This window comes from Trachypithecus francoisi, unplaced genomic scaffold (genome assembly GCF_009764315.1).
Source record: "Trachypithecus francoisi isolate TF-2019V2 unplaced genomic scaffold, Tfra_2.0 Lachesis_group18, whole genome shotgun sequence".
NCBI lineage: Eukaryota > Metazoa > Chordata > Mammalia > Primates > Cercopithecidae > Trachypithecus > Trachypithecus francoisi.
Genome location: NW_022681463.1, coordinates 13,153 through 85,241, shown reverse-complemented (window position 1 = coordinate 85,241; position 72,089 = coordinate 13,153). Strand labels below are relative to the sequence as shown.

At 50.7% G+C, this 72,089-nt stretch overlaps 3 pseudogenes; 2 read left to right on the top strand and 1 right to left on the bottom strand.

Moving 5' to 3' along the window:
- Nucleotides 1-11,624: 11,624 nt before the first annotated feature.
- On the bottom strand, nt 11,625-45,373 carry LOC117063632 (annotated as a pseudogene).
- Nucleotides 45,374-53,877: 8,504 nt separating this feature from the next.
- On the top strand, nt 53,878-54,926 carry LOC117063327 (annotated as a pseudogene).
- A 4,073-nt stretch (nt 54,927-58,999) lies between these two features.
- LOC117063631 lies at nt 59,000-70,372 on the top strand (annotated as a pseudogene).
- Nucleotides 70,373-72,089: the final 1,717 nt, after the last annotated feature.

The window sequence follows — 72,089 nt, the reverse complement described above, 5'->3', positions numbered from 1 at the left end:
GCTCTCTGCATCAGAGGGGAAGCCAGGGCTGCGCTCACAGCGTAGCGGCAGCTGAGAGCTGACCCTGGACCTCAGGCACGTGTGATGCTGACCATTTTCTGTAAACTCCAAGGGTGCAGTGGTCTCCTTGGCCCTTTACAGTCTTCTGAAGCTTTTGATGTGTCTGCACTTTATAGATTTTTCAGAAGTAGACAGCATTTTCCCACACCCTTGGGCTGAGTTTTGTCAGGGGCTGGTGTGTGGGAAGCACCACACCCACATTCTGACAGGGAAGACTCTGGTGCCCAACTGAGGTCAGAGTGGAAATTTGTTCTTCCTTCCCTCCAGTCTGGTCCAGCTGCTCCCTGCTTGGCCAGAAGAAAATCATGCTTATCCCAGTCGTAGGCAAACCCCTGAAGTCAAACATTTATCTTTTTTCTTTAATATGCCCATTTAGTTTATATGGGACGATAGATAGAGAAGTGTTTTTTAGGGGAAAATTAATTTCCTTAATTACAGAGAACGTTTTGGACAAAAACTGTAATCAAGAAGCTATTTTGTAATAAGATCTAGTTAAATACTACAGTTGAAAGCTCCTTGTATTTGATCTTAAACTTGGGCCTGGAATGCATGTCTGTACGCTCGTGGTCATGACGCCAGGCTCAGCTGTGAACTACAGGCACCTGTACATACTTTCTGATTGCTTTTTTGAAAGTCTTACTGCTTGGCCTTTCTGACTCAAATGTTGAGTTACGTTGATTCTGTTCAGAACGTTCATCCCTCCGTCTAGGGTCCAGTCATCTTTCAGGGAGGAACCTCCTCATCTTTGTCTCCTACAGTATTGTAAATTTAATACTCAAATATTTATAGGTTACATGGGTGACTGATCTGCTCATTAGGAAAACCATGCCAATTTTTACATCATTATAATGGACTGGTTAAATGATTATGTTAGTATAATGAAGCTTACATGGCAAAAGAGGCTTTGCAGATGTGACTATAACGGACAGTGAGATGGGGGCGACCCTGGGTTGTCCAGGTGGGGTCCAGCGTCCTCACATGTGCATTGATGAGAGCGAGTACGAGGGTCTGCCTCAGAGGAGGAGACCTGAGGACGAGATAGAGGCCAGAGGGCTGTGGGGCTGAGGGCGAGGGTGGGGCAGGGGCAGGAGCTGGAGGGGTGCAGGGCTGAGGCTGGGGCTGTGGTCAGAGGGGTGTGGGGCTGTGAGCCAAGCTGCATGGTGGCCTCTATGAATTGGGAGACTCCAGGCAGGAACACAACCTACTGACCCCTTGACTTCAGCCCTGGGACTCCTGACTTCCAGGGCTGAGAGGAGGTTTGCATTTGTGATAATTTGTTGCAGCAGCAATAGGAAGCTAATGCATTGTATCTGTTCTTCACCTCCAAACCTTTGAAAAGTAACCCTGTTGTATCGGCCTTTTGTGTGTCCTGAATTCTAATGAGATGGTTTGTAGGAAATAACGGACACAAACGGTGACAGAACACAAAGTTGGACAGAAGCAGTATCTTCTGTGATTCTGTAGTTTGGGTCTGTGAAGTTAGATTTCGGTCAGAGAGTATGTGGTCTTGTTCAGCGTATACCTGAAGTACCTGTTCAGAGCTCCTGGGGGAGTGGTCTTTAACACTGTTAGGATTAAAACTCCAAGCACATCAGGGACAGGGTTCCTGAGTCAGTGTTAGGCGACCTTTGAATAACAGTTGCATGTAGAATCTGCCCACTTTACTAGTATAAAGCAGCAAAATCTTTTTTTTTTTTTTTTTGAGATGGAGTCTCGTTCTGTCACCCAGACTGGAGTACAGTGGTGCGGCCTCGGCTCACTGAAACCTCTGCTGCCTGTGCTCAAGTGATTCTCCTGCTTCAACCTCCAAATTGCATGATTTATTTTCCTGTTTCATATTTTATTTTCCTGTTTCATATACTTAGTATATGAAAACTCTGCAAACTTTATTAATACAAACGACATGCCAGAACTTAGGAGAATCTGGCATTTTCCCATGCAAATTAGTAGTGATGTGGAATTCCTGGGCTGGTTTGGTTTTATGAGATGTAGGGGCAGATTCTTTGCCTAATTTCTGTGGAGCTAACAATTGTTAATCACCCAGCACTCTTACCTCCCCCAACAGCCCAGGTGAGGGGGTTACCCCCGCTGTCATGATGAGAGGCAGGAGACTGAGGCTTAGATGACCAGGTGACACATTACTGTCCAGCCCCACCCACCCCGTCGTTTCCTGCCATGGCTCAGCTATCTTCCTGTGAGAAAGGACAGACACCCTGGTGCTGGGTAGAATTCCTTGTGAACCCCTTTCCATCCTCCCGGAAGTTCTTGCTTTACAGTGGTGGTTTCACTGGGAGGCCTCTGGCCCACTGAGAAAGTGACTCATGTTGTGACATTACTGTCTCTCTGTCCAGCTGCTGTCGATTGGGTGATTCATAAAGAGACATTTATTGCTCACAGCTCTGCAGGCTGGAAATTCCAAGGTCAAGGCAGTCCAAGGTCAAGGTGCCTGCAGATCTGGTGACCCAGGGCCTGTGGCTCACAGATGGCAGCATCTCATCAGGTCTTGCGTGGCAGCGGTCGTCTCATCAGGCCTCACGTGGTGGAGGAGCAGGAGGGCTCCTCCAGGCCTCCCAACAAGGACACCAACCCCAATCCTGAGAGCAGGACTTCCTGAAGGCCCCACCTCTTAATGTATCCCGTCGGAGATGGTTTCAGCATGAGGTTTTGGGGACATTCAGGCCAGAGCCATTGCTCTGCTGTGGTGTTAGGGCTGCATGGCATCATTACTGCAGCAGAGCCACAGCCTTTTCATCTGCATTTGCTGCAGAAGGAAGACGCAGGTGCCTGTGCAAGTTGGGGTTCGGTGCAAGAAGTGGAGACCCTCTGGGAATCTTAGCAGGAGGAACTTAAGGGCTTTGAGAACTGACACCTTAGGACGGTAGTTTTCTTCAGACTGTAAAAATCTTGGTGTGTGTGTGACAATATTGAACATATCCTGAGCCCTGTGATCCTGTAAAACAGTGATGATTAAGACGTTCCCCCTCCCCACAACTGCGCCCCCACTTTTACTGCAAGAAGCCCCTTCCCATGTGGCTTAGGCTGAGTTGCAGATGACCATTTACCGAGGACAAGGCCAGACACAGGCCTTCAAACCCCCCTTCTCTGCCTTATAAGTGATTAGCTAAACTGCCTGTTCCCACTGATCGATCACCTCCCACCTTGAAATGGTTCTTGGTGGTGCAGTTGCGCCTAGGGGGGTGGACTTGTCTTTGACTGTTGCCTTCCACAGAGGACCTTTAGGGTGGGCAGGAAAGAATTCTCTGCCACAAGTCTGCATTCCAGGCTGTTTCAAGAAGTGGGAATTCTCGTGCCCTGGAGTCTGGGAATGGATTTCCAGTTTCCCAGCTTCAGGTGGAGTTGAAATTGAATGGGGCAGCCCACCACACCCATCTGAAGCCCGGAACTAGAGCTGTTTTTAAAGTGGCAGTTTCTCCGTAAGAGTACCAAAAAAGTGCACTCGGCATGTTTCTTTCTGTCGCATATGCATTTGGCCATCTAAAATGGGAATGGTGGTTTTTGAAGCATGGATGTAGTTTTACATTTTGAGTATTGTAAACCTTAATGTAGCTGCTTAAAATGTTTGCCTGATTATTTGGAGATTTACTAAACCTTTGGAGTGGTAATAATGAGTTGATCTATATGACTTTGCTTTCTATGATGCAATGAAAGTACTCTAATTAAAGCCTCTGCAGTTGGGTCAGCAGGCGATTGGCCAAAACAAATTCTGTCTTTGGGGTTTCTTTAACCAAACAAGGGAGTAGAGTGTAGGCCGAAGTGGCAAATTCATTTCGGAGCTCACCAGAGTACTCAATGATTGAGCAGCCTTCTCAGGTGAACATGTAATGTGCTGTGAGTCTTGACAAGGCTGGCTACTGATGTGTGCACGTGACACCACGGAGCCCCACCTAGGAAGATGTGGTTTCTGTAACAAGCTTTGGAAAACCAAAGTTCAACTTAATTATCCAACTTTGTTACAGAAAAACTTTGACCAGATGGCCAAGACCTGATTGTCTCATGGTCGAGACATGGTTATAAAATTACCCTTACTTGGTGCCAGTGTTGGTCCACAGTGATACTACTCCAATCTCACTGAATAGTTTGGAGACTGAAATGAGACTGTGAAAATCTCCTTAAGGTGAAAAGGGCTCTGGGGCACCTGGGAATATCCGCACACCTGTGACCATTCCCCTTTAAGGTGGAAACACGGCTGGGTCACGCAGGAGCATCTGCACACCCGTCGCCATCCTCTTTAAGATGGAAAAGGCTGCTGGGGTGCCCCACAATATCTGCATAGCCGCGGCCATTGTTCCTGTCCCCCTTTCTGCTCAGTCACCTGTGTTCCCGCATTCAGGCTTTGGGACACTCATGAGCAGCTCGTCCCCTGGGCTGGTGAGGAAGGAGTGGGAGGTTGTTCTGAGGCTGTGTCACTGTCTGCCATGTTATGAGCAGGGCAAGGCAGTGGCAGTGACCCCGGAGGAGTCTGGTTAGTGAGGGCTCTGGCAGGAAGTGCTGAGGCTTGAGGTGGCTCTGCCAGTCATAACCAAATGTCGTCTTATTTCCACGATTCCTTCTAGTTCTGCGCCTTGCACTGCAGTCTCTGTATGTCTATAAATACACATGAGTTGCGATACAGGTGTCTCTTTCCCCTCCGTCTGGGGCTGGGCCCAGGGAGAGAAGTGCAAGACCCCCTTACTGCTGGATGCCCACCAGCACGAGGCACTGCCTGCCCTGCTAACGAATGCCTACAGCGAGTCCTGGAAGCCCCCTTTTAAGCACCTGGCCTGTTGACGGTGTACACGGGAGTCAAATGAGCTCCCCTTGCCCCACTCTGAGCAGAGACTGGGGAGGTGGCGGCAGCACTGTCCCCCATGGTGCATCCTTGGTGCATAGAGGAAAGTGTGTTTATGCTTAAAACACAGCCCATCCTCTCAAAAGCAGGGTGACAACCACATTTATATCTGGAATCTTAAAAAAGGGCCCGTCTCTTTGAGAGAACGTGGCATGTATGGGTGTACCTCCTTTTTTTTTTTTTTTTGAGACAGTTTCCCTCTGCCACCCAGGCTGGAGTGCGGTGGTGTGATCTCAGCTCACTGCAAGCTCCGCCTCCCGGGTCCATGCCATTCTCCAGCCTCATCCTCCCGAATAGCTGGGACTACAGGCGCCCTTCACCACACCTGGTTAATTGTTTGTATTTTTAGTAGAGACAGGGTTTCACCGTGTTAGCCAGGATGGTCTCGGTTTCCTGACCTCGTGATCTGCCCGCCACGGCCTCCCAAAGTGCTGGGATTATAGGCGTGAGCCACCACCCTGGGCCGTATGTGTGTACCTCTTTACGAGTCTTGCCCCACCTTTGCATTTAAAAATTATTGAAAAACTTAAGGATGTAACTGACAAGAACTTTATAGGTTTCTCCAAGTAAAAATTTGGAAAAGTTAAGTGAACCCATAATGTGTTTTATTTCTATGAGTCCCACACTTGGATTTTTAAATGTGGGCAAAACATCTCTATGTTCTTCAGCCTGATTTCCGTGGTGAGGCACCTCCCTCGAGGTGGGGACCAATAGCCACCCCCTCTCCCCCTCTTGGCTATTGGGAGCCATGGTGGTCTCACTGCCTGTTTAGGATATAGTGGGTATTACCATCTCGCCCTCTGGAAATAATGAGCTCTTTCACAGAGGGGTGTACACCTTCAGTGTATTGCTCAGGGAACAATGATATAATTATTAAACATCAAGAATCGATTTTAATAATTATCAAGAATATCAATATTTTATCGTTAATAATTATTTTATATATATAATGATGGATGCCAAAAATTAATATTAATGTCATTTATCAATATTATTAATTCTTCATATTATTTTATTGCCAGCGTCCCTCAGTATTGATCTTGGTAACATTAATTGTTGATATCATTATTTTATTATTAATGGTGTTATTAATATTAGTCCTTATCATTTTTAACCAGTGTGTAAATTTTGTGTCTTGATTGTCATTATCAATATCGGTGATTACTATTAATTTTTATTATATTTGTTAATATTAATAATTAATATACTTGTTCCTGATATCCGGCGGGGAGAAGATGATATTACTCCCAATGTCGAAGAAAGTGTACACACTCCTCTGTGATGTTATTCCTAATAGCCAGGGTTAGAGAATGACATTATTGAAACTACCGCAGTGTGTGTACATCCCTTCGATCATCTTGTTCCTTCTATCTAGGCTGCGAGAGGATATTACTCTCAGTATCGCAAGGGGCGTGGACCTCCACTGTGATATTTTCCCTGACATCCAGCCAGGAAGAGGAAGATATTACTAATAGCCAGCCGGGGAGAGGAAGATGTTACTCCCAATATCGCAGGGGTGTACACCCCCTTGTGATATTGTTCCTTATATCCTGGGAGGGAGACAATGATACTAGTGGCAATATGGCAGGGGTTTTATACGCCCACTGTGCTATTGTTCCGAATAACATGATATGACTCCCAATATCACGGGGGGAGTACATCCTCCTGTGATAATGTTTCTTATATTCAGGGGGAGAGGATGATATTACTCCCAGTATCGCAGGGGTTGTACACAACTCCTGTGATATTGTTCCTAGTATCCCAAAGGGGAGAGCATAATATTACTCTCAATATCTCAGCCGGTGTACACCTCCTTTGTAATATTTCTCTTTTCTTTTTTTTTTTTTTGTTTTTTTGAGACGGAGTCTCGCTCTGTCGCCCAGGCTGGAGTGCAGTGGCCGGATCTCAGCTCACTGCAAGCTCTGCCTCCCGGGTTTACACCATTCTCCTGCCTCAGCCTCCCGAGTAGCTGGGACTACAGGCGCCCGCCACCTCGCCCGGCTAGTTTTTTTTTTTTTGTATTTTTTAGTAGAGACGGGGGTTTCACCGTGTTAGCCAGGATAGTCTCGATCTCTTGACCTTGTGATCCACCCGTCTCGGCCTCCCAAAGTGCTGGGATTACAGGCTTCAGCCACCGCGCCCGGCCGTAATATTTTTCTTAATATCCAAGATGGGAGAGGATGATAAGACTCCTAATATGGCAAGAAGTGTACGGCCACCTGTGATGTAGTTCTTAACATCCAGGTGGGGAGAGGATATTACTGCCCATATTGCACGAGTTGTAAAACCCCTTCGATATTTTGCCTATGATCCTGAGGGGAAAGGATGATATTACTCCCAATATCAAAGAAGGTGTACACCCCCCTGGGACACTACGCCCAATATCCACGTTGGGAGACGATGACTATATGCCCAATATCGCAAGGGATGCACACAAACCCTGGGATATTGTTCCTTATATCGAGAGTGGGAGAAGACGCTATTACTCCCAATAACGCAGGGACTGTGGCTGTACATCCCTCCTGTGATATTGTTCTTAATATGCTAGGGAAGAGAGGATACTATTCCCAATATCGGAGGGGGAGTACACCCACCCAGTCATGTTGTTCTTACTGTACTCCACCTCCCTTCACCAGGGATATCGTTTCTAATATCCAGGGGAAGAGAGGATAACATTATGCCGAATATTCCAGGGGAGTGTACACACCCTCTGTGATATTGTTCCTCGTATCCAAAGGTAGAGACGATGAGATTACTGGCCATATCGCAGGGGGTGTACACCCGTCTGTGATATTGTTTTTGACATTCTGTGGGGGAGAAGACAACATTAATCCCAATATTGCAGAAGGTGTACAGATCTCTGTGATGTAGTTCCTACTGTACAGGGGAAAGAAGAATATTGCTCTCAATATCGCAGGAGTGTAACTACCCTGCCCCCTGTATATTGTTCCTAATATGCAGCAGGGTAGCAGGGTGGAGGCTGACAGTACACCAATATCCCAGAAGGTGCACACACACCTGTGATATAGTTCCTAATATCCAGCGGGAAAGAGGCTGATTTTACTTTCGAGATCGCAGTGGGTGTACACCGCCCCCAACCCCGGGGTATCGTTCCTAACATCCAGGCGGGAAGAAGATGACATGGCTGACAATATCGAAGGGGGTGGACACCTCTTCAGTGATATGGTTCCTCTTATCCAGGGGGTGAATGGATGATATTACTCCCAATAAAGTAGGAACCGTACAGCCACCCTGGGATTTTGTCCTTAATAAACACAGGGGAGTGGTGATATTACTACCAACATTGCAAGGGGTGTACACCCCTCCTGTGATATTGTTTCTTATATCCAGGAAAGGAGAAGATGATATTGCTACCAATATTGAAGAGATATACAACCCCCATATGATATTGTTCTAAAGATACAGGTTGAAAGAGGATGAGATTCCATCCAATATAACAAGGGGTGTACAGCCCGCCTGTGATATGAATCGTAAAACCTAGAAGAAGAATGATATTGCTTCCAAAAACACACGGGATGTACACCCAACCTGTGACATCGTTCCTGTCATCTAAAGGAAGAGATGATACTACTCCCACTACTGGAGAAGGTACACACCCCCCTGTGATATTGTTCCTCATAACTTGTGGGGGAGAGCGTGATATTACTTCCAATATGACAGTGGCTTGACACCCAGTCTGTGATACTGGTTCTGCACACCAACTCTGTGCCCCTCGTTTCCCATGCGTTCTCTCTACAGTTTTGGAACCTCGGGGGAGGCTTTGTCTTTGGTTACAGATGAAGAGACGAAGGGTCTGAGAGGTAAAGCAAGTTTGTTACTGGAAAGGGGTTCCGATCCAGACCCTAAGAGAGGTTTCTTGGATCTCACAGAAGAAAGAATTCGGGGCGAGTCCATCAAGTGAAAGCAAGGTTATTAGAAAAGGAATAAAAGAATGGCTACTCTGGCCGGGCGCAGTGGCTCACTCCTGTAATCCTATAACTTTGGGATGCCGAGGCAGGTGGATCACCTGAGGTGAGAAGCTCGAGACCAGCCTGGTCCAACATGGCAAAACCCTGTCTCCACTAAAATACAAAAAAAATTAACTTGGCGTGGTGGCAGGTGCCTATAATCCCAGCTACTAGGAAGGCTAAGGCAGGAGAATCGCTTGAACCCAGGAGGTGGAGGTTGTAGTGAGCCAAGATCACGCCACTGCATTCCAGTTTGGCCAACAGAGCGAGACTCCATCTCAAAAAAAAAAAAAAAAGAAAAGAAAAAAAAAGAATCGCTGCTCCATAGGCAGAGTGGCCCCAAAGGCTGCTGGTTGCCCATTTTCATGGTTATTTCTTGATCATATGCTAAACAAGTGTTGGACTATTCATGAGTGTTCCAGGAAAGGGGGGGGGCAATTCCCAGAACTGAGTTTCTGCCCTCCCTTCTGAGACCATGTAGGAAACCTCCAGATGTTGCCATGATATCTGTAAACTGTCTTGGCGCTGGTGGGAGTGTCTTGTAGCAGCTGATGCATTATAATTAGCACATAATGAGCCGTGAGGACAATCACAGGTCACGCTCGTGGCCATCTTGCGTTTGGTGGGCTTTGCCCGGCTTCTTTACTGCAACCTGCTTTATCAGCAAGGTCTTTATGAGCTGTATCTTGTGCCGACCTCCTATCTCATCCTGTGACTAAGAATGCCTTAGCCTCCTGGGAATGCGGCCCAGCAGGTCTCAGCCTCCCTTTACCCAGGCCCCATTCAAGATGGAGACACTCTGGCTCACGTGCCTCTGACAAGTTGGCCTGGGTTGAGTGTTCCCTAGTGTGTGGTTGTTGCAGCTGTTCCTAGGAGTAAGAGGTATTGGCAGTAGGAAACAGGCCTCTGTTAGCCCTGGGGCTGGCACTCTGCCCAAGTATGTCGGCCTCATTTTAGTGGTGACAAAACTGGGGCTCAGAGACATCAACTCCCTCACCCCGAACACCCAGACTGTGCGTGGTGGGCTGGGGTTTGAATGTGGGGCTTGAAGACCCATCATCTCCTCTGGTCCCCCAGTCTCTGCTGCCCAAGAGGAACAGGATCCCAGGATCCAGTCCTCTCGTGGCACCAGCCAGGGTGGGTGGAGATGGGGAGGCAGAGTTCCAAAGGCCCTGGACTCTGAGGCAGGTCGGGGGCCGAGAGCAACCCGGACCTGCGGACCCCACCCCGAGAACAGTGGCTGCGTGCCCGGCCCAGCGGGCAGGAGATCTGTGTCCTCAGTAAACGTGACGGCGCTTCCCGCTCCTCCAGCCAGGCCGTGCTGTCTTCACGTTTCCAGCCATGCGGCCTCCTCTCCAATTCCCAAGCCCAACCCACAGAGACAGCGATCTGGGGTCCACTGGAGGTTTGTCAGCAGCTCTGACCCGCTGCTTCCCGCCAGCCCCGCGGCCGGTTCTGGAAAGCTCTCTGCTGCCCCCTGGTGGGGAAGCTCAGGGCAGGGCTCTGGCTGCAAGCATGGGGTCCCAGAACCTCCTGGTTCTGTCACCTCTGCTGAGTGGAAAACCAACCCAGGACTGAAGCAGCAGATGGGTGCCTGATTCCTTATTATCAGAGCTCCACCCACTGGGAAGTCTCTCTCCGGGCCTCAGTTTCCCCTTCCATTAAACGAGGGGCTTCGGGGATACCAAGGAGGGTTAACAGCTTAGTGAGGATGGCAGGTTTCTTCCGGGGAGATGAACACGTTTTGAAACTACATGGCGTGACTGGTTGCACAGGACTGTGAATGCACAAATGCCACCACATCATTGGCGTTGAAATAGTTAATTGCATGCGATGTGAATGTCACCTCATTTAAAGTGTTTAAAAGAGAGGGGCCTGGAAGAGTGCAGTGTATGTGAGAATCACGTGGGACACCCACAGTCTCTGAACCTCGGTTTCCTTGCCGTAAACTGGCAAAGAGACCGTGTGAGCTGTGTTCCCTAGGGCCAAGAGATTCCAAGAAGGAAAACCTGGGATTCCAGGGACTGGGATGAGGGCCAGGGGCCGGAAGGGGAGGGGGCCTGTGGGGACGGCATAGGGGGCAGCCCAGATAAGGCTTTCAATACTGGGTAGCAGCGTCTACACAGGCGGAGATCCCTGCATCTCACTTCCCGCAGGGCTGACCGGTGGCCAGAGGTGGGACTGGCCAGGCTCGACACAGCCAAGTCTGGGAGCAGAGGACACTGAGTGAGGGATCCCCCGGTGTCACCCTCACTGGCCTGTGGCTCTTCTGACACCACAAGAGAGGTCCAGGAGCTGACCTTGGGTCCTAATGGGGGACACCTTCCTGGCAGCAAGCTGGCAGGGTGGTGTGGTGGTCAATGTACTGGGCTCTGTGTCTCCGCCCCTACCTGCTGTGTGACGGTGGGCGAGACACCTAACCTCTCTGTGCCTCTGTGTCTTCAATGGCAAACAGGGGCACTAGCAGCCCCCACATGCGGGCACAGTGGCCTGAAGGATAAAGGCAAGGGCTGCACGAGACCTACAGCAAAAGCTCTGAGCAGGGAGAGCAGGGAGCTGCCCAGGGAGTTCTACCACCATCTCCCCTCTGGCCGCCAAGGAAACCGAGGCTCATGGTGAGCTGGCCCAGGTCTCTTGGACTCAGGGTCCTTCGCATCCCCAAGATCAGAGGGCTGCCACCAGGGAAGGAGCTGGCCCCTAGACACCGCCCAGGAAGCACACAGGGAAGGATGCCCTGGGGACTTCAGTATGTTATTGCAAAAAAACATTTATTGCTATTTGAACCCTGCTTTCATGCCTCCATTTCCCAGAAAATGAGCCACGGGAGACACCAGGAGAGGCAGGAGACCATCCTCCTTGCACAAAACCCACTCTCTCGGATGCTGTCCTCAGCGAGGGTGGCTGGGGCCAACCAGGGGGCCCACCCGCAGAGTGGCAGAGGAGGCAGATTGACCCTGCAGACATTGAGCTCTGTGGCGAAGGTCCTGGCCTTCCGGTAGAAGAAGAGCGACTACTCGCGGTCCAGGAGGAAGTTGTGGGTGATGGTGCCCGGCCACGTGTAGGTCTTCAGCTGTGCCCTTCTTGTTGCCCAGGTCCACGGCGGCCGCCAGTACCAGCTGGTAGTACCCAGCTGCATCAAACCGTTCCTGAAGGGGACAGGCAATGCTCAGCAAAAGGGGGACTCGGAGCCTGTCTTCCCAGAGGCTGCTCCCATCTCCAGGTCATTCCACATGTCCAGCTAATGCTGGCTCACCCCATGAGCCCCGAAGCCTGTGACACTGCTGTGGTCTCAGCTGCAGGAGGTGGGGACAACCCTGAAACCCCTGGAAGCCTTCCTGACTATCCCTATGCTCCACTCACCCCAAGCCTCTTGCCCCAGTCCCACCCTCTCTGCAGTCAGTGGCTGCTTTCCCCATGGGCTAAGGTCAGGGCAGATCCTGCCTGCTGTGAGAGTTCCATGCAGGACCCGTGGCTCCAAGCCACAGCAGGGGCACAGCGTTGAGTGACCCAGGCTCGCCTCTGGCCCCTGTCCATGCTGACCATTTCTAGGCCCTCCACGGGCCAGGTACAAAACCGTCTCACAGGTGTCCTCCCTGGCAATGTTCCCTGAAATATTGACGGAGTGTGACTCCCCAGACATCCACTCCCATTTTCAATGCATCTTTGGCTCAAACTCACCATCCCTGGGTTGGGATGCTGTCTCCCAGACCTCCACCTTGACCCTCCCATCTTCCCGCCGGCTTCTCCCCAGGCGCCTCCTCCACATGGGGGACACCCAAGGGACAGGGACCTCTCTAAGAACCTGGCCTGGCCTGTCCCTCTTCAAGACGGCTCCCAGGGCCAAGGACAAAGTCCAAGATGCAGCAGTCCATTCCCTCACTGCCCTGCCCCACACACGGAGCAGGGGCGTGAGAAGGCCCCGAGTCACCGCCGCTGCTCATCCAATGCCCCCCGGCCCAGCCGAACACTGGACTCTGTGCTGGGTGCATGGCTGAGCCTAATGTCCTTGCTCCCAGTCTGAGGGACCTGGGACTGAACACTGACCACAAAGATGGCCCGGGCTGTGGCAGAGGGAAGCCCAGGAGCCTGTGGGGGGCCCATGAGGCCCCTGATTCAGCCAGGGGTGGGAGGCAAGGGCATCCTGAAGGGGGGTGGAGGCATCCCAACTAAACAGGAAGCAGCCAGCCAAAGCATATATGTCTCTGCGTGTGCCTGTGCATGTTTGTGTGCCTGTGCATGTGTACCTGTGTATGTGGTTGTGCACCTGTGCCTGTGTCTGTGTGCATTTGCGTGTGCATTTCCATGTGCCTGTAGTGTGTGCAGCAGCTAGTGAGTGGCAGGCTGAGCCAGGACACACCTAATCCACCCTATTCCAGGGCTCACTCTCACGTGGAGACTAAAGGGGACCCCATTCTAGAGGCAATCGGCAAGGATACCCATTTACCCCTGCCTCTCCACGAGCCTTCCAGGCCCCATCCAGCGCAGCTTTCTCTCCCACTCCTCTGGGCCCCGGGTCCAGAGCCTCCTGTACAAGGAGGAGGGTGTGGCCTTGGAAAGACAGCCGCCCTTGGGGAATTCCGAGGGGGCCTCCCTGTGGGAAGCTGGCCTGGGCTGACAGCACCGTCATGATGAGGCCCAGAGGGCTGTGCACGAGAAGGAGGTGAAGGAGGCCTCTGCCCCTCGACCCCAACCATGGACTTTGGCCTCTCAGGTACTACTTGGCTGTTTACTTCCTCCTGGGCAGGCGGAGTGGGCGGCAGGCTTGACCAAGAGAGATACAGGGCCACTTCTAGGAGGCCCGTCCCTTGGTCCCAGACGAGCCCGTGAGCGGTGAGCAGCGTCCCTCTGGGCCTGACCCCTGGCACCTCCCTGTCTGACTGGGATTTGGGAGGCCACAGGGACCGCTTCTGACCACCAGGTGTCGCCAGCATTGGGCGGGGGCCTCCCGGGCAGCCCCAGGCCTGTGGTGAGGGATACGGGGCGGGGTCCTAGGGCTGCCCCAGCTCCTCATGTTGTTCTAAGGCCCCCAAGATCTCGGTCCCTGGACTGGAGCGCTCTGGCTCCTCAGCCCATAAGGAGCACGGACACAGTGCCAGTGTGATGCGGAGGAGGAGCGGGTGCCTGCTGGGCAGTGGGGGGAGACACCCCAGGTCTGAGTCTGCCAGTCCCAGCTCTCCACCCCTGCAGGGCTGGGGGCAGAGGGAGCACAGCACCTCTCCTCGAGACAGACCTGACCCAGCAAGGTCTCAGCCTGGCTGGCTGGGGCCCCGCCCCACTGCACCTGCCGTGAGCTGGGGTTCCCTTGTCTGTGAACCCGATGGTAAGACACCGGTCCCACCCGACCCTTCCTGGGTGATACGAAGATTCAAGGTGTCTTGGGACTCCAGGAAGGAGTTGCTCAGTGCAGACTGGCACCCTGGGCAGGCTTCCTAGAGGAGGCACTGGGATTTGGGTTGGATCTTGCAACGTGGATTCAATGTGAGGATGATGCCATCCTCCAAAGTCTTTCTCCTGACCCTGTTTTCTTTGTTAAATGTAACTTGACACTTGGCTGTCAAGACTCAGTTTGGTGTCACCTCCTCCAGGAGGGTCCCCCTGACTACAAACCCCCTTCTTTACCCAGAAGCTACCATTGCCCGCTCATGTGTCAGCCTCCCTGGTTGAGACTGAGTTCTTGAGGGTGGGGCCTGGCCAGCTTGGGAGCTGGGTTGTATCTGCTAAGCTTGCTGGCTCCTCTAGCTGGGTGCAGAGCTCCAGGGAAGCCACTGGGCCATTCCTAAGGAAGGCTGGAACCCAGACCCCTGGGGTCTGGGTGGGGATCCCACTCCAAGGTGGCCGGGAACACCCAGAGCCCTGCCCCTCTCCACCCACCTTCAGCCCTGTCTCTCCCCACCAACCTTCAGCCAACCTTCAGGTCGTAGACGATGATGTCACCGAGTACCAGGTACACCTTCACGGAGTAGAGGGTCTCCTCGTCGAACTCCAGCGGCGAGTTGCAGAGCTACAGGGCCTTGAGGTAGAAGTGCTCCGCCAGCTTGCCATGGCCCAGCCAGTGGTGCAGGGCGACCAGCCGGTAGTAGGCCACGCGCTCGTTCAGCCGGTCCCCTGGGGTGTAGGCCAAAGGGGCAGGTGTGAGGACGTGGCTCCCTGGGGCAGTCAGGCACAGGCCCCTCATGCGCAAGTATGCAGACCCCGGGCAGCTCCTGGCTTGCCTCCAGGCACCTGCGGTCACCTGGGCAGCTCTGGCCAGTCCCTTCTGGGTTCCCAGACTCACTTTCCCATCTGTAAAGCAGAACTAATAAGGCCTGCCCCTGTCTACTGTGAGGCTTTGGCAAAGTCAGGCTTGGATGGCCCAGCTCTGTTCCTACACATAGCCACCTGCCTTTGCTCACTGGTTTTAACCAGGGGAGCCCAAAACCCATGCAGCCCAGGTGCTCCCGGGCACCCCGGTTCCATGCAACCCACAGACGTGACATCCGACTCCTGGGTGTGTCACGATCAGAGCCCCTTACCTTGGGGAGTCACTGCGTGCCTGAGCTCCAGGTCCCCCCACAGTTGCACAAACCCAGCTAGGCTGTCTCTGATGTCCTCCCCTTTGCAGGGCGAGTGCCGTGGAGCCTGCATTCAATGCATTCCCACACAGCTGCACACCTACTCTGTACTGGGCCCCAGGGCACAAGGCGCTGGGACATGCAGCCTGCCCAGGCTTCCCTGTCTCTGGAGGAGGACAGACGACCTGGCACAGCACCAGGGGATGCCCGGCCTTAAGGGGCAGGCTGCTGGAAGGGGAACTGGGATTTCATCAGCCAGAGAGTTGTGTGGTTGATGAGGGTGGAAAGGGCACAAGACAAAGGGAATGTGCCACTCAGCCTGGCACATACAGGGACCGAGATGCCTGGCATGTCTGGAAGGCAGAGGGCACACTGGGCGGCCCTTGTGATCAGCAGCGGGAAGAGACAGAGGAAGCAGAGCTCAGCCAGGCAGGGAGCTCTTCGCTACGTGAGAGACCTCGGGCTGTGCCCCACGGCCAGACAGGGAAGCCAGCTGGGCAGATCTGCCTGCCTGGACAGGAGACCGGGAAAATCCAGCAGCTGTTTCAGCTCCTTCCCTGCAGACATGGAGGCTCGGCTCTGGCAAAGTGTGGGTCCTGGGAGGGCGGGCGCTCAGGGGACTTACCCAGAGTGATGCTGACAGCTAGGGCCATGTGGGCAAATTCCAAGCCCTCCTGGGGCTCCTCCAGCATTTCCAGCAGTGCCACCGGCTTGTTGCACAGCTGCGGCTCACCTTGCGGTTGCCCGTAGTCACTACCAGGGGCAGGACCCGGTCCTACCACATAGGCAGGTGGGGTCAGGCTTCCCGCAGCACCCACCTTGCCCAGCGCCCTCCTCAGAGCTCAAACATGTGCTTGGAGCTTCCCACGCCCCAGTTACCCCTGCACCTCCGCAGAGCTCTGTGCTCTGGGATAACGCACGGTTCAGACACCCAAGTTGGGGGCTGAAGAGTCATCTGAGGCCCATCCAGCTACACCTGGCAACTTCAGACCAGCCTCTCCCACCAGGGCACCGGGGGTCTGACTGGGGGGAGCCAGCACTCTGCTCTAAAAACACCACATTTCTCTGTGCCCAGAGCTGAGCCACACCGTGAGCTCAGAGGAAGGGAGAAGCTGTCCCCGTTTCAGGGTGCATGCAGGTCTGGGCCCTGGCCCTAGGTCTCCCACTGACATGCTGTGTGTCCTTTGACACGTCTCTGTGACTCTCTGAGCCTCAGCTTCCTCATCTGGAAGATGGGGACAGGACTTCCCGCTCATGGTTGCTTGAGATCATCAGGTGCAAAGGGTAGAGCCACTGTCATGTCCAGACCCGAGCGTTTGTCCTGGGCAGGGGCACGGTCAATATCATTCCCGGTGAGATCACTAGGCAAGGGTAGGGCCATAGTCATGTCCAGGCCCCAAGCGTTCGTCCCGGGCACGGGCACTGTCAATATCATTCCCGGTGAGGCCACTGGGAAACTAAGCATGTGCATGGGTGGCCCTGCCTCCAGGTGGGAGGTGTCTGCCCTCCAGGTGCTCCCCCTGAAGCCCAACCCCATCACCCCACAGGCCAGCTCACCTGGTAGAAGGACACAGCTTTCTCCTGCTCCCAGGCCCCATTGAAGAAGATGTCTCCAGTTGCCTCAAACAGCTCCACCCCAGGTTGGAGTCGCCTGTGTACAGGACCACATTCTGTGCCACCTGAAAGGAGGCAGAAGTTCCCTCAAGACCCACACCTGGTAAGGTGGCCACACCCACCTTCACCAGCCTCCTTCCTCTCACACACTGCAGGTACGCCTGAGCATTTTTCAGACCTGTGCATTAGGGCTGCCTCACCACTGGCTTGAGGACAATGAACTGACGCACCCGAGTGCCAGGAGGTGACTAAGCAGCTGCAGCCCAGGAGCCCGACACCTGTGAATCCTACCACCAGGGCTAGCCCTAGCCCACCCTCCTGCACTCAAACAGTCTCCGTGGCCCCCAGATTGCTGGGAACCCATCCCCTGGTTCCTTTCTGCGTTGCCACATCCCTGCTGCAGCTCAGGGCCACACATCAACAGTGTTTGTGGGTGGGCCTGGTCCCCTCTTGGCCATGAGCTCTTGATCCTTCGCCTCAACTCAAGGAGGTATACAGCAGGTGCTCAATAATGAAAGCTTCACCAGGCTCGTGGGCTTCATAATTTGTTCCAGATCACACTGTGTTTGGGAAAGCCTCTGAAAACAGCCGCTATGATAGGTTCATTTTGTAAGGAGATGTACCACGTGTCGCTTGGAGCAAGTTCTTCTGTGTGTTAACTGAGTGGTCCCATTCTTTGAGCGTGTGCTGTATACCAGCAGGTGCTAGGCACTGTGAGGGGCCACACCTCTGCCCTCAGGAAGAAGATGCTGGCCACTGGGGATGATGTGAGGGAACCAGTTGGAGGGAGGGAAAAGGCACACAACAGGTGCTCAGAAGTGGCTTAGGAATGAGTAGATGGATGGATGAATGGATGAGCAGATGTATAGACACATGGATGGATGGATGGGTGTGTGGATAGATGAATGCTTGGATGGATGGATGGATGTGTGGATGGATGGGTGGATAGATGAATGCTTGGATGGATGGATGGATGTGTGGATGGATGGGTGGGTGCATGGTTGGAATGATGTGTGTATGTCTGTGGGTGAGTAGATAATGTATGGATGGGTGGAGGGTAGATGATGTATGTACATATGGATGGATAGATGGTGGATAGATGAATGTATGGATAAACAAATGGACAGACATGAACAGAGGGATGGATTAATAGATTGGGTGGATGGATGAATGATGCATGGATGGAAGAATAGGTGAGTGGATGGATGGGTGAAAGGATGGATGATGGAAGGATGGATGGATGTTGGATGGATGTATGAATAGATGGGTGGATGGATGATGGATGGATGGAAGGATGAACAGGTGAATGGATAGATGATGGAAGAATGGTTGGATGAATGGATGGACAGACGAACAGGTGGACGGATGGTGGCTGGATGGATGTTAAAAGAATGTGTGAATGATGAATGGACGGATGGATGAATGGATGGATGATGGATGGATGAATGGAAAGATGAACAGGTGAATGGATGGATGGATGATGGATGAATGGAAGGATGAGCAGGCGAGTGGATGAATGATGGGAGGATGGATGGATGATGGATGGAAGAATGAACAGTTGAATGGATGGATGATGGAAGGATGGATGAACAGGTGAATGGATGGATGATAAAAGGATGGATGATGAATGGATGGAAGATGGTTGGATGGATAGAAGGATGAACAGCTGAATGGATGGCTAATGGAAAGATGGTTGGAAGGATGGATGGATGGATGGACAAACAGGTGAATGGATGGATGAAGAGATGAACAGATGAAGGATGGATGATGGATGGATAGAAGGATAAAGTTGGATAGATGATGGAAAGATGGATGGATGGACAGGTGAATGGATGGAAGATAAAAGGACGGAGGGATGGATGGAGGGAGGGATGGATGGGTGGGTGGAAAGACGAACAGGTGAATGGATGGATGATGGAAAGATGGATGGATGGAAGGACCCACAGGTGTATGTGAAGATGATGGAAGAATGGATGGATGTATGAACAGGTAAACAGATAGATGATGGAAGGATGAATGGATGGGTGGATGGACAGGTGAATGGATGGATAGACGGGTGAATAGATGGATGATAAAAGAGTGGATGAATGATGCATGGATGGAAGAATAGGTGAGTGGATGGATGGGTGAAAAGATGGATGATGGATGGATGGATGTTGGATGGATGTATGAATAGATGGGTGGATGGATGATGGATGGATGGAAGGATGAACAGGTGAATGGATAGATGATGGAAGAATGGTTGGATGAATGGATGGACAGACGAACAGGTGGATGGATGATGGCTGAATGGGTGAATGATGAATGGACGGATGGATGGATGGATGGATGATGGATGGATGAATGGAAAGATGAACAGGTGAATGGATGGATGGATGATGGATGAATGGAAGGATGAGCAGGCGAGTGGATGAATGATGGAAGGATGGATGGATGATGGAAGGAAGAATGAACAGTTGAATGGATGGATGATGGAAGGATGGATGAACAGGTGAATGGATGGATGGGTGAATGGATGGATGATAAAAGGATGGATGATGAATGGATGGAAGATGGTTGGATGGATAGAAGGATGAACAGCTGAATGGATGGCTAATGGAAAGATGGTTGGAAGGATGGATGGATGGATGGACAAACAGGTGAATGGATGGATGAACAGATGAAGGATGGATGGATGATGGATGGATAGAAGGATAAAGTTGGATAGATGACGGAAAGATGGATGGATGGACGAACAGGTGAATGGATGGAAGATAAAAGGACGGAGGGATGGATGGAGGGAGGATGGATGGGTGGGTGGAAAGACGAACAGGTGAATGGATGGATGATGGAAAGATGGATGGATGGAAGGACCCACAGGTGTATGTGAAGATGATGGAAGAATGGATGGATGTATGAACAGGTAAACAGATAGATGATGGAAGGATGAATGGATGGGTGGATGGACAGGTGAATGGATGGATAGACGGGTGAATAGATGGATGATAAAAGAGTGGATGAATGATGCATGGATGAATGGATGATGGACGGATGGATGGAAGGATGAACAGGTAAATAGATGTTGGAAGGATGAATGGATGGATGGATGGATGGAGAGAGAGTGAACAGCACGGAGGCCCTCCTGCCTCCCTTGCCACTCACCTGGATGTACAGGTCCACCAGCTCGCTCTGCCGCAGGATGTAGTAGATCTTCCTTGCTTGCAGCCAGGCATGCACCATCTCTTTCTTCTGGAGGTCAATGAGAATCCCCAGACGTTGTTTGATGTAGTCCAGAGTGCATCTATAGGTCCTGGAATCAGACACAGGTGTCAGAACAAGGGCTCTCATCCTCCTGGAACCAGTCTTCCTCCTCCCGTGGGTCTGGTGACAGATGAATCTGGAATGTGGGGACTGGGAACGGCCCTCTTGTGTGTGCAGTGTTCTGCCCTTCCCAGGCTGCTGGGAGGGCCAGGGTGAACACACACGGCATGGAAAAGATGAAGGACATCCTTCTGAGGGAATCGAGCATCATGCTGCCCTGTGGCAGGAGGAGTGTGCTAGTCCATCTCCCCTGCCTCCCAGACATGGCCTGTGTCTTCTCCAGATGCACCAGGAGCCACTAGTGTTCAGAGGCTATCTAGGTCGATGGTTCTCAAGGTGTGCAGGCATCACAGTCACTCGGAGGCCTGTCTGTATAGCTTGCTGGCCCTGCCCCCAGAGCTTCCGGCTCCACAGACCTGGGGCAGGCCCCAGAACTCCCACTTGCCACAAGCTCCTAGGTGACATAGATGCTGCTCTGCTGGTCCAGGGACTACACTTTGAGAAACATGGCTCCAGCACACTGGCCCATTTTCCTTCTGTGAACCTGAGGCCAAGACTGGAGCCAGTCTCCCGGGTCCCCATGGAATCTGGCTCCTTCCCTGCTCTCTCGGTAAGTCTGACACTCGAGGGGGTATGACTGCAGCAATGTCACCGGGAGCTGTGAGTGGGGTGGCCAGGGCCATGGTTACCCCACCAGGTCAGGATGCTCGGGGGAAGCCGAGTGGGCCACATGGGACGTGAGACCTTGAAACCCTGCCCCAGGGAAGCAAGTGACACAACTGGCTCTGTCTTCTGTGGAGAGAAGCCACAGGTGGCTGCTGTGGTCACATTTAAGGGGACAGATGAAGGCCAGGAGTGAAGACACAGGGCAGGCAGAGGTCAGATGACAAAAGCCACCATAGTAGGAAGAACAGCCCAGAGTGCTCGTACTGCCTCTGCTTGGGTTGAGATGACCTTTGACCCAACAAGGGAGGCTCAAGCTGGGACTCACGGGCCAGCAGAAGCCCTGGGACGACCCCAGGCCCACCAGCTCAAAGCATCTGATGCCAAGGAACCAAATGATCAAAAGGGAAGGGGCTGATGGTGTCCTGGGCCAGCTTCCCTGTGCCCTCCTCCCTGCCCTGCACCCCTCAGCCCCCTTTCCCTGCTCCCCGCTGCCACCACTGCAAAGCCAGCCCTCACCGCTCGGTGCCCAGGGACAGGTAGAGCTGACTGATGGTCTCCAGGAACTGACCCCCAGCACTTTGTTGGTCACCTTGCGGGCCAGGGAGAGCTGGAACTCGTGGTAGAGGACACACTGGGCCTCGCTGGGCATGACGACGCTGTAGAAGTAGCACAGCCGCTGGACGGTCCACAGCTGGCCTGGGCAGAAGACAAAATGGAAGATGTCAGCCTCCCAGCATCGAAGCGAGGCTGGCTGGGCTCAGAGGCCCCTGCGCTGTGCTTGTCTCTTTCACACCTCTGTGAACCTGGGCCCCATAGGCGGGGAGCCTGAGCGCAGACAGGCCATGCACCTGTGCCAGGGCAGACGCCGAGCACACTGTGACATGGGCACAGCTTGGTGCAGATGCTCATGGTAGAGGCCGGCCTTCTTTACAACTCCCAGGGCCAAGGTCCTGGCCAGGCTCAGCCCCTGTACCAGGCCATCTATTTCTGCTTCACAAAGCCCCTCTGGCCAGGACCAGGGCCGCCTTCAGCCTGAGTTGATGAGGCCGGGGCACAAGTAGCCCCTGTCGCAGATGGAACCCTGAGAGAACAAAGCCAAGCGTCATGTCTGCCACACATGGCATCATGTTGGGGGAATGGGGTTCAAAGCCAGGCCCTGGTGTTCCCACACGTGCTTATCTCATGCAACCAGGCTCCAAAACCATAGGCTCACTGGCCTCTCCCAAAGCCACGGTGCTGGGAACAGTGGAAAGCTTCTGATTTTCTAGTGTCAGAAACATTCCGAAGATTAACACCGGAAACCAGGTACGCCGAATGGACATCTGTCACACACGCCACCCAACGACAGCTGAATACACAGTCCTCTCAAGCGCCCATGGGACATTCCCCATGACAGACCATGTGCCAGGCCACAAAACGAGCCTCAGTGAATGGAGAAGGACTGAGACCAAAGTAGAGGTGTTCTTCAGCTGTACTGGCACGATACTGGAAATCAAGAGTGAAGGAAACGTGGGAAATTCAAAAATATGTGAAAATTACACACTCCTAAACAACCAGTGAGTCAAAGAAGAAACCATCAGGGACACTGAAAACTAATTTGAATGCAAACAAATGCACAGCCCGGGCCAGCACGGTGGCTCCCGCCTGTCATCCCAGCACTGTGGGAGGCCGAGGCAGGAGGATTGTTTGAGTCCAGGAGTTTGAGATCAGCCTGGGAAAAATGGTGAAATCTCGTCTCTATAAAAAAAAATACAAAGATTAGCCGGGTGTGGTGGTGCACATCTGTAATTCCAGCTACTTGGGAAGCTGAGGCATGAGAATGGCTTGAACCTGGGTAGAAGTTGCAGTGAGCCAAGATTGCACCACTGCACCCCAGCCTGGGCAATGGAGCAAAACCTTAAGAAGAAAAAAAAAAAAGCACAGTGTATCAAAAACTCCAAGATGCAGCTAAGGCAGTGCTGAAAGGGAAATTTATAACTGTAAATGTCTACATTCAAAGAAAGAAGAAAAAAATCAAAAACCTAACCTTCCACCTTGAGAAACTAGAAAACGAACTAAACCCAAAGTGAATAAAAGAAAGAAAATAATAAACGTGAGAGTGGAAATGGGAAGTAAAAATACAGAGAATGGAAAAACAAGAGATAGTCAACAGAACCAAAAGTGGGTTTTTTGAAAATAACAAAATTGACAAGTCTTTCACCAGACTGACCAAGAAAAGAAAGATGGGACACAAATGACTCAAATCAGAGACTGAGCACCATGGCTCACGCCTGTCATCCAGCGCTTTGTGAGGCCGAGGTGGAAGGATCGCTGAGGCCAGCATTCAAGACCAGCCTGGGGGAACATGATGAGACCCCATCTCTAATAAAAATAAATAAATAAGCAATGACAAACCCGTTTCTAAAATCAGAAATGAAAGAGGAAACATTATTGCCGACCTGACAGAAATAAAAGGATTCCATGGAAACACTACGAACAATTGTACACCAACAAATCAGACCATCTAGACACAACAGCCAAACTCCTAGAAGGACACGAACTACCGAAAGTGACTCAAAAATGACTCCAAGTAAGCATGTGGGGTATCAACTCCACCCTCGGTCTCCTCGACCGTTCAGCGCAGGGTGGGGAGACAGGGACGCATGATCTCTATTCCCTGGCCTGCATTTCCAAGTCTGAATCCCCCAGCACCCTGGGGAGGGCCTCGTAGGAGGAGGTGCCACAGGCTATTGTGCCAGGAGCCACCGGAGGCTGCAGTGGGGGCTGGGGCGCTGGGCTCCTGGAGGGTCTCCTTCCAGTCAGAGAATGCCCCTGGGGAAGAAGCCTGGGTATGAACCCCCCACCCCTCCTTGGGCAGATGTGTGGGACCGGGGCCCCTTCACACGGTCCTTTCCAAAATCTAATCCCTCCTAGGGCCAGGAGTGGGTGCCAGGCCTGTGCTGGGAAATGGGCAGATTTGGCCACAGCCCCTGGGGCTCTGATCCAAGCCACAGGAGGCACCTCTGAGTGGTCTCACTGTGCCATGACAAAGCGCTGCAAGGCAGAGGGGACTCAACAGTATCCCTTGTCTCAGCCATTTCCCTGGACTCAACTTCCTCATCTATTCTCTGCGGCCTAGATTTCGGACAGCCCTGCCCACCTACTGTCCGTTTACTGCTCAGTGTGCAGTGACTGTTCCACACCACTCCATGGCTCCCCAGTGCTCTTGGGGAAAAGGCCAAGCCACAGCCTGAGACCCCAGGCCCTGCTCAGCTCTCCAGAAGAGCTTCTCACCATCCAGCACCCAACCCACCCACTCCCAACTCTGCACCTCCCTGTATGAGCCCTGCTCACTCACCCCCGCTGACACTCCCGCTCACTCACCCCCACTCACTCACCCCTGCTCACACCCCACTCATATCCCACTCATCCTCACTCACTCCCGCTCACTCACCCCCACTCACTCACCCCCACTCACTTATCCCCACTCACTTATCCCCGCTCACACTCCCGCTCACTCACCCCCACTCACTCAACCCCGCTCACACCCCACTCATCCCCGCTCACTCACCCCGCTCACAACCCACTCACCCCGCTCACCCCTGGGCCTTCACACAGGCTACACCACCAACCCCTCCCTCCACGATGGCACAGACTCCGGCAACAGCACTGGCTTCCACCGCCTGCATCATGAAGGTGATGGCCGGGCCATGGTAGCCATGGTGGCTGTACGGCTGGGCCAGGCTGGCGTGGAGAAGACCACGCAGAGTCTGGCCTGTGCCTGGGGTTAGGGAGGCCAGCGCTCGCCTGAGGTAGTGGAGGCCAGCGCTCGCCTGAGGTAGTGGGAAGTCTGGGTGGGGAGGCTGTGGGGCTGGAGGGCGTTCTGGAGCACCAGGTTCATGCTCCTCAGCAAGCCGGCCAGCGAGTCCTGTGTCCTCAATGAGGCTGCCTTGACACAGCTCAGCACCAGGTGGGGCAGGCACTTGCGGCTGTAGATGTCAGCCAGGAGCAGGGAGCAGTCTGAGAGCCACGCAGCGTCTGGGGCTCCCGAGACCCTGTGCAAAAGCAGCAGCCACTCTAGGAAGGACGGGGCCTCCTCGGGCTGCTTGAGGTGCACGTGGTGCCTGGCCAGCAGGAAGCAGGCCTGGGCCTGCAGGCTCTGGCCGCCCACTGCAGCGCCAGCTGCAGGAGCTCCCCGTCTGTCTCGGTGCTGCAGATGTGGCCGGGCGTCCCCAGGAGCAGGGCCATGGCTTTGGGAGCCACCTGTGTACAGTCCTCCCTAATTTGCTTACATAATTTTTTATGCGTAATTATGTAAGCAAATGCCTAATTTGCTTACATAATTTTTTAAGCACCCAGATTTGAAATACAATAGAGAAGACAACTTTTGGATAGCTCTGCTTTCCAACTGGGAACTGCGGGTGGAGAAAATAACCTACCATGATTTCTAACCAGTCAACAACCTGTCTTCCCTGGCTGCAGTAGGAGCAATCTTTCTGAGCTCAGGATGAAAAAGATCCCAGCTGTTTAGGGGACAGATAGTCATCAGTTCTCAGCGGGCTGCCCAGGTTCCAAATCCCCATGTGATACGTGGAAGTAAAAAGCTATCAATGACCAAGCATCTGAACGCTTATCCCACCTCACCATCTGCTTCTCCTCCCATGCAAATTTAAAATTAATAAGCCTGCTTTTAGAGAACAGAGTTGGTGCAGCATCTGTCTTCCTAAAATTATGGATAATTACCAGCCCACAATGGCTTCTAATCAGATTTGAGTGGTCCCTTAGACAGGAAGCTAAAGTGCCTCAGCCCTAAACTGAGAAGAAAACAGAAACTGGAGTGCTCTAGGTATGATTTTTTTCCCCCTTGTTCTAAAGTTGCTGTTTCCGAATCTCCTTCTACTGTCTTGTTTATAAAATGTATGAGAAACAGGGACATTTAAAGACATGATAGAAATGGCCACTTTTTCTAGGTACAAACTTTGTGAACATTATTTTCAGCTGCTGAGCTTTTTCTCCACAAACTGCGAGACTGGAGTACATTTTCTCCCTCGTGGTTACACATTCAGAGTAAGGGAAGCTGGTTTTAGCAGTAAAGAGGGGAGTGCAGTGAGAAGTGACCGGACACTGAGAAGGGCAGACAGGGACTCTAACTTGGTGGCCTGCAGCACTCCTGGGCCTCAGCCTTTACTTTTCTATCTGTACAAGGGATCTAAAGGCCCGTGATTCTAGGCCACGACAGCTCTTCATACACACATACGCAAACATCACACGCCTGTGAAAAGCGGTGACACTTGGCTGATTTCCTGAAGAAGTTATCTTGTATCATTTCTACTCAAGTACTCCACCTCCTTCCAGACAAGTATCTGAGGACGATGGGCTATCCCACAGCAATGTGTGTAACCTCTCCTGCTTACGATCCCTGTTCACATAGCATTTTCCAAAAGCATTTGGTGTGAAGTGACAGAAGAAAGAAGAATCAGGTTCTTTCAGCCCATTCATTCATTCATTCATTCAACAAATGTTGACTAATTACGTGCCAGGCACTGGTGATATAACAGGGAACATATATTTTTTAGAGACAGACAACCAAAAAGTATGTTAAAGACTGATCAATGCTGTAGAGGAAAATACACCAGGAAACAGGAAAGAAGAATACCCCTAGCCACCCTACACTGGGGTGACGCTAGCATTACAAAATGGAAACAGTGGCCGGGTGCTGTGGCTCACACCTGTAATCTCAACTTTTTGGGAGACTGAGGCAGGTAGATCACCTGAGTTCAGGAGTTCAGGGTCACCCTGACCAACATGGTGAAACCCTGTCTCTACTAAAAAAAAAACATAAAAATTAGCTGGACGTGGTGGCACACGCCTGTAATCTCAGTTACTCAGGAAGTTGAGGCACAAGAATCCCTTGAACCTGGGAGGCAGAGGTTGGAGTGAGCTGAGATCACACCACTGCACTCCAGCCTGGGTGACAGAGCAAGACTCTGTCTCCAAAAAATAAAAAATAAAAATAAAATGTAAACAGAGAATAAGATACCAAAAGAAAGAACATGAACGATTAATTGTAACAAAAGCCTTTGTAAGCTGATACTGTCCTTCCTGGATCCTTGTCCCTTTAAAATGCAAAAAAAGGGTGAGTAGGGGGTAGCATCAAAATGATGTTTTAAGATGGCTTCGGGTTTCAGATGTCTGACAGCCATACTCATGTACTTCAAGGAAAAAGCTCTAGCTCTATAAGCCATCTGGGCAATGGTTTAATGTCTTTTTTTTTTTTTTTGAGAGTTTTTCAAATATATGAAAACGTGTGTGTTCATTTGGCTGCTCTGTGCCCGCACACGTGCAAACTGTGCTAACAGGTTTTTCCATGTTTTGCTGAATTTGCCAGCTTGCCATAAACAGGCTTCCATGTCTTAATTGTCTATAAAGAGCACAAACACCCAAAAATGCAAATCAAGACAAGCTGTCCCTTCAATTGCTGCTGCCACGATGACAGTGAGCGACAATTGGCCAAATCAATACGTGGAGACTGAAGCTGTCCGGCAGAGAGCACAGGGTCGACTGCTTTTCCCATAGTATTTAAAGAAACAAGCGGAAACGGCTCTTCACACAGGACAGACACGTCCTTTGTTCTTTGAATAAATACTGCCAATGTTCAAAATACTTTCTCCATCACACTATCTACGTGGAATTCAAGTTCCTTCCAATACCATGAGTAACACCAGTGATAGACTATGTTTATCCATAATGACCCATTAGCATTCTTTTTCCTCTACAATGTTGAAATAATAACATTGAGTGTGCACTCACGATGTGCCAGGCTCTGAGTTTGATCTCGTTCGGTTCTCGTTGAAATCCTGTAAGATCAGTACCATATTCTCTCATTTTTCATAGATGAAGAAACTAAGGCAGAGAAAGGCTAAGTAAGTTGTCCATGGTCACAGGTTATTTAGGAACTTTTCTCCAAACTTTCAAAAGTTAACTACTGTCACTATTACAAATGGGTTTTTGTTTGTTTGTTTTTGTGTTTTCTGAAACAAGGTCTTGCTCTGACCAGGCTGGAGTGCAGTGGTGTGATGATGGTTCACTGCAGACTCGACTTCCTGGGCTCAAGTGATTCTCGCACCTCAGCCTCTCCAGTAGCTGGGATTACAGGCATGAGTCACCACATCTGGCTAATTTTTTAATTTTTATTTTTTCTAGGGATGGGGTTTCACCATGTTGCCCAGACTGGTTCCAAACTCTGGGCTCAAGAGATCCTCCCAGGTCAGCCTTCCAAAGTCCTGGGATTACAGGTGTAAGCCACTGTGCACAGCCCTACAAATGTGACTTATACAAAGTCAGGGCAGTGAGCAGGAAGAGAACAGAGACTTCAGCGAGTCTCCTGGCTGTTGCAACACCATATCCCTCCTCCATACCGTAATGTATCTACACACACCAAGCTCCTGGACGTTGAAGGCAGGCCAGCTCAGAGACGGAACAGCAATGAAGAAAGAGAAGATGCAGACATGCGTATTGATTTCAGCTCAAGCGTGCCTCTCTGCCCTGCAGCTGCACAGGCAGAAACCAGGGGCCGTGAGTCTGAGACAGTGTGTTTGGTTCCTGGCAGGTAATCTTTTGGGAGACCATCCCATACAATTAGTGTTACACTTCTCAAAAAGGAAGTGTGACTTTTATAGAAAAATCAATTCCATTTGGGAGAAAGGCCTAATAAAACCACAAAAGGATAATACATTCATACAACAACAAATTCAATTCATCTGTCACAAACTGAAATCCCAAAGCCCTCTGGGTACACAGCTGCTTTTCTGAGCTGAAATTCAACTCCAGTTGAGAAACAGGTCAACTTTTCTAAAAAGATTTCTTTTTCACATGCCTTAAATAAAAATTCCTTTCCCTCACTTGTCATTTTCCAGATTTAATGGCTCTGCTGGCCTTCCTCTCATTTAGGCCATGAGCACTGACTGCGTGTCTGCTACAGCCGGGACTCCCAGGGAGGCACCCTAGGGAACACAGATGACCGCAGCACAGCGACACCCTCAAGGAGCACACACGGGGAAGGCAAGATGATACAATCGCAGCCTTCACACAGAAAATAACTTGGCATCCATACCCCGTCCCATTTCTAGAAAACAACGATGCTGAGTCAGTAACATGTACGGAACAGCCTGCAGTGTGGAGGCAGGCACGAGGGGGCTCCATGCGGGGAAGAGCACCTTCAGAAGGGGCATGCAAACAACGTGGAGGCAGGAGACGCCCCCACACACAATGGCCAGCCTAGGTGCCTGCAGAAATGCCCATGCATCTGGGAGGAGGGAGAGAGGACAAGATACTTAAATGCTCCAAAATGAATAGAAGCCTCCCAAGAACCTCCCCCTAAATGGGGCAGGGATTTACAAAAGACCAAACCGAGCATGCGCAGTTACCTGAGCATAGCGCCACCAGAGCGAGCTATTCGAGGAAGAAACAGGGTCCCTAGAAGCCTGAACCTCTACTCCCAGCTCTGCGACTCATTCACCCTATGACCTTGGTGAAGGCTCTTAGCTTCTGTGAGCCACAAGAGAATCACGGGAAAACAGAAGATACGAAAACTGCTCTGCCTTTTTCACAGAACTGCTGAGGGAATAAAATCAGATAATGGATTTTAAAATTCTCTGTGAATTACGAAGCAAAATACAAACGTATGAAATCATTCTTACCATTAATAACAGCACTGTAAAATTAAGAGCAGAGCTAAGACCACAGCATTTTCCACACCCTTACTCCCGAGAGAAATAGTGAGTCGAGCCGATGTATTTGGGCAACCCCAGTATCTAGGCTTCGAGAGCCTCAAACAGCTCATGAACTCTGACAGTATCACTCCAGCCCAGTGCTCATTAAGTTCTCCAAGACAGCCAACTGACATAAAATACTACAGCTTTTTCAGCTGGGCTTGAAGCCCTCCAGGCTCACAGCACAGCTAAACAATGAAGAAGAGGTTTTCTGCCACTAGACTCCAAAGCTGGCTTTTGCAGATTCCCATAGAAAGAAAGTTCAAGGCCGGGCGTGGCGGCTCACGCCTGTAATCCCAGCACTTTGGGAAGCTGAGGCAGGAGGATCACCTGAGTTCAGAAGTTCAAGAACAGAGGGCCGGGCGCGGTGGCTCAAGCCTGTAATCCCAGCACTTTGGGAGGCCGAGGCAGGCGGATCACGAGGTCAGGAGATCGAGACCATCCTGGCTAACATGGTGAAACCCCGTCTCTAGTAAAAAAAAATACAAAAACTAGCCGGGCGAGGTGGCGGGCACCTGTAGTCCCAGCTACTCGGGAGGCTGAGGCAGGAGAATGGCGTGAACCCGGAAGGCAGAGCTTGCAGTGAGCTGAGATCCGGCCACTGCACTCCAGCCCGGGCGACAGAGGGAGACTCCGTCTCAAAAAAAAAAAAAAAAAAAAAAAGAGCAGCCTGGCCAATATGGCGAAGCCCCGTCTGTACTAAAAATACAAAAATTAGCCGGGCATGCTGGCGGGCACCTGTAATCCCAGCTACTCAGGAGGCTGAGGCAGGAAAATCGCTTGAACTCTGGAGGCCGAGGTTGCAGTGAGCTGAGATCATGCCACTGCACTCCAGCCTGGGCAACAAAAGCGAAACTCCATCTCAAAGAAAAAGAAAAGAAAGAGCATTCTTTTTTGTTGATGCTAAATTTGCTGTGCTTAACACAGAGAAATCATACAACACTGAAATCCTGAAAAACATATCATAAAAAGCATTTAGTGACTGAAAAGACATTCAATATAACTTGTAACAGTGAGTTCCCCTCCTCTGTCCTGCCACCTCCACTAACGCTGTGACCCTTAACAATGCTTTCAGTAAAACAGAGGAAAATTAAGAGGACCGCTTACCCCTCTCAGCTGACAGCTAAACCAGTGCTTATCCCCGGGCTCACTAAAGGTGACCTTTACCCAAAACCAGGCTGCAACAACCCTGTAACTGTTGACTAACAATTTCAAAATTCCCATATTCTTTATTCACTCCTAAGATGAACTGAAGCCAGGTGTCTCCAAGTCAGAACTAACAGAAGCCTTAAACATCAGATGGCCCATCCCCTTCTTTGACAACCGGGGGATCTAAAGCTGAGCTTATGGAAGAAAACAGCCTGTTTAGTAACAAAGCGAAAACCAAAGCCTAGTCACCTAGCCACTGGTCCAGAACTCCTGCAACAATCCAACATCTATATAGGATGAGTCTCCCTAACCAGAAACTCCAAAATCCACAACTTTTTGAGTGCTGATGTGACGCTCAACGAAATGTTCATTGGAGCAGCTCAGATTCTGGATTTTTGAATTCAGGATGCTCAACCAGCAAGTATAATACAAATATTCAAAAATCCAAAAATATTTTTAAAAATCTGAGACACTTCTAGTTCCAAGCAGTTTGGATAAGGGATATTCAACCTGCATTTTTTCCCTCCTCTAATGAAGGAAATTAAAAACGAGGCCCGAGCAGTCATTCAATCCATACTAAAGTCATTCAATACTTTAATTAGTACCCATTTAAAGTTAAGTGCCACCCACAGATATTTAAAAGGGTGAACACATACATGCCTATAATCCCAGAATTTTGGAAGGCCGAGGCGGGAGGATCACCTGATGTCAGGAGTTCAAGACCAGCCCGGCCAGCTTGGTGAAACTCCATCTCTACTAAAAATGCAAAAATTAGCCGGGCGTGGTGGTGCACACCTGTTATCCCAGCTACTCCGGAGGCTGAGACACGAGAATAGCTTCAACCTGGGGGGGAGCACGTTGCAGTGAGCCAAGATCACACCACTGTACTCCAGCCTGGACAACACAGCAAGACTCTGTCTCAAAAAAAAAAGAAAAAAGAAAATGAATTTAAATTGTGTTTTCAAATGGAGTCCATGTTCCCAGAACACAAGCCCTGCTCTATGCTCCGAGGGCACACAGGGTGCCCCTTTATCTTAATACTCACCATATTCCATGGCAGCCATTGGCACGTGTCTGTCCATCGCACTAGACTTCCTGCGCATGAGGCAGGAATCATATATTATTACTTTCTGTTCCCACTGTCAGACCTAGAAGACACTCAGTAAATAATTACTGAACTAAGTCAGTTACTAAGACATGTTAAACTTGTATTAAGAAAATTGATTTAATAAGTTTGCCAATGCAGCATTCATACCACACAGCTTAAATCTCAACCCACGGATTTATCTTGTGTTCTGCTAGATGATCACCTATTCACATTCAGGAAGCACCTAGTATGTGCTAGGCATTACTAATTGCTGGGGACCTAGCAGTGACAAAACAACATTCCTTGTTCAAAGAGAAGTTCTAGTATAAAGAGGAATAGAAGGAACAGGCTAGATTGATGAGAGAGCTAAGAAAAGGACAGGCTGCCATGGGAAGCACCTGGTCTTGTCTGGATGGTACATAGTTAACGAAGTCTGAGTGCTTCGTATAGCATAAGATCATCTCCTCCAAAGAAGCGAATGAAGCTTTGATTCCCCAGTACCAGAAGTCACCATAAAGGTGCGTACAGCCACATGCTTAGTGTAGGAAGTGAAACCAAACAAAGCTCCAACTTCCAGAGGCAACGGTCCAATTATGAAATCCTCTGGCTACATTCAATTGAAATTCAAGGTATTCAAGAGGCCAATATTTAAGTGATAAATTAACCCAACCACTTAAAACTAAAGTAGTCTTTGGTTCAAGGGGTAAGGGTATAGTACCTTTTACAAATTTATTAACTCTTAATATTTACATTTAAATATGATGATGATGGTGTAATAATAACTTTACTGAGTAGTTACTATGTGTTAGGCACCAAACTAAGCACTTTACACACACATTTGCACGATCCTGTGAGATGATAATGACCCCTTGTCATCCCATTTCATAGATGAAAGTCAGGTTTATATAAGCTTAAAAACTTGCCCCAGGCCAGGCGCGGTGGCTCAAGCCTGTAATCCCAGCACTTTGGGAGGCCGAGACGGGCGGATCACGAGGTCAGGAGATCGAGATCATCCTGGCTAATACGGTGAAACCCCGTCTCTACTAAGAAAAATACAACCTGTAATCCCAGCACTATGGGAGGCCGAGACGGGCGGATCACGAGGTCAGGAGATCGAGACCATCCTGGCTAATACGGTGAAACCCCGTCTCTACTAAGAAAAATACAAAAAACTAGCCGGGCGACGAGGCGGGCGCCTGTAGTCCCAGCTACTCGGGAGGCTGAGACAGGAGAATGGCGTGAACCCGGGAGGCGGAGCTTGCAGTGAGCTGAGAGCCGGCCACTGCACTCCAGCCTGGGCGGCAGAGCAAGACTCCGTCTCAAAAAAAAAAAAAAAAAAAAAACTTGCCCCAAATGACACAGCTAGTTAGCAAAACCCAGGCAGCCTGACTCCATAGGCCTTGCTTAAAGAAGTAATATTTATAAACGGCCCAGCACAGAGGTGATACAAACAAGAGTTCAATAAATGCCTGAAGAGTACTTCATACCCAAAATCGTTTCCCACCAATCAAACTAGACTTACTCTGGTTCTGCATAACCAACTGTCAAATTATTGTTCCATGAAGAAACGGAGGAATGGGTAGAGATCAGAATAGAGTGAATAAATATACTGGTAAATATACTTCATGGCAGGTAGTAACAGGATGTGGCATTTGGCTATTTCCACATTTGTTTGCATAACACTTTTTTCACAGTTCTAAAGCACAACAACCATTCTAAGCTGGTGAAAGCATAGCGCACATCTATGATCCAGGCCTCCAATTCGCTGTGGAGCAGTGGTTCTCAACCTTTACGGTATATCCGAACCACCTGGGGGGTTTTAACAGCACTATAGCTGCCCAGGCTCTATTCTTGCAGATTCTATTTCAACTGGTCTGGAGTAAGCACGCATGCTTTTTTCACAGCCCCCCAGATGCAGCTAGGTTTGCAAACCACTGTCCAAGATGCTCTCACACTTCCGCTCAGTTCAACACACACTCACTGAGATTCTAAGCACTACGAATCGGGCTAAGTTAACAAGTCAGACTCCACTCCCTAATAATATTGGCAAAGAAACCAATATCAGAGATTTATTCCAGTCCAAACCAAATCAATTGAAGGGTGAAAAAAATGCCCTGGCATAGTTTGCCATAAAAAACAACTTCCTGTATCTTCCCAGTCAGTAGCCTAGAGACTGACTCTGAGCCATGAGAATTCAGAACCAGGGGAAAATGCCAGTCTGAGGCATCTGCCACACTCCTAGCACACCCCCAAAAGTGCCCAGCTACATTTCACATCCACTGTCCTAACAGGTGTCGAAATAGGGAAGAGCAGTGCAATACAGAAAACAGAGCCTGCTGGGCATCAAAAGCCTGGGGAATTCCAGTCCTAGCCCTGCTACCAATCGGTCTGGTCACTTCTCTCTGGTCCTGGTGTGGCCAACAGTTAGGCGAGAGGGTGAGGTATAAAAACACAGATGTCAGGGAAACTCCAACATCCAAAATACATAGAAATTAAAAAGCATTAAGGTGATATCAAGGAATGCATGCCATCAACCAGAAAAGTCACTGAAGTATTCCTTTTTCCATTCTTTTTTTTTTTTTTTTTTTGAGGCGGAGTCTCGCTCTGTCGCCCGGACTGGAGTGCAGTGGCCAGATCTCAGCTCACTGCAAGCTCCGCCTCCCTGGTTTACGCCATTCTCCTGCCTCAGCCTCCCGAGTAGCTGGGACTACAGGCGCCCGCCACCTCGCCCGGCTAGTTTTTGTATTTTTAGTAGAGACGGGGTTTCACCGTGTTAGCCAGGATGGTTTTGATCTCCTGACCTCGTGATCCACCCGTCTCGGCCTCCCAAAGTGCTGGGATTACAGGCTTGAGCCACCGCGCCCGGCCTCCTTTTTCCATTCTTAAGAAATCAAAAGTGGAAGCAGAAAATTGAGCTATCAGCGTACCAAGTTGACTGGGGCAACAGAATACACTCACGTATTCTGCTCACAACAGCGGGGGTGACAGACCAACAGGATAACTGCAGAGCGTCCCTCTCTCCTCTGTCCACCCATGCCACCAGCACGTGAGTGCGTCCACACGCAGCGCCCAGTCTCCTGTTCCACTGACGCCAGCGTCCACTCACCACAAGCCTACTAAGTGCTACATGTGCTATGATGCTCCCTCATCTCATCACCATAGACGTCCCTGCTGGAGGTGAGTATGTGATAGACAAAAATCACAGAGGCCTAGGGAGGTTGAGACCCACATTCCCAGTGTGAATATGAAAAAGTTAGCTACTTCATAGCCATTCCAATCTAAGTTCAGCTTTTTCTTTGACACATAATTGTGTACTATACATACGTATGGAGTACACAGTGATGTTATAATACATGTAATGTATGTGATCAGTGAAATTAGCATATCTGCCATCTCAAACATTTATCATTTCTTTGCGTTGGTAACGTTCAATACCCTTCCTCCAAGTATCTGGAACTATATATATATATATATATATATAAAATTTTGAGACAAAGTCTTGCTCTGTTGCCCAGGCTGGAGTGCAGTGGTGTGATCTCAGCTCACTGCAACATCTGCTGCCCAGGTTCAAACTATTCTCCTGCCTCGGCCTCCCTGGTAGCTGGGTTTACAGGCACCCACCACTATGCCCGGCTAATTTTTTTATTTTTAGTAGAGACAGGGTTTCACCACATTGACCAGGCTGGTCTCAAACTCCTGACCTCAAGTGATCCACCGAACTCAGCCTCCCAAAGTGCTAGGATTACAGGCATAAGCCACCGGGCCCAGCCTGAAACTATATATTCTTCTTAACTATAGTCATCCTATGTTATAGAACACCAGAACTTACTCCTATCCAGCTATAATTTTGTATCCTTTAACATATTTCTCCCTCTCTCTCTCTTCCCCCACCCTTCTCACCCTCTAGGAGCCTCTGTCTACTTTCAACTTCCATGAGATCCATTCTTTTTTGCCTTCCACGTAAGAGAACATGTGCTGTGTAATTTTCTGTCCCTGGCTTATTTCGTAATATCTTCCAGTTCCATCCACGTTGCTGAGAATAACAGGACGTCATCCTGTGTTATGGCTGAATAGTTCTCCACTGTGTATCAAGACCACATAGTCTCTATCCATCATCTGCTGTTGGACACCAAGGCTGGTTCCATGTCTTGGCTATGGTGAACAGTGCTGCAGGAAACACAGAGGTGCAGATGCCCCTCTGACACTGATTTCCTTTTCTTTGGGTATCTACACTGTAGTGGGACTGCTGGATCACACTGTAATTTCATTTGCAGTTTTCTGAGGAACCTCCATACTGTTTGCCATAGTGGGTGCCCTAGCTTACTCTTACTCTTTTTCTTTTTCCTCTTTGAGACAGAGTCTCACTGTTGCCAAGGCTGGAGTACAGCGGTGCAATCTCGGCTTGCTTACTGTAGCATCCGCCTCCCGGGTTCCAGTGGTTCTCCTGCCTTGGCCTCCCGAGTAGCTGGGATTACGGGCGCCCGCCTCTGCACTGGACAAATTTTTGTATTTTTTAGTAGAGATGGGGTTTCACCACATTGGTCAGGCTGGTCTTGAACTCCTAGCCTCAAGTGACCCGCCCACCTCAGCCGCCCAACAGTGCTGGGATTACAGGTGTGATCCACTGCTCCCAGCTAATTTTTTGTGTTTTTAGTAGAGACGAGGTTTCACCATGTTGACCAGGCTGGTTTCAAACTCCTGACATCAGATGATCTGCCTGCCTCGGCCTCCTAAAGTGCTGGGATGTCAGTGTGCACCCCACGCCCAGCCAGCTGCTCTAGTGTACACCCCCCTACAGTGTGTAAGAGCTCCCTTTTCTCCATATCCTCGCCAGCACTTGTTTTTTTTTGTCTTTTTGATAATACTCATCCTAACAGGTGAGATGATGCCTCACTGTGGTTTTGATTGGCATTTCTGATTAAAAGTGATACTGAGCATTTTTTTCACATATATTTTGGCCATTTGTATGTCTTCTTTCAAGAAATGTCTGTTCGATTGGGTTTGGTGACACAAACCTGTAAGCCCAGCACTCAGAACGCTAAGGCAGGAGGACAGCTTGAGCCTAGACCAGCCTAGGCAGCATAGCGAAACTCTAACTCAAAAAAAAAAAAAAAAGAAATGTCTGTGTCTGTTCAGCTTTTTGACCTCCAAAAATTAAGAGCCCATTTTGGAATCAGACAACCTGCCTGATTCAGAGACAATCTGTGTTTGGTTCTACTCTGCTACTTCCTATGTGACTTTGGGAAGCTCCCTTAGCTACTTTGAGCTCAACTTCCTCAACATTAGCCAGGACTAAATACCATCTGCCTCTGCTGGTTAACGCTGAGGACTCAAAGGAGAACCTCCACAACACCACTTCACAATGCCGCCTGGCGGAAGCCCCTCAATGCGGGGCTGGTAGGATCATCTGAAGCCAAGTACAACTTTCCTTTCCACTGTCCCAGGCTCACTCTGCATATGATTAGCAAGGAATAGTGAATAAAGGAAACCAAAATAATTCTTTAATTTTTAATAAGAAATTTTTAAAAAGGGGGTTGGTGGGAAAATAGGAGGAAGAGGAGGGGAAGGAAAAGCAGCCGGTCACAAGTTCTAGTCCAGGGCTCATCCCCGGCCTCCTCACTCAGGCAATCACCAGTCCCCACCTCCTGGGGAGGGGTAGTTTCTCGGCTGGCTTCACCCATATGGAAGGCACTGCCACAGGTGTTCAGAAACCAGGAGCACCTTGAAATGGGCAATGTGCTTTGGGTAGGAGACCTACAATTTCCCCAAAGAAACCACGGCACAAAAGTGACCCACAGAGGAGGCACCAATGGCTGTAATACTTGGTGGCAAAAAGTGATGTCATATCTTCTGTACAGGAGACATTCACCCAAATAAAACTTGCCAAAATAGCAGAGAAAAAAATACAGCAGACATCCAGTGCCATTCTGTTACAGAAATATTTGTATCCAAAGACAGGGACCTCTCTGGAACACTATGTTTATTTCCACGTTTCATGGAAGATGTTTGAGTGCACTCACGTGTGTCTCAACAAACTTCCAGTCCCTTCTCTAAACCCTGTGGCTCCTCACCAAAACTCAAAAACAAGTATCAGTTTTCCTTCCAAATGGGAAATTTCCTGACCTAGCGAAACCAGCATCAAATCCACTTATTATGAGATAGCTGATTACAGGCGAAGCCCTCTAGTCCCAGGATGACTCCCCTCCTGCAGGAACGGGAAGGATGTGCATAGCACTGGCCTGCCAGACCACATCTCCAGGCAGTTTCAAACCATGGCTGCTCAGGTGAGCCATGATAAAAATCAAAACCAAGTATCTCTGAAAAGTGTACATGTCAAGAACCAGACCTCGGACCAGACTCAGCAGAAATGGATGTTGCAAGGTTTGTTCCGAGACCTCCTCTCCATGTCCCCTCTCCCAGGGACCTCCCTCCTTGCACTAGGGGCCCAGGGCCAATGGACCACGCCCTTACCTCTAGCCCAGTGCATTTTCAGGAAGAGCTCCCAGACTGTACCAGACCCTGAAATGTATTCACTGAAAGCACTATTTCTTCAAATGATCGTAAATCACCTGACTATAACAACAATTGTTTTAAAAGTGTTCTCTCTCTCTCGGGAATCGTGCCATGAGTTTCAGCAAGCAGCTTTGCTTCTCTCTATTGCAATTCTATCATTTGCAAAATGTTAACAGTTACTGTGTTCACCCATAGCATTGTTGTAAAAACCCTTAAGACCCACTTCATGTAGCCTGCCTGGAGGACAGACCCTGTCACATGGTAAATGCCCACTGAAGGTGAATTCTCTGTAGCTATTATTACCTAGCACTCTAGCAAACAAAAGGAGTCGATCAGGTCTCATCGTATCACCATGAAAGGATGTCCATGTAGACTGCGCAGTGGGAGTAGGGGGGCTCAATGTTTATCAGGTACTATTTTGTTTTTTACAAAGTGTACATATATATTTGTAGGTACACTGGAAAAAATCTGGAAGGAAATATACCCAGTGTTAATAGTGACTACCTCAAAGACACATTCATCCAAACACACAACAGAGAAACACTCACTATCTTTCTGTCTTCCATATCATTTGAACTATTTTCAATAAGCATCTATGGCTTTTGTAAAGTTTTTGAAAGGAATTTATTGCATTTTTTTCTGGAGAAACAAGCAGGAGCATGAAAAAGGTGGAAACAGAAGTCTTGGTCCAATGGCCCAAGACTTAGAGATAAAATGTTTATTGTGATCACATCAATCACACCAAGGAGCTTGGAACCACCGTTTCAAACTCCTCTGGTTCTGTGGACCTGCCCGGGGCTGTTAGCTTTCCTCCTGTGTACTTGGCTGGCCTTTAATCCCCTAGTGGTGGAAATGCACCCTGACACTTAGCCATCATCCCCACAACACTCAGCACCGCATAGAGGCCAGTGCAGTGAGGCCCACTCAGACTGTGATTCTACTTATAAAGCAAAGGACCAGGGACCAGATGTGACTTGTCTTTCGTAACTCACCAGCTGTTGCTTGAACCAGAACAAAGCCAGGTCTCCTGATGCCCAGAAAAGAGCTAGTGCCTGTCCCAGTAGAAACGTGGTGAAAATGTTTTGCTAGCTGTGAAAAGATGCACTACTGGAGAAGATGGGTGCAACTTCTCATGGAGGCACTCAGCCCAGATCACCAGGAAACGGGGCTGCCGGATGAGACACTCGGCCCAGATCACCAGGAAACAGGGCTGCCGGATGAGACACTCGGCCCAGGTCACCAGGAAACAGGGCTGCTGGATGAGACACTCGGCCCAGGTCACTAGGAAACTAGTCTGCCGGATGAGACACTAAGCCGTCTACCGGAAAGGAAATCTGGCTGGGCAGTGGAGGGAAATTCACACAGCCCAACGGCAGCAACAGCATGAACAAAACAAAAAATGCCTGACTGGAAAGCCATAGCCTGGCTAGCAAATTTGAAACAGAGCCACAATCCTAGCAGCACACATCACTGCAACACAGAGCTTCAGTCAGTGTGCGCACACTTTAAGTAGAAATGTAGAATGTCCACGTTTTTGGAACAATAGGGCTATATGTGTGTGTGTGATGTCAAAGAAAACAGCTGAGAAGAAACTGTTGGCAAGGAAATAGAAATAGGCGCCCTTACACATTGACAGTGAGATAACGGTATGGCCCTAACGGAAGGGAATCGAGCAACACCCATCAACATTTAAAATGTGCAGAACGCTGGATCCCACAATTCCATTTCTAGCAATGCATCCTATGAACATATTCATGCAAATATGCAAGAATTACGTACAACTCAGCATTGATTAATCCAAATGGTTGGGAACAACATATTTACCAGTGGGGAACTGGTGGAAAACAGTGTTTATCTTATGCCAACATCTGTGTTTTTAAACAGAACATACATAGGCTGGGCACAGTCGCTCACACGTGTAATCCCAGCACTTTGAGAGGCTGAGGCAGGTGGATCACGAGGCCAAGATATCCAGACCATCCTGGCCAACATGGTGAAACCCTGTCTCTACTAAGAATACAAAAATTATCTGGGCGTGGTGGCACACGCCTGTAGTCTCAGCAGGAGACTTAGGAGATTGAGGCGGGAGAATCGCTTGAACCCGGGAGGCGGAGGTTGCAGTGAGCTGAGATCACACCCACCTGGTGACAGAGCAAGACTCCATCTTGGAAAAACAAACAAACAAACAAACAAAACTGGCAACAGTGGTCACAGGGCAGTGACTGGAGTAGGACTGCCTTTCACTCTCCAGGACCTTTTGAATGTCGCTTATATTATATATTCAAAATATATGACTACATTAAATATTTTCAAAGTAACTACGAAAAACTGGAGATATAATATTATCATAACACACAGGAATGTTGCATAATTGAAGAATGAAAAACATTAAGCACTATCAGAGTTCAAAGGAAAAAGATTAACTCTAGCTTGGATGTCAGAGCGGAGATCATGTAAAGGAAGTGAGTATTTCAAGTCTTGAAGGATAGAGAAAATTTAAAGAGACAGAAGTGTGGCGATGATGTCCCAGATGGAGATAAGAACATAGGCGAAGACGATGAAGAGATGAGAAGGTATAAATTCTAAGTGCAGCTCTCAGGCTGGGCTTTAGAACAGGGCTTAGGCAACAAGCTGGAGTGCAAGGCTGCTGGCGGGAATGGAAACACTGAAACCCAAACTTGCATATCATGCCCGGATCATGAGCCTTGAATGTCAAGCCAGGGAACCCGTCCTTGATCTTAACAACGAAAAATCACTGGGCTGGGTGTGGTGGCTCATGCCTGTAATCCAGTGCTTTGAGAGGCTGAGGCGAGAGGACTGCTTGAGGCCAGGAGTTTGAAACCACCCTGGACAACACAGCAAGACTCTGTCCTTACAACATTTTAAAAATTAGCTAGGCAGGATAGCACACCTGTAGTCCCAGCTACTCAGGAGGCTGAGGTGGGAGGATCACTTGAGCCCAGGAATTTAGGATTACAGTGAGCTGTGATGGCACGCCTGCATTCCAGCCTGAGCAACAGAGCAAGGGCATGTCTCTAAAATCAAATAAAATGAAATAAAATCACTAAAAGTTTGTATAAAGAATAAAATCATAACATATATGATTTAATCCAGATATATAATACAAATAAGAGGGGGAAAAGAGAAATTAGGAAGCTGTTATAAGAAGACAAGTCAACTAAGACGTGAGCAAAGGCCCTGGGTTAACAGCGCTATCTTTATATAAAGGAATGAACTACCACATTTATTTTCATAGCATCACCAACTTAAACACAGGCTACAGTATTCTGGAACCATCTCTGTATCAGTCAAATCAGATGGCCATAATACCATAGACAAATGCCATAGTAAACACCATAGGCTGTGTGGTTTAAACATTAGTTTATTTCTCACAGCTCTGGAGGCTGGAAGTCCAAGATCAAGGTGTCGGCTAACTCAGTTCCGGGACAGGGACCTCTTCCTGGCTTGCAGACAGCCACCTTTCTCTTGTTTCCTCACACCAGGGCAGTGGGAGCTCTCTGCTTTCTCTTTTTTTTTTTTTTTTTTTTGAGTCAGAGTCTCACTCTGTCAGCAGGCTGGAGTGCAGTGGCAGAACTTAGCTCACTGCAACCTGCGACTCCCTGGTTCAAGCAACTCTCCTGCCTCAGCCTCTCCCGAGTAGCTGGGATTACAGGCACGTGCCACCACACCCAACTGATTTTTGTATTTTTAGTAGAAACAGGGTTTCAGGATGGTCTCAATCTCCTGACCTCATGATCTGCCCACTCGGCCTCCCAAAGTGCTGGGATTACAGGTGTGAGCCACCACACCCGGCCTGGTTTCTCTTCTTCTAAGGGCACTAATCCTGTCAGACCAGGGCCCACGCTCATGACCTCATCTAACCCTAATCACCTCCCAAAGGTCCTATCCCCCACTACCATCACACTGGCAGTTAGGGCTCCAGTACAAGAATCTGGGGGAGACAAACATTCAGTTTATAACAATGTCTTTTCAATCCTGTTGAAAAAGCAACCAAATGAGTAGGCGACCAAGTACCTTCTATGTAAACAAGTCAGGACTTTTCATATTTCTGCTAACACATTAAAGTCAATTTAAAATGTCTGATAAGAAGAGTCAGAAGCAGAGATAAATGAAAGTTAGTTACTCTGCATTTTAGGCCCACATTGAGTTGTCTTCCAATGACATTGTGGCACAAAGAACACTGCTTTCTTTTTTTTTTTTTTTTTTTTTTTTTTGAGACGGAGTCTCGCTCTGCCGCCCAGGCTGGAGTGCAGTGGTCCGATCTCAGCTCACTGCAAGCTCCGCCTCCTGGGTTTACGCCATTCTCCTGCCTCAGCCTCCCGAGTAGCTGGGACTACAGGCGCCTGCCACCTCGCCCGGCTAGTTTTTTGTATTTTTTAGTAGAGACGGGGTTTCACCATGTTAGCCAGGATGGTCACGATCTCCTGACCTCGTGATCCGCCCGTCTCGACCTCCCAATGTGCTGGGATTACAGGCTTGAGCCACCGCGCCCGGCCAGAACACTGCTTTCTATTCCTGGTTTGGCCACCAAAGAAACTGGAACTGTTCCCTGTATTTCCATTTATCTTGAAAGTCACTGGGCTGACCTGGCAGACCTCCAAGGTCCCTTCCATTCACAAATTCCACAAATAACTTCCTACCAAGAGAGGCTACACAACTAACTACACTGATGAAGGAGAAAGCTAACACTAGCAAACAATGAGATGCACACAAGACAAGACGTATAGAGAAGTGGATCAACCACAAACTGGCGGACGATGAGCCGGCGGTGGATAAAAACACATTTCCTAATGATGGACAGAGAGGCAATGGCGCTGAGGTAGTATTGTTGAAGATTTCCTATTTTAAATCTTCAAGATAAATGGCCCAATTGTTTATATTCATTCTGATTAAATGTGAACGTGCCAGGGGACACAGACATCTAAAAAGTTCCCAATGTATCCAATTTGTCATTTGATATTTTTACTGATAAGAAAAATGAGGGACTGAATATACACACAGACCATGCCTGATCATATGTATAAAGACAGAACTCAGACCACAACCTGTAGCTGCCCACCCAGGAAACCAAACCCCTATCTACAGTAAACAGCCAGGAGGCCAGCCAGGCTAGTACATCAAACAGGAAGCCAGACTGCTCTCTCTCCACAACCCAGAAACTAAACCACAACTCTGTCCCACGTGGCCAGGACTTGACTCAAAACTGACAGCCACCCTAATTTTGGCCTCTATTTTCAGTTAGGATCATTCAGAGAAAGCCAAATGCACCCCTAACCAATCACATAGGACACCCCACTTCTGCACAGCCGCCTCCAGCCCCCACAACAGCCTCCACTGGGAGCCGTTCTTTTCCATCCTGAAGCTTCGCCACTCCTCATCCGCCACTCACTTACATGTCAGTCTCTGCCACACGCAAGTGACGGTGCCGACTCCCTTGCCACAGCAGCTCTGAGAAAGTCGCCTCTGCCTGTCTCATGTGGGCGGCCTTCCTTTATTTCCCCCAAAGAATAAATCTTAAATGATGGGTTTCTCTCTATATGGCCAAGCTATACAATTCAGAAGCCCAACATGGCAGATTCCAAGCCTGGAAAGACCATACACCCCACAGGTCTTCTTTCCACAAAACACAGCTTCCTTGAGTTCTTCAGTCACTCTGACCAACCTGGGAAGGAACCACGTGTTATGGAAAGATCAAAGGCCTCGAAGGCAAACTTCTGAGATCATCAAGTACTTTTTCTTTCCACTTAAGAAATCACATGGCCTTGGCCAGGCGTGGTGGCTCACACCTCCAATCCCAGCACTTCGGGAGGCCGACTTGGGCGGATCACCCAAGGTTGGGAGTTCAAGACCAGCCTAACCAACATGGAAAAACCCCGTCCCTACTAAAAATACAAAATCAGCCTGGCGTGGTGGCGCATGCCTGTCATCCCAGCTACTTTGGAGGCTGAGGCAGGAGAATCACTTGAACCTGGGAAGCAGAGGTTGTGGTGAGCCGAGATCGCACCATTGCACTGCAGCCTGGGCAAGAAGAGCAAAACTCTGTCTCGAAAAAAAAAAAAAAAAAAACAGCAACAGCAACAACAACAAATGACGTGATCTTGAACAATTTTCTTAACTTCTCTAAGCCTCTACCTTCATCTTCAATAAAATAATTTTACCTCCAAGATTGCATTAAATGGAATCCCACATGTAAAACAGCTGACAAATATGAGAGGCCCAACAGCTGTGCGCTCCTACTGCCACCCCACTTTACCCCAAAGGAGAAGCGAAGACATCCAGAAAAAGCCTGTTGACCCCTACACCTCAGCATCCTGTGTTCACACAAGGTGCAGTGGGATCCAGACTTACCGGGGTCACCCAATACAAGACATGTTTTGATTTTTCAACTTAGGTACATATGGCTGCTAACGTTCACCATATATGATCCATAATTTAGAAGAGATTTTCCTACATACACTACCCCATGGTTCTATTTTAGCAGACTTAGATGTGCTATAATACCTCACTCTCTTAGGCCCTCTTCAGTATCAAAAACAAAACTTTAATCTGTAACACGATTATCTGCAGTGAAAGTGGAAAAGGGGCCTATGAGTCAAAATGACCCTCTGCCCCGCCCCGCCCCACCCTACAAAAAGCTGTTCAGGAGTATTTGGGCTGATTATGAGAATGCTGTCTGTATTATCAGGGACAGACAAATGCCTACCCTGGTTAGAAGCTGCGCGCTCAGCCTTCAGGGTAGAAAGCTCCCCACACCCTCTACCCAAGGAGAAGAGAAGCAAATGGGGTGGCCAGGCTCCAGGACGTGGACTGTTTAGTGTGGTTTCTGCAGTCCAGGTCACCGCCATGGTTGAATCTTTTCCTTCCTTCTTTTCCACCCAAGTGCCCAAGTTCCTACGGCTGCTATAGGGCCTCTTCTTTAGGATGAGTCAGCCCAGCTATTCCTCTTCCCCCCCCCCTTTTTTTTTTGAGACAGAGTCTCACTCTGTCACCTAAGTGGGAGTTCAGTGGTGCAATCTTAGCTCACTGCCACCTCTGCCTCCCGGGTTCAAACAATTCTCCTGCCTCAGCCTCCCAAGTACCTGAGATTACAGGCACCCAACACCACGCCCAGCTAATTTTTATATTTTTAGTAGAGACAGAGTTTCAACTTGTTGGCCAGGCTGCTCTCGAACTCCCGACCTCAGGTGATCCACCTGCCTTGGCCTCCCAAAGTGCTGGGATTACAGGCATGAGCCACCGCATCTGGCCAACTCAGCCCAGCAATCCTGACTTTTTGTTCTGGCAAAATTACTGTCTTCCACGTCTACCTTCCAAGTGGCTAAATCAGAGATCTGGCCTTGGGGCAGGCTTGAAGAATCCCTGTTTTTGGTCCTCAAGAGGTCCCATCAGGGTCTGGGACAATTCCAAGACTTGTGTCCTTAAAAAGGAAAGAAACCTCACATACATGGCTCTCACAGAGCTCAGGCAGAGCTCAGGCAAGGCTTGGGAGGTGGCCCTAAGGTTTGGATGTGTCATCTATGATAACAGCTAAGAGATCTGAAGCCAGCTGTCTGGGTTCAAACCTCAATTCCAACAGCACTGGCTGTGTGATGTTAGACAACGTCCCCAGCCTCTCTGTGGTTCGGTTTCCTCACTGTAAAAGGGCCACAATAATAGAGCTGCTCTAAAAATTAAGTGAATTAATGCGTAAAAGGTATTTAGAATAATGCTTGGCACATGGGGGAGTTCAACAGACACGTATTGAACAGAGTAACTTAGCAATTACTAAATATACTCATGCAGGCCAGGCGCGGTGGCTCACACCTGTAATTCCAAAACTTTGGGAGGCTGAGGCGAGAGAGTCACTTGAGCCCAGGAGTTTGAGACTCGCATGGGCAACACAGCACTATTCCATCTCTAAAAATAAAACATACATGTATATATACACTCAAATATTCACAGTGTATTTATAATATACAAAATAGCTGGAATACAGACTTAACTATTTACAATGGTTACTTCTGGAGAAGGGGGAATGCAAATTTCAGATTTTTACCCCACACATATATTCTTGTATTCTCTGAAATATTTAAGCAAATTGTATGTATAAATTTGCCCCAAAACACATAGCAGAACAACGTAGTTTTGACTCAAAAATCTTCAAATCATGATGGAATTGTCCTGTGAAAGTAGAGAGATGAAAAGTCTCCCTCCAGCCTAAATGCTCTTTCATATGACCTATATGACACAAACCAATGCAGACACCCCAATCCTTTCCCTACTGTCATAACAAGTTTTCAGTGAGCTGCATTCCCCTTTACAAACTAGATGATAGTTACAGTTACAGGCAAGAACGTGGATCTAGTTCTGCTTTTTCAAAGGCCAATGTTCCTCACATAATAGCAATGCATTCTTCAACCGGTCAACTGCACACAACACCTGAGGTGACAGACGCAAAGTGCTTGGCACTTACTTACTCTTACTGGTTTATTACAAAGAAGAGAACACAGGAACAGCCAAATGCAAGAGACGCACAGAGCACACCATGGGGCAGAGAGGTCGGGGCTCCCATGCCGTCCCTGGAAGTGCCACCTCCCCAGCACCAAATGAGTTCACCAAGCCAGAAGCTCTCCAAACCCAATATTTACAGGGATTTATGGAGTTTACATAACAGACATGATTAAGTCATTGGCCACCCATGACTAGCTCAATCTCCAGCCTGTCTTGTCTCCCCTCCCAGAGGTAGGGGTGAGGCTGATCCATCCAACTCTTTAATCATGACTCATCTTTCTGGCAACCAGCCCTGATCCTGAACCTGTCCAGGGGCCCAAAGCCACCTGTCATCTCATTATCATACAAAAGACACTCCTATCACCCCAGAGATTCCAAAAGTCTTAGAAGATCTTGTGTCAGGTATTGAAACCTAAGACCAAATATTACAACCAATGATGTTCCTATCGCTCAGGAAGCTACAATGGTGTTAGAAGCTCCGGGCCAAAAACCAGGAAGAATACTAAATAGATACACTATTGTACTATGTATCCCACTATCATGATAATTCTTTTTTGAGACAGAGTCTACCTCTGTTGCCCAGTTTGGAGTGCAGTGGTGCGATCTCAGCTCATGGTGCGATCTCACCTCACTGCAACCTCCACCTCCCAGGTTCAAGCAATTCCTGTGCCTCACCCTCCTGAGTAGCTGGGACTACAGGTGTGAGACACTACAACTGACTAATTTTGGCATTTTTTAGTAGAGACAGGGTTTCACTGTGTTGGCCAGGCTGGCCTTCAACTCCTGGCTTCAAGTGATCTGCCCGCCTCAGCCTCCCAAAAATCTGACATAAGTCACGAACCACCATGCCTGGCCTCACTATCACAATTTATTATACTGAGAGGACGGGGGAGAGAAACGTGGACAACAGGAGGAGCGAGGAGTGTAAGCAACCTGAATCCTTGTCTTCCACAGTAGGACATCTCCCTGTCTTTCACACAATCTAGAAGAACAAGCTAAAACATAAACACAGTAACCTCCAAGGAGCAGGGATCAGAGTAGAGAAGGGTAAGGTAGGGGATTGCTGGGTTTTCTCCTAAGTCTTGTTAATTTCTGACTCTTAGAGCTGTATGCCTGTACAACTTTGCTAAAAATGAGTATTTACCTGTAATCCCAGCACTTTGGGAAGCCAAGGTGGGCAGATCACGAGGTCAGGAGATCAAGACCATCCTGGCTAACACGATGAAACCCCATCTCTACTAAAACTACAAAATATTAGCCAGGCGTGGTGGCGGACACCTGTAGTCCCAGCTACTTAGGAGGCTGAGGCAGGAGAATGGTGTGAACCCAGGAGACAGAGCTTGCAGTGAGGTGAGACCACGCCACTGCACTCCAGCCTGGGTGACAGAGGGAGACTCCATCTAAAAAAAAAAAAAAAAGGAGCATTTAATTTTTAATCAAAATCTGATACTTGACCGACAACAATAGTATACTAAGTGATACGGTTTTTTGTTTTTGTTTGAGAGAGGGTCTTAATCTGTTGCCCAGGCTGCAGTGCAGTGGTGCAATTCTAACTTACTACAGCCTCAAATTATTGGGATCAGGTGATCAACCTCCCGAGCAGCTAGAACCACAGGTGTGCACCACCACGTCCAGCATTTTTTTTTTTTTTGGTACAGTTGGAGATCTCGCTATGTTGCTGGTCTTAAACTCCTGACCTCACTGGATCCTACTGCCTCAGCCTCCCTAAGTGCTGGGATTACAGGTGTGAGCCACCACACCAGGCCCAAGTGGCGTATTCTAAAATTTTTTAGAATCCAACCACTTTGAAAATGTATGGAGAGCTATAAATCGTCTCCCCATAAACACATGGATGCATATACAGAAAATTGTTGCACAGGAGTTTGGGGACATCATAAATTTCTGAGAGCTGGGTTAAGAACCTTAGGATTATGGATTCTGATTTATTTTTTCTTTTTTTTTTTTTTGAGACAGAGTCTCGCTTTGTCGTCCAGGCTGGAGTGCAGTGGTGTGATCTCGGCTCACTGCAAGCTCCGCCTCCTGGGTTCACGCCATTCTCCTGCCTCAGCCTCCCGACTAGCTGGGACTACAGGCGCCTGCCACCATGCCCGGCTGATTTTTGTATTTTTAGTAGAGGCAGGGTTTCACTATAGCCAGGTTGGTCTCAATATCCTGACTTCATGATCTGCCCTCCTCGGCCTCCCAAAGTCTGGGATTACAGGTGTGAGCGATCGCGCCTGGCCCTAGATTCTGGTTTATTAAAGGGAGTGTATTTCAAGTCAGGGCTTGTCATTTATTGCACAGGAAAATAGAAACTTCATTTAAAAAATCGAAAACACCCACATGATAAAATGAGGTCCTGCTTGGTTTTAAACTACTTGGAGACCACCATCAGTTATTTTCTTGACCACAGGATGCACCTAATTCCTAACTATGAAAAAAGGTACAAACATTGTTTATTGGGCTTTTGGCTTCAGCCTTGAAACTATCGGATTCTCTCAAACTCAGGAATGTGAATCAATGTTGGGTTGATGCAGCTGTTTCCATTCTAGAAATGGACCTGGAATCATGTACTTTTCACCGATGAAGAGTCCTTTGTGTAAAACTTGAAAAGGCAAGGTCCCAAATTCCCCATATGGGTGTTTCTTCCAGTAGAGGAATTACTCTAATGACTTCTTAGCAAAACTTGCATAATCAGGGCAGGCCATCAAAATACTCCAAAACACAAAGTTTAGCTCCGTTTCTGATGGACCTGTCTCCACTGCTATCAGTCTCGCCGACAGTTTCACATCAAGTCAGAGGAACGGTTTTTTCATTTAAGAAGGATCTTCATGGCTGGGTGCAGTGGCTCATGCCTGTAATCCTATCACTTTGGGAGGCCAAGGTGGGTGGATCACGAGGTCAGGAGTTTGTGACCAGTCTGGTCAACATACTGAAACCCCATCTGTACTAAAAATACAAAAATTACCCTGGCTTGGTGGCACGTGCCTGTAGTCCCAGCTACTCAGGAGGCTGAGTCAGGAGAACTGCTTGAACCCGGGAGGTGGAAGTTGTGGTGAGCCAAGATCACACCACTGCACTCCAGCCCGGGCAACAGAATGAGACTCCATCTCAAAAAAAAAAAAAAAAAAAAAAAAAAAGGTATCTGTTAACCAGGGGCAATGAAAAGCACCTCCCAGGCTGCTGTAGTAAGTGGATCGGTAACTGTGGTGGGAGATTCCAACCCCCGAGACCTGTGACTATGTCACGCAGCAAACGGGCTTTGCCACAGGCCTTAGGAGAAGTATCCTGGGCTATCCAGGGAGGTCCAATCTAATCCCATGAGCCTCTAAGAGCTCAGAACTGGCCAGGCGAGGTGGCTCACCCTGTAATCTCCACACTTTGAGAGGCTAAGGCAGGCGGATCATGAGATCAAGAGATGGAGACCACCCTGGCTAAAATGGTGAAACCCCATCTCTACTAGAAATACAAAAATTAGTCGGGCATCGTGGTGGGCACCTGTAGTCTCAGCTACTCAGGAGGCTGAAGCAGGAGAATCACTTGAACTCAGGAAGTAGAGGTTGCAGCAAGCTGAGATCACGCCACTGCACTCCAGCCTGGCCAACAGTGCAAAGACTCCACCTCAAAAAAATATTTTAAAATAGGGCTTAGAATTTTCTCCGAGTGGAAGAAGAGAAATGCACACAAGGGGAACTGGAGAGCCTGACCAGGTTCCTGGCCCAGCTAGTCCTGAGTTGATGGGACCACGTGCAAAGACCAGATAGAGGCCTCAGGAGCTGAGGACAGCCCCCAACAGATGGCCAGCAAGGGAACAGACACCTCAGTCCTGCAACCACAAGCAACTATATTTGGCCAAAAGTGCTTGGAAACAATTCTCCAGTGAGGAATGCAGCCCAGACCACATGGTGATTTTTGCCCAGTGACACCCATGTCAGACTTCTGCCCTACAGAACTGTGAGATGATACAATTTCAATTGTTTTAAGCCACGAAATATTTGGAAATGTGGTAAAGCAGCAACAGAAATGAATACAGTGATTCACGTGGAAACCCCTAGAAGAGTGTCTGGCACGGTGTTGTCACCTGACAAGCGTTTCCCGATTTCCTTACATCACAAGGCAGGGCTGGCAACACTCCATCCAAAAGAGATGATAGACTTGCTCTGACAAAACAGATTCAGTGAATTACAAATGGCCCAGAACACCTACAAGTTTCAGGTTTCAGGTAAGTGATTGCCTTTCCTTTCACTTGGAAACCTCCCAATGCTCATCTTACTGATAAACTCCAAGGACCAGGCAGGAGACTAAACACCAGACAAGCGCAGCCCCAGATGCCCCGAGGGAGCCCATCCCAGCACTCACTCCGCTGCACTGAAATGATGTCCAGGTCAGTTTATCCCACTAGACCAAGAACTCCAGCTCTCCATGTGTGAGTCACCAGGGCTGCCTCTGCATCTCTGTTTCTACGACGGTGCCTCTGCACTTCACAGGAAATCTGTATCAATGTTTGTCAACACTATATATGACAGTATAACGTAATATCTGCACAGAAAATATAAGTTCTCTGAGGACCAGGGCCGGGTTTCTTAGCCTTTGTACTCCCACTGCCACTGTCTGGGACATCAGAGGCACTCGGTAGAAGTTGGTGAAGAGAAAGAAAAGGCAGAGGAGAGACAGGAAAGCAGGACCAACACTGTAGACACAGATTCTGAGGTAGCTGGAGGAGAGGCAGGGCAGAGAAACTTCCTGGATGCTGGAATGGGGTTCACTGTGATACCTGCTGCTGGATTTCAAATGTCAAAGGTGATGCTTTGCTGACCTTGACCTCTGACTGCCCTTTAACTGTCCTTTAGCTTTCCCAATCTCAAGACAGGGCACTTAGAAACTGCAATGTCAAGAAATCATGCTTCATTAAAGCATGGGAATGTTATTTACATGGACCTTCATTACTTCATTTTTTGCATGGGAATGTAAATAATTGAAGAGATTATTAAAGACTAAATCATGCACATTCTATAACTTTGTAAAATATTAATGATAACTGAAACACAAATTTTGATGGTCCCCAAAAATGCTAAAATATAAAACCATACTGGCCAATTAAAGACAGAAAACAATCCTAATTATATATACCCTGTGTCTTCTCCATACCCAAGTGTCCCCTTCTGTGAGAGACTTCCTTACACCATTGTGGGGAAGAGAATTTTTCTCTGCTATATTTGCTTGAAAGAATTAAAGGTGTAGGGCAACAATTCTTGGAAATTATGTCGTTTACCATCCTCAAAAGTGAGAAAAATGAAGCCCAGAAGAGAAGACCTTCCAGGAAAATTCCAGAGCCGGAGGTAGACCCAGTACATTGTTTCTGTTTTTGTTTTGAGAGGAAGTCTCACTCTATGGCCCAGGCTGGAGTGCAGTGGAGCCATTTCATCACTGCAACCTCCGCCTCCTGGGTTCAAGCTATTCTCCTGCCTCAGTCTCCTGAATTGCTGCGATTACAGGAGCCCACCACCACGCCCAACTAATTTTTCTATTTTTAGTAGAGAAAGGGTTTCGCCATTTGACCAGGTTGGTCTCGAACTCCTGACCTCAAGTGATCCGCCTGCCTAGACCTCCCAAAGTCCTCGGATTACAGGTGTGAGCCACCGCACCCAGCTGACCTGGTAAGTTTTAATCAAGTACTCTGAACTATGGAACAAACACTAGGAAGTAATAGAAAAAAAAATTAATCTAAAAACCCTCTGGAGAGTCAAAGAATTGCAGATTTTAAATAGCATGAATACGTGGATTCATGGTATTGAAAAAGGACCTCGCACTTACCCGCATGTACAAACTGCCTGCCCACCTCTATCAGAGCATTTTCCAAGCTGTGCTACAGTTAACTATGTACTGCCCAAAGCCAATCTGTCCCTGCAGATCATAAGCTCTTAAAGACCAGGACTTCAGGAGAACAAGCAAAACTTCAGAGAGAAGGGAGCCACCGAAACAGAGTTCATAGCAATGGGTCGGCAGGAGCTGATGACTGGAGGTGGGCTGTAGCCTTGGGGTCTGGGACAGTGGAAGGCAGAGAAGGCAAAAGGGCCTGCATGACATGCTACAGGGCTAGGAGCCACAGCTGCAGTGATTAGTTCAGTTTTGTCTCGTATGCCTGTTACTTATACACCATCTCTTGTTCAGAAAGAACTTCAGGTTGAGTATTTGGACTCCTTGAGCCTTCTGCCTTTTGTCTCCGGGACGTTTAACACTCTTAAAAGGGGAAAACTGTCCAGTTCGATTATGCTTCCTGGGATATTGCAGGTTTTTCAAAAGTTTGATGAAAGCATTCACTAAGGAGTGATTCCACTTTCTCTGGTGGCTGAGAAATACACGTCTGAGGGTGAGGGGCAGCATCAGGTCTCCCCATCAAGCTGAGGTCGGAGTCTCCCCACCTATGGACCTCACCCTGGCTCCCCGCTCATAAATCTGACCTCTAACTGTAACTGCCTTGGCCTCATTCCGTGGGTGTTGATGCTCCTGCGTGAAACGCATTTTCAGCCAGCCAAATTCTTGGGAGAGTTTCTTCCACTCTCCAGGCGCTGAGAGCTACAAAGTTCATTCTGGCTTTCCAGATTTTTTTTTTCTTCCCTTTACTAACGGAAGAAATCAAGAAGCGACAGGCAGAAGGGCCCTGCACCCACCAATCAGAGCCCAGCTGAAGGCCAGAGCAGGAAGTGTGGCGGTGGGACCCGCGGTGACAACCCCTCGCCCCCCGGGACCCGCCGGCGTGGGCAGAGGTCGGTGAGGTCGCTGCGCAACAGCTCCGGGCCCGCGCCTTTCGCTTTCTCCCACCCAGCAAGTGAGAGGATAAATCACGGGGAGGGGGCAGTGCGCCCCCAGCAACCGCGCACCCCGCGCACAGACCCCCACTACAGGCGCGTCCCAGGCGGGGTCGACCCAGACGAGTCACGGGGCGGCGCACAGCCCCACTAGCAGGGCAGCCAGGACCCACGCGCGCGGGTCCACGCAGCCACCTAGATAAGTGACAAAACACTCAGGAAGCCATCATGCGGGGCCAGGAAAGAGCCCCCACCCAGAGTCACGGACTGCCTCGTCTGAGGGTCCGCGCAGTCCCCTCGGTGAGTCTGGCGAAGCAGCCTCACTGCGAGGGAGGGCGGGGAGGGCGTTGGAGTCTCCACGCGCGGTGACCCGGACCCCGTTCCATGAGTGGGTCCATGCAGGACCCACTCGGCCGCACGCGGGGACCAGCCAGGCCGCGGAGGACCCGGCAGAAGCCAGCGCCCGGGTCCATGCAGTCCCCTCCGCGGCAGACGCGGGGAGCCGGGGAGCAGTGGGGATCGGCCCGCACCCGCAGGGCGCCCGGGACCCCCGCGCTGGCCCACGCGGTATCGCAGCAGACGCGAAGCCCCCGGTGCCACCCGAGGCGGAGACAAAGCCCAGGCGCACGGACCCGGGGTCCCGACCCCGGACCCTGCGGAGCCCAGCTCGGAGCCGCCACGCCCGGCGCAGAGACCCCCGCCCGGTCCGGAGACTCCGTCGCCCGTCGCCCAGTCTCACCTCGGGCCGCCGCCTCCCAGCGCTAGCTCCTCGCCGCGGCGCCTGGGCCGCCTAGAACGCAACTGAGCAGCCGACAGAGACGCAGCAGCCTCAACAAGGGAGCCCCCGGGCGGGGCCGCCGCCGCTACAGCCCGTGTTCCCCGCTCAGGATCCCGCTCGGATCAAGGAGCTGCAGCTGGCTCTGGGCTGAGGCCGGGACACACACCACGCAGGTGTAGAGGGCCCCGCCCGCCGCCCGCCGTCCCGCCCCCAGAGGAGCCGGGCGCCCAGGGCCCGCCCCCCGGCCAATGGGGAGCGAGCTGTGCAGAGAGGGCGGGGCCTTAGGTAACACAGGGAGGTTGGGCCTTAGGCCTTAGGTAACATAGCATGTGGTTGTAGTCCCAGCTACTCAGGAGGCTGAGGCAGGAGAATCACTTGAACCCAGGAGGCGGAGGTTGCAGTGAGCCGAGATTGTGCCACTGCACTCCAGCCTGGCAACAGGGTGAGACTCCATCTCAAAAATAAATAAATAAATAAAGCCCCTTGAATGTAAGAAATGTGGTAAAACATTTACTCTTTCCCATTCCCTCATAAACATGAAAGAGCTCACACTGCAGAGAAACCTTAAGAATGTAGGAAATGTGGTCAAGCCTTCAGATTTTCCTGTTTGTGAAAATTTGGGAGGCCTCAGACTGGAGAAAAGCCTTTTGAATTTAAATTTGTGCTAAGGCCTTCAGTTGTGTTAGTTCCTTTGGATGACATCAGCTCATTCCTGAGAAAAACCCTATGAATGTCCAGAATGTGGGAATGTTTCATTTCTCTCATACCCACTCAAGCACGTATGAAAATGCACACTGTAGCTGGCTGGACCTTGTAAATACAAGAACATACACAGGATTAAAACACTAATAGTTAGAAACTGCAAGAATATTTTCAGTTTTCACATTCACTTGAAAAGTCATGTGAAATCTCCCACTGGAAAGAAATTCTATAAGTGAAGCTTTTCTCATTTGGAAAGCCTGATGCAAATTAATTATGGTGCAGTGCTTGAAAAAAATGTATGAAATGTTACACAAGTGACACCTAGCCAGTGTGTGGGATTTTCTTATCACTGCTGCTTATCAGCATGCCAAAAGTCGAATCTTCGGACTCAAGTCTTGCCGGCCTTAGACATAATGGCCTTACTGCATGTGGAGCTAACCCTAGGAAGATGGAGTGGCACTCTCTGGAGGATTAGGTGGTCTCCACCAATGTGGGTTGATGGGTTCCTGAACTGTTTCCTGTAACCATGCAGAGAGTCTACACTGCCAGTGATGATGTGCCTCAACTCTTTAGATGTAGAAACTCAAAATATTCAAAATATTCTGAAACAGTTTCCATTGAAAGGAAAGAGAAAAGAGGTCAGGTGCCACGCTGCGGTCAAGAGAACTAGTAGATGGCTCACAAGAACACTCTGTCGCTACTGTCTGTGCCTCTGTCACAACAAATATCCTGATCCTTTAGTTTTAAGGGTACAGGGCCATTTTCCTCCCTTTCTTACTGGTAGTTCTCAAGATAACTGTATGATATGCTGGGAATGCAATATCCCGATAATCAGGTGACATTGGTCAGAACAGCCCAGGCTCTGTTAGAGTCCCTGCTCGAAACAGAATGTCCTTTAACGCTTGTGTCCAGCAAACCACATCGTGTGAGAAAACCCAAGGTGGGTTCCTTTCTGGGGTCCCTCAGTTGTAGCGCAAGTGAAGCATTTACAGTCAAAACTCCATCCATCTGCTCTGGGTAGCTTTCCTGATCTTGCGGTAGCGGTTCATATTGAATCCCAGACTTCTGTTGTCTTCTATTTGCTGTTTGTAAGTAATACATTCACTTCATGGAATTTATGTATGAATGTGTTTGGTCTCATTGTACTCAGAAATGTTGGTAGCCATTGCACAGTGAACCCGCCTCATAATTGGTGAAAACACTTATGGCCCCTTATGCCACAGCAAGGAGGTTAATTCAATCAAACATAAACTTTGTCTTCATAAAACCCTGTAGCACAATTATTACCATGCGGGAGGCCTTTAACAATGGTGATGCTGATTTGAAGAACTCTGAAGGAAGAAATTGACACAAATGGGTTGGGTACATGGGAGTCCCTGATAACTTAAAGCAACCCTTATTCCCCTCTGCCTAAAAAATGTGGAGAGGCTGGGCGCGGTGGCTCAGGCCTGTAATCTGAGCACTTTGGGAGGCCGAGGTAGGCAGATCACAAGGTCAGGGGTTCAAGACCAGCCTGACCAACATAGGGAAGCCACATTTCTACTAAAAATACAAAAATTAGCTGGGCGTGGTGGCAGGCACTTGTAATCCCAGCTACTTGGGAGGCTGAGGCAGGAGAATTGCTTGAATCTGGAAGGCAGAGGTTGCAGTGAGTCAAGACCATGCCACTGCACTCCAGCCTGGGTGACAGGGCAAGACTCCGTCTCAGGAAAAAAAAAAAAAAGTGGATAAGAACTGAAACAGGTTTAAAATTTCACCTAATTGGAAATGCAAAGTTTACAAAAATAATATTTAAAATAAAAGGTTAAGTGAGTGTTCATTGAAATTTTTGCCTCCACAAAATAGGTTGTGATTAACTTCCACATTTGTTGAAAGCCACCAAAGTTGGGAAGCCTCCATGTCTGAAATTCACATGTGGCTCAACTAAGAATCATCCCTGGGGATACCCCAAAGTTTAAATATGGTATTCCCTGTGATATTATGAGGAATTACAGTACATAAAACAGGTTGTCTTCCTTTAACTCTGAAAATCATATTATCTCGCCTAAATTCTCCATAACGCATTGCTCTGCAGTATCCTATAGTGGACATAGGTTTCCTGACCAATGAGCACTAAAATTAAATGTGTGCAATTCACCTATGTTCTTACCAAAATGGAAATCCTCGAATTCCACCAGTTAGAATAACATGACAGAATGTCAGATTTTTGGAATACGTAAGTTTTCTGTAAGGTTATTAGGTATTGATTCCATTTTATTAATAGATATAAATATATTTAGATGACCTATTTCTCCTGTGTTTTAGTCTTAATAGATTGTGTCTTTTAATTCATCCAGTTGGTCTAAGTTACCAAGTTTGTGGGTTATGGAGATTGTAATATTCTTTATTATTTCATCATCCATGGGCTCTCTAATATAAAGATGTCTTGTAATTCTTATGTTATTAGGTTGGTGCCAAAGTAATTGTGGTTTTGGACCATGAATTTTAAATTTGTATAACTAGGCTGCAACACATCTTTATTAATCAAAATAGAACCCATTACAACGGGCGGGGAGCAGTGGCTCACGCCTGTAATCCCAGCACTTTGGGAAGCTGAAGCAGGCGGATCAGGAGGTCAGGAGGTTGAGACCAGCCTGACCAACATGGTGAAATCCCGTCTCTACTAAAAAGACAAAAAGTAGCCGGGCGTGGTGGCATGTGCCTGTAATCCCAGCTACTCGAGAGGCTGAGGCAAGAGAATCTCTTGAACCCAGGAGGCAGAGGTTGCATAAAAATGAAGGTCCTCTCTTGTCTGCCACAAATTGCCTGTGTGATTTTTGGCAAATATTTAGTCCTCGGGCCCAATTCTGCTTCCTTATAAGGCTCCTTCCAGCTCTGAAATTTTGTAACTCTGGTTTCTACTCAAAGCTTCACTTTCCAACTGCCCACACTTGGCTGTTCTAAAACGTTTGTTTTGCCTCCTGATTTTACTTTCCATGCCTTTTTTGTTCTCCTCCACTTCTCATTACCATCCCATAGTCTTTTGGATTTAAGTTCTTCTAGAAAAGTTCCTCCTTTCTCAGCAATTATTTTTCAGCTTCCGTTGTCTCTGAAAAAAATATTACAAATGGTCGATTTTATCTTGGAAAGAAGATCCAGAATGTGTTGGCTTCCTGTTTTGTTGGTGAAATGTCTAGAGCTGGGAGATTGGACTTGGGTCAGGATTCCCCACTAAACCTTCCATGAGATAGCTTCAGAGCTGCTGGGCGGGGCGCTATTTCTCTCTCCCTGCTCTGTTTTATTAAACTCAATTAATTTTAAATATGCAGGATAGGCCAGATGTGGTGGCTCCAGCCTGTAATCCCAGCACTTCGGGAGGCCACAGTGGGTGGATCACGAGCTCAGGAGACTGAGAATAGCCTGACCAACAAGGTAAAACTCCGTTTCTACTAAAAATACAAAATTTAGTGGGATGTGGTGGTGCGCAACTATAGTCCCAGCCACTCAGGAGGCTGAGGCAGGACAATCGATGGAACCTGGAGGCAGAGGTTGCAGTGAGTTGAGATCCCGCAAGTGCTCTCCAGCCTGGGTGACAGAGCTTGACTCTCTCTCTCTCTTTCTCTTTTTTTCTCTATCTCTCTATATAAAAGAAAATATAAATATATATATTCAGGATAAGGGCATATCTAATTCATCTGCTTTTATGGCCCAGTATGAACGTTTACATGGAAGCCGGAAATGAAACTTCCCGTTTTTCATCAGCTTGTAGTCCCAAGCTGATGGTGACCCCAGCAGCCACCACGCCACGCCACCCGGGGGCTGGGGGCCCCGATCGCCGGGTGGTGAGGCACCACTCCCGATCCGGGCCCAGAGCACCTGCCACGCCACGCCCCTCGGCGACTGGGGGACGCCACCTCACACCCCCAGCCGCCGCCACGCCACGCCCATTAGGCCGGGGGGCGAGGCGTGGCGGCTGCTGGGGGACCGGATGGGGGGGGCGTGGGTCCCACACCCACCGGCGATCGGGGGCCCCCAACCGCCGGGGGGCGTGGCGTGACGGCTGCTGGGGGCCCGGGATCGCTGGGGGTGGGTGTCCCACCCCCCGGCGATCGGGGGCACCCCGCCCCCGGGAGGTGTGGCACGGCGGCTGCTGGGGGCCAGGATCGCCGGGGGCTGGGTCCCACCCCCGTCCATCGGGGTCCCCCAGGCGCCGCCGGGGGGCGTGGCGCGGCGGCTGCTGGGGACCTGGATCGGGGGGCGTGGGTCCCCAAGCCCTCGGATACCGGGGGCTGCCCGCCGCCGGGGAGCGGGACGTGGAGGCGGCTGGGGGCCCCGGATCGTGGCGGGATGGGTCCCCCACCCCCCGGCGACCGGGGGCCACCAGCCGCCGGGGGGCGTGGCGTGGCGGCGGCTGGGGGCCCAGGATCGCGGGTGGGGTGGGTCTCCCAGCCCCTGGCGATGGGGGGCCGCCAGCCGCCGGGGGGCGTGATGTGGCGGCGGCTGGGGGCTCCGGGTACGTGTACACTGCCTGTGGTACTAGGAGTAATAATATGGTTATTACACATCAATGATCCATTTTAATAATTATCAATGGTACTAATAATAGGATACCATTCTTAATTTTGGAGAATTATTTTAATTACCTGATTATGCGCGCTTAGTATTAATATTAATGTCATTGAACAATATTGTTACTCCCTAATACTAATCATTATTTTCTTACCAGCATCACTTTGTATTGATTTAAGTAACATTCATGGCGCATATTATTTGATTATTAATCGTGATATTAATTACCATTCCAAATCGTTAACATTTTAATCCACTATCAATTTTTATCAATTACTCCCAATATGGCAGGGGGTGAACATCCACCCTGTGATATTCTTCTTCATATTCCAAGGCTGAGAGGTTGATATTACTCCCAGTATCACAGACACTGTACACCCCCGTGTGATACTCTTCCTGATATCCGGAAGGGGAGAAGATGGTATTAATCCCCATATCGCAGGAGGTGAACACCCACTCTGTGATATCTTTCCTAGTATGCAGGGGGAGGGGGGATAATATTATTCCAATATTGCAGAAGATGTACACGCTCCCCCCGTGATATTGTCCTTAATATTCCAAGGCACAGAAGACGATGTTACTCCCAATATCGCAGAAAGTGTACACCCCCCAGTGATGTTGTTCCCATGGTCCAGGAGGGAAGAGGATGATATGACTTTCAACCCCTGCCCCCTGCAATGCTCTCACCCTGCAACACCGACACCCACCTCAACCTGACATGGGACCAGAGGTGCTGGCTGGGGGTGTTCATCGCTTCTCTTTTCTCTTTTGCCAGACTCAGTAGAGGAAGCTGAGACCACTTCTGGCTTTGGGAGAGGCCAGTGAGCCTGTGCGTTTGGAGCCTGGTTGCATGAGATAAGCACGTGTGGGAACACCAGGGCCTGGCTTTGAACCCCATTCCCCCAACATGATGCCATGTGTGGCAGACATGACGCTTGGCTTTGTTCTCTCAGGGTTCCATCTGCGACAGGGGCTACTTGTGCCCCGGCCTCATCAACTCAGGCTGAAGGCGGCCCTGGTCCTGGCCAGAGGGGCTTTGTGAAGCAGAAATAGATGGCCTGGTACAGGGGCTGAGCCTGGCCAGGACCTTGGCCCTGGGAGTTGTAAAGAAGGCCGGCCTCTACCATGAGCATCTGCACCAAGCTGTGCCCATGTCACAGTGTGCTCGGCGTCTGCCCTGGCACAGGTGCATGGCCTGTCTGCGCTCAGGCTCCCCGCCTATGGGGCCCAGGTTCACAGAGGTGTGAAAGAGACAAGCACAGCGCAGGGGCCTCTGAGCCCAGCCAGCCTCGCTTCGATGCTGGGAGGCTGACATCTTCCATTTTGTCTTCTGCCCAGGCCAGCTGTGGACCGTCCAGCGGCTGTGCTACTTCTACAGCGTCGTCATGCCCAGCGAGGCCCAGTGTGTCCTCTACCACGAGTTCCAGCTCTCCCTGGCCGCAAGGTGACCAACAAAGTGCTGGGGGTCAGTTCCTGGAGACCATCAGTCAGCTCTACCTGTCCCTGGGCACCGAGCGGTGAGGGCTGGCTTTGCAGTGGTGGCAGCGGGGAGCAGGGAAAGGGGGCTGAGGGGTGCAGGGCAGGGAGGAGGGCACAGGGAAGCTGGCCCAGGACACCATCAGCCCCTTCCCTTTTGATCATTTGGTTCCTTGGCATCAGATGCTTTGAGCTGGTGGGCCTGGGGTCGTCCCAGGGCTTCTGCTGGCCCGTGAGTCCCAGCTTGAGCCTCCCTTGTTGGGTCAAAGGTCATCTCAACCCAAGCAGAGGCAGTACGAGCACTCTGGGCTGTTCTTCCTACTATGGTGGCTTTTGTCATCTGACCTCTGCCTGCCCCGAGTCTTCACTCCTGGCCTTCATCTGTCCCCTTAAATGTGACCACAGCAGCCACCTGTGGCTTCTCTCCCACAGAAGACAGAGCCAGTTGTGTCACCTGCTTCCCTGGGGCACAGGGTTTCAAGGTCTCACGTCCCATAGGTGGCCCACTCGGCTTCCCCCGAGCATTCTGACCTGGTGGGGTAACCATGGCCCTGGCCACCCCACGCACAGCTCCCGGTGACATTGCTGCAGTCATACCCCCTCGAGTGTCAGACTTACCGAGAGAGCAGGGAAGGAGCCAGATTCCATGGGGACCCGGGAGACTGGCTCCAGTCTTGGCCTCAGGTTCACAGAAGGAAAATGGGCCAGTGTGCTGGAGCCATGTTTCTCAAAGTGCAGTCCCTGGACCAGCAGAGCAGCATCTATGTCACCTAGGAGCTTGTGGCAAGTGGGAGTTCTGGGGCCTGCCCCAGGTCTGTGGAGCCGGAAGCTCTGGGGGCAGGGCCAGCAAGCTATACAGACAGGCCTCCGAGTGACTGTGATGCCTGCACACCTTGAGAACCGTCGACCTAGATAGCCTCTGAACACTAACGGCTCCTGGTGCGTCTGGAGAAGACACAGGCCATGTCTGGGAGGCAGGGGAGATGGACTCGCACACTCCTCCTGCCACAGGGCAGCATGATGCTCGATTCCCTCGGAAGGATGTCCTTCATCTTTTCCATGCCGTGTGTGTTCACCCTGGCCCTCCCAGCAGCCTGGGAAGGGCAGAACACTGCACACACAAGAGGGCCGTTCCCAGTCCCCACATTCCAGATTCATCTGTCACCAGACCCACGGGAGGAGGAAGACTGGTTCCAGGAGGATGAGAGCCCTTGTTCTGACACCTGTGTCTGATTCCAGGACCTATAGATGCACTCTGGACTACATCAAACAACGTCTGGGGATTCTCATTGACCTCCAGAAGAAAGAGATGGTGCATGCCTGGCTGCAAGCAAGGAAGATCTACTACATCCTGCGGCAGAGCGAGCTGGTGGACCTGTACATCCAGGTGAGTGGCAAGGGAGGCAGGAGGGCCTCCGTGCTGTTCACTCTCTCTCCATCCATCCATCCATCCATTCATCCTTCCAACATCTATTTACCTGTTCATCCTTCCATCCATCCGTCCATCATCCATTCATCCATGCATCATTCATCCACTCTTTTATCATCCATCTATTCACCCGTCTATCCATCCATTCACCTGTCCATCCACCCATCCATTCATCCTTCCATCATCTATCTGTTTACCTGTTCATACATCCATCCATTCTTCCATCATCTTCACATACACCTGTGGGTCCTTCCATCCATCCATCTTTCCATCATCCATCCATTCACCTGTTCGTCTTTCCACCCACCCATCCATCCTCCCTCCATCCATCCCTCCGTCCTTTTATCTTCCATCCATTCACCTGTCCATCCATCCATCTTTCCATCATCTATCCAACTTTATCCTTCTATCCATCCATCATCCATCCTTCATCTGTTCATCTCTTCATCCATCCATTCACCTGTTTGTCCATCCATCCATCCATCCTTCCAACCATCTTTCCATTATCCATCCATTCAGCTGTTCATACTTCTATCCATCCAACCATCTTCCATCCATTAATTCATCATCCATCCTTTTATCATCCATCCATTCACCCATCCATCCATCTGTTCATCCATCCTTCCATCATCCATCCATTCAACTGTTCATTCTTCCATCCATCATCCATCCATCCTCCCATCATTCATCCACTCGCCTGCTCATCCTTCCATTCATCCATCATCCATCCATCCATTCACCTGTTCATCTTTCCATTCATCCATCCATCATCCATCCATTCATCCATCCGTCCATTCATCATTCACACATTCTTTTAACATCCATCCAGCCATCATCCATCCACCTGTTCGTCTGTCCATCCATTCATCCAACCATTCTTCCATCATCTATCCATTCACCTGTTCATCCTTCCATCCATCCATCATCCATCCACCCATCTATTCATACATCCATCCAACATCCATCCATCCATCATCCATCTTTTCACCCATCCATCCACTCACCTATTCTTCCATCCATGCATCATTCATCCATCCACCCACCAATCTATTAATCCATCCCTCCGTTCATCTGTCCATTTGTTTATCCATACATTCATCTATCCACCATCTATCCATCCATATGTACATACATCATCTACCCTCCACCCATCCATACATTATCTACTCACCCATACATACACACATCATTCCAACCATGCACCCACCCATCCATCCACCCATCCATCCATCCATCCAAGCATTCATCTATCCACCCATCCATCCACACATCCATCCATCCATCCAAGCATTCATCTATCCACACACCCATCCATCCATCCATGTGTCTATACATCTGCTCATCCATTCATCCATCCATCTACTCATTCCTAAGCCACTTCTGAGCACCTGTTGTGTGCCTTTTCCCTCCCTCCAACTGGTTCCCTCACACCCTCCCCAGTGGCCAGCATCTTCTTCCTGAGGGCAGAGGTGTGGCCCCTCACAGTGCCTAGCACCTGCTGGTATACAGCACATGCTCAAAGAATGGGACCACTCAGTTAACACACAGAAGAACTTGCTCCAAGCGACACGTGGTACATCTCCTTACAAAATGAACCTATCATAGTGGCTGTTTTCAGAGGCTTTCCCAAACAGTGTGATCTGGAACAAATTGTGAAGCCCACGAGCCTGGTGAAGCTTTCATTATTGAGCACCTGCTGTATACCTCCTTGAGCTGAGGAGAAGGATCAAGAGCTCATGGCCAAGAGGGGACCAGGCCCACTCACAAACACTGTTGATGTGTGGCCCTGAGCTGCAGCAGGGATGTGGCAACACAGAAAGGAACCAGGGGATGGGTTCCCAGCAATCTGGGGGCCACGGAGACTATTTGAGTGCAGGAGGGTGGGCTAGGGCTAGCCCTGGTGGTAGGATTCACAGGTGTCGGGCTCCTGGGCTGCAGCTGCTTAGTCACCTCCTGGCACTCGGGTGCGTCAGTTCATTGTCCTCAAGCCAGTGGTGAGGCAGCCCTAATGCACAGGTCTGAAAAATGCTCAGGCGTACCTGCAGTGTGTGAGAGGAAGGAGGCTGGTGAAGGTGGGTGTGGCCACCTTACCAGGTGTGGGTCTTGAGGGAACTTCTGCCTCCTTTCAGGTGGCACAGAATGTGGTCCTGTACACAGGCGACTCCAACCTGGGGTGGAGCTGTTTGAGGCAACTGGAGACATCTTCTTCAATGGGGCCTGGGAGCAGGAGAAAGCTGTGTCCTTCTACCAGGTGAGCTGGCCTGTGGGGTGATGGGGTTGGGCTTCAGGGGGAGCACCTGGAGGGCAGACACCTCCCACCTGGAGGCAGGGCCACCCATGCACATGCTTAGTTTCCCAGTGGCCTCACCGGGAATGATATTGACAGTGCCCGTGCCCGGGACGAACGCTTGGGGCCTGGACATGACTATGGCCCTACCCTTGCCTAGTGATCTCACCGGGAATGATATTGACCGTGCCCCTGCCCAGGACAAACGCTCGGGTCTGGACATGACAGTGGCTCTACCCTTTGCACCTGATGATCTCAAGCAACCATGAGCGGGAAGTCCTGTCCCCATCTTCCAGATGAGGAAGCTGAGGCTCAGAGAGTCACAGAGACGTGTCAAAGGACACACAGCATGTCAGTGGGAGACCTAGGGCCAGGGCCCAGACCTGCATGCACCCTGAAACGGGGACAGCTTCTCCCTTCCTCTGAGCTCACGGTGTGGCTCAGCTCTGGGCACAGAGAAATGTGGTGTTTTTAGAGCAGAGTGCTGGCTCCCCCCAGTCAGACCCCCGGTGCCCTGGTGGGAGAGGCTGGTCTGAAGTTGCCAGGTGTAGCTGGATGGGCCTCAGATGACTCTTCAGCCCCCAACTTGGGTGTCTGAACCGTGCGTTATCCCAGAGCACAGAGCTCTGCGGAGGTGCAGGGGTAACTGGGGCGTGGGAAGCTCCAAGCACATGTTTGAGCTCTGAGGAGGGCGCTGGGCAAGGTGGGTGCTGCGGGAAGCCTGACCCCACCTGCCTATGTGGTAGGACCGGGTCCTGCCCCTGGTAGTGACTACGGGCAACCGCAAGGTGAGCCGCAGCTGTGCAACAAGCCGGTGGCACTGCTGGAAATGCTGGAGGAGCCCCAGGAGGGCTTGGAATTTGCCCACATGGCCCTAGCTGTCAGCATCACTCTGGGTAAGTCCCCTGAGCGCCCGCCCTCCCAGGACCCACACTTTGCCAGAGCCGAGCCTCCATGTCTGCAGGGAAGGAGCTGAAACAGCTGCTGGATTTTCCCGGTCTCCTGTCCAGGCAGGCAGATCTGCCCAGCTGGCTTCCCTGTCTGGCCGTGGGGCACAGCCCGAGGTCTCTCACGTAGCGAAGAGCTCCCTGCCTGGCTGAGCTCTGCTTCCTCTGTCTCTTCCCGCTGCTGATCACAAGGGCCGCCCAGTGTGCCCTCTGCCTTCCAGACATGCCAGGCATCTCGGTCCCTGTATGTGCCAGGCTGAGTGGCACATTCCCTTTGTCTTGTGCCCTTTCCACCCTCATCAACCACACAACTCTCTGGCTGATGAAATCCCAGTTCCCCTTCCAGCAGCCTGCCCCTTAAGGCCGGGCATCCCCTGGTGCTGTGCCAGGTCGTCTGTCCTCCTCCAGAGACAGGGAAGCCTGGGCAGGCTGCATGTCCCAGCGCCTTGTGCCCTGGGGCCCAGTACAGAGTAGGTGTGCAGCTGTGTGGGAATGCATTGAATGCAGGCTCCACGGCACTCGCCCTGCAAAGGGGAGGACATCAGAGACAGCCTAGCTGGGTTTGTGCAACTGTGGGGGGACCTGGAGCTCAGGCACGCAGTGACTCCCCAAGGTAAGGGGCTCTGATCGTGACACACCCAGGAGTCGGATGTCACGTCTGTGGGTTGCATGGAACCGGGGTGCCCGGGAGCACCTGGGCTGCATGGGTTTTGGGCTCCCCTGGTTAAAACCAGTGAGCAAAGGCAGGTGGCTATGTGTAGGAACAGAGCTGGGCCATCCAAGCCTGACTTTGCCAAAGCCTCACAGTAGACAGGGGCAGGCCTTATTAGTTCTGCTTTACAGATGGGAAAGTGAGTCTGGGAACCCAGAAGGGACTGGCCAGAGCTGCCCAGGTGACCGCAGGTGCCTGGAGGCAAGCCAGGAGCTGCCCGGGGTCTGCATACTTGCGCATGAGGGGCCTGTGCCTGACTGCCCCAGGGAGCCACGTCCTCACACCTGCCCCTTTGGCCTACACCCCAGGGGACCGGCTGAACGAGCGCGTGGCCTACTACCGGCTGGTCGCCCTGCACCACTGGCTGGGCCATGGCAAGCTGGCGGAGCACTTCTACCTCAAGGCCCTGTAGCTCTGCAACTCGCCGCTGGAGTTCGACGAGGAGACCCTCTACTCCGTGAAGGTGTACCTGGTACTCGGTGACATCATCGTCTACGACCTGAAGGTTGGCTGAAGGTTGGTGGGGAGAGACAGGGCTGAAGGTGGGTGGAGAGGGGCAGGGCTCTGGGTGTTCCCGGCCACCTTGGAGTGGGATCCCCACCCAGACCCCAGGGGTCTGGGTTCCAGCCTTCCTTAGGAATGGCCCAGTGGCTTCCCTGGAGCTCTGCACCCAGCTAGAGGAGCCAGCAAGCTTAGCAGATACAACCCAGCTCCCAAGCTGGCCAGGCCCCACCCTCAAGAACTCAGTCTCAACCAGGGAGGCTGACACATGAGCGGGCAATGGTAGCTTCTGGGTAAAGAAGGGGGTTTGTAGTCAGGGGGACCCTCCTGGAGGAGGTGACACCAAACTGAGTCTTGACAGCCAAGTGTCAAGTTACATTTAACAAAGAAAACAGGGTCAGGAGAAAGACTTTGGAGGATGGCATCATCCTCACATTGAATCCACGTTGCAAGATCCAACCCAAATCCCAGTGCCTCCTCTAGGAAGCCTGCCCAGGGTGCCAGTCTGCACTGAGCAACTCCTTCCTGGAGTCCCAAGACACCTTGAATCTTCGTATCACCCAGGAAGGGTCGGGTGGGACCGGTGTCTTACCATCGGGTTCACAGACAAGGGAACCCCAGCTCACGGCAGGTGCAGTGGGGCGGGGCCCCAGCCAGCCAGGCTGAGACCTTGCTGGGTCAGGTCTGTCTCGAGGAGAGGTGCTGTGCTCCCTCTGCCCCCAGCCCTGCAGGGGTGGAGAGCTGGGACTGGCAGACTCAGACCTGGGGTGTCTCCCCCCACTGCCCAGCAGGCACCCGCTCCTCCTCCGCATCACACTGGCACTGTGTCCGTGCTCCTTATGGGCTGAGGAGCCAGAGCGCTCCAGTCCAGGGACCGAGATCTTGGGGGCCTTAGAACAACATGAGGAGCTGGGGCAGCCCTAGGACCCCGCCCCGTATCCCTCACCACAGGCCTGGGGCTGCCCGGGAGGCCCCCGCCCAATGCTGGCGACACCTGGTGGTCAGAAGCGGTCCCTGTGGCCTCCCAAATCCCAGTCAGACAGGGAGGTGCCAGGGGTCAGGCCCAGAGGGACGCTGCTCACCGCTCACGGGCTCGTCTGGGACCAAGGGACGGGCCTCCTAGAAGTGGCCCTGTATCTCTCTTGGTCAAGCCTGCCGCCCACTCCGCCTGCCCAGGAGGAAGTAAACAGCCAAGTAGTACCTGAGAGGCCAAAGTCCATGGTTGGGGTCGAGGGGCAGAGGCCTCCTTCACCTCCTTCTCGTGCACAGCCCTCTGGGCCTCATCATGACGGTGCTGTCAGCCCAGGCCAGCTTCCCACAGGGAGGCCCCCTCGGAATTCCCCAAGGGCGGCTGTCTTTCCAAGGCCACACCCTCCTCCTTGTACAGGAGGCTCTGGACCCGGGGCCCAGAGGAGTGGGAGAGAAAGCTGCGCTGGATGGGGCCTGGAAGGCTCGTGGAGAGGCAGGGGTAAATGGGTATCCTTGCCGATTGCCTCTAGAATGGGGTCCCCTTTAGTCTCCACGTGAGAGTGAGCCCTGGAATAGGGTGGATTAGGTGTGTCCTGGCTCAGCCTGCCACTCACTAGCTGCTGCACACACTACAGGCACATGGAAATGCACACGCAAATGCACACAGACACAGGCACAGGTGCACAACCACATACACAGGTACACATGCACAGGCACACAAACATGCACAGGCACACGCAGAGACATATATGCTTTGGCTGGCTGCTTCCTGTTTAGTTGGGATGCCTCCACCCCCCTTCAGGATGCCCTTGCCTCCCACCCCTGGCTGAATCAGGGGCCTCATGGGCCCCCCACAGGCTCCTGGGCTTCCCTCTGCCACAGCCCGGGCCACCTTTGTGGTCAGTGTTCAGTCCCAGGTCCCTCAGACTGGGAGCAAGGACATTAGGCTCAGCCATGCACCCAGCACAGAGTCCAGTGTTCGGCTGGGCAGGGGGCCATTGGATGAGCAGCAGCGGTGACTCGGGGCCTTCTCATGCCCTTGCTCCGTGTGTGGGGCAGGGCAGTGAGGGAATGGACTGCTGCATCTTGGACTTTGTCCTTGGCCCTGGGAGCCGTCTTGAAGAGGGACAGGCCAGGCCAGGTTCTTAGAGAGGTCCCTGTCCCTTGGGTGTCCCCCATGTGGAGGAGGCGCCTGGGGAGAAGCCGGCGGGAAGATGGGAGGGTCAAGGTGGAGGTCTGGGAGACAGCATCCCAACCCAGGGATGGTGAGTTTGAGCCAAAGATGCATTGAAAATGGGAGTGGATGTCTGGGGAGTCACACTCCGTCAATATTTCAGGGAACATTGCCAGGGAGGACACCTGTGAGACGGTTTTGTACCTGGCCCGTGGAGGGCCTAGAAATGGTCAGCATGGACAGGGGCCAGAGGCGAGCCTGGGTCACTCAACGCTGTGCCCCTGCTGTGGCTTGGAGCCACGGGTCCTGCATGGAACTCTCACAGCAGGCAGGATCTGCCCTGACCTTAGCCCATGGGGAAAGCAGCCACTGACTGCAGAGAGGGTGGGACTGGGGCAAGAGGCTTGGGGTGAGTGGAGCATAGGGATAGTCAGGAAGGCTTCCAGGGGTTTCAGGGTTGTCCCCACCTCCTGCAGCTGAGACCACAGCAGTGTCACAGGCTTCGGGGCTCATGGGGTGAGCCAGCATTAGCTGGACATGTGGAATGACCTGGAGATGGGAGCAGCCTCTGGGAAGACAGGCTCCGAGTCCCCCTTTTGCTGAGCATTGCCTGTCCCCTTCAGGAACGGTTTGATGCAGCTGGGTACTACCAGCTGGTACTGGCGGCCGCCGTGGACCTGGGCAACAAGAAGGGCACAGCTGAAGACCTACACGTGGCCGGGCACCATCACCCACAACTTCCTCCTGGACCGCGAGTAGTCGCTCTTCTTCTACCGGAAGGCCAGGACCTTCGCCACAGAGCTCAATGTCTGCAGGGTCAATCTGCCTCCTCTGCCACTCTGCGGGTGGGCCCCCTGGTTGGCCCCAGCCACCCTCGCTGAGGACAGCATCCGAGAGAGTGGGTTTTGTGCAAGGAGGATGGTCTCCTGCCTCTCCTGGTGTCTCCCGTGGCTCATTTTCTGGGAAATGGAGGCATGAAAGCAGGGTTCAAATAGCAATAAATGTTTTTTTGCAATAACATACTGAAGTCCCCAGGGCATCCTTCCCTGTGTGCTTCCTGGGCGGTGTCTAGGGGCCAGCTCCTTCCCTGGTGGCAGCCCTCTGATCTTGGGGATGCGAAGGACCCTGAGTCCAAGAGACCTGGGCCAGCTCACCATGAGCCTCGGTTTCCTTGGCGGCCAGAGGGGAGATGGTGGTAGAACTCCCTGGGCAGCTCCCTGCTCTCCCTGCTCAGAGCTTTTGCTGTAGGTCTCGTGCAGCCCTTGCCTTTATCCTTCAGGCCACTGTGCCCGCATGTGGGGGCTGCTAGTGCCCCTGTTTGCCATTGAAGACACAGAGGCACAGAGAGGTTAGGTGTCTCGCCCACCGTCACACAGCAGGTAGGGGCGGAGACACAGAGCCCAGTACATTGACCACCACACCACCCTGCCAGCTTGCTGCCAGGAAGGTGTCCCCCATTAGGACCCAAGGTCAGCTCCTGGACCTCTCTTGTGGTGTCAGAAGAGCCACAGGCCAGTGAGGGTGACACCGGGGGATCCCTCACTCAGTGTCCTCTGCTCCCAGACTTGGCTGTGTCGAGCCTGGCCAGTCCCACCTCTGGCCACCGGTCAGCCCTGCGGGAAGTGAGATGCAGGGATCTCCGCCTGTGTAGACGCTGCTACCCAGTATTGAAAGCCTTATCTGGGCTGCCCCCTATGCCGTCCCCACAGGCCCCCTCCCCTTCCGGCCCCTGGCCCTCATCCCAGTCCCTGGAATCCCAGGTTTTCCTTCTTGGAATCTCTTGGCCCTAGGGAACACAGCTCACACGGTCTCTTTGCCAGTTTACGGCAAGGAAACCGAGGTTCAGAGACTGTGGGTGTCCCACGTGATTCTCACATACACTGCACTCTTCCAGGCCCCTCTCTTTTAAACACTTTAAATGAGGTGACATTCACATCGCATGCAATTAACTATTTCAACGCCAATGATGTGGTGGCATTTGTGCATTCACAGTCCTGTGCAACCAGTCACGCCATGTAGTTTCAAAACGTGTTCATCTCCCCGGAAGAAACCTGCCATCCTCACTAAGCTGTTAACCCTCCTTGGTATCCCCGAAGCCCCTCGTTTAATGGAAGGGGAAACTGAGGCCCGGAGAGAGACTTCCCAGTGGGTGGAGCTCTGATAATAAGGAATCAGGCACCCATCTGCTGCTTCAGTCCTGGGTTGGTTTTCCACTCAGCAGAGGTGACAGAACCAGGAGGTTCTGGGACCCCATGCTTGCAGCCAGAGCCCTGCCCTGAGCTTCCCCACCAGGGGGCAGCAGAGAGCTTTCCAGAACCGGCCGCGGGGCTGGCGGGAAGCAGCGGGTCAGAGCTGCTGACAAACCTCCAGTGGACCCCAGATCGCTGTCTCTGTGGGTTGGGCTTGGGAATTGGAGAGGAGGCCGCATGGCTGGAAACGTGAAGACAGCACGGCCTGGCTGGAGGAGCGGGAAGCGCCGTCACGTTTACTGAGGACACAGATCTCCTGCCCGCTGGGCCGGGCACGCAGCCACTGTTCTCGGGGTGGGGTCCGCAGGTCCGGGTTGCTCTCGGCCCCCGACCTGCCTCAGAGTCCAGGGCCTTTGGAACTCTGCCTCCCCATCTCCACCCACCCTGGCTGGTGCCACGAGAGGACTGGATCCTGGGATCCTGTTCCTCTTGGGCAGCAGAGACTGGGGGACCAGAGGAGATGATGGGTCTTCAAGCCCCACATTCAACC